This window comes from Oncorhynchus kisutch, linkage group LG18 (assembly GCF_002021735.2).
Source record: "Oncorhynchus kisutch isolate 150728-3 linkage group LG18, Okis_V2, whole genome shotgun sequence".
Lineage (NCBI taxonomy): Eukaryota > Metazoa > Chordata > Actinopteri > Salmoniformes > Salmonidae > Oncorhynchus > Oncorhynchus kisutch.
The window spans coordinates 39491944-39564032 of NC_034191.2; the positions used below are offsets into that span (position 1 = coordinate 39491944).

General features: G+C 45.3%; 1 protein-coding gene across 3 annotated transcripts; it reads left to right on the plus strand.

The window, feature by feature from the left end:
• Window positions 1-3891: 3891 nt before the first annotated feature.
• LOC109908933 (uncharacterized) lies at window positions 3892-59986 on the plus strand. Of its 3 annotated transcripts, XM_020507737.2 has the most exons (20): window positions 3892-4407; window positions 21498-21575; window positions 28932-29329; window positions 37124-37224; window positions 43250-43316; window positions 44878-44924; window positions 46492-46642; window positions 48381-48512; window positions 48796-48978; window positions 49205-49297; window positions 49382-49468; window positions 49679-49712; window positions 49851-49928; window positions 50179-50277; window positions 50709-50741; window positions 50865-50875; window positions 51029-51283; window positions 51482-53129; window positions 53424-54582; window positions 57016-59986. In XM_020507737.2, exons 2-20 carry the CDS (start codon window positions 21527-21529, stop codon window positions 59033-59035), a joined length of 6645 nt encoding a protein of 2214 aa, XP_020363326.1. In that variant the 5' UTR covers window positions 3892-4407; window positions 21498-21526; the 3' UTR covers window positions 59036-59986. The 3 variants fall into 3 exon arrangements, with proteins under 3 accessions (XP_020363326.1, XP_031651884.1, XP_031651883.1); XM_031796024.1 differs by lacking the exons at window positions 3892-4407; window positions 21498-21575 and adding an exon at window positions 23935-24040; XM_031796023.1 differs by lacking the exons at window positions 3892-4407; window positions 21498-21575 and adding an exon at window positions 24066-24358.
• The last annotated feature ends 12103 nt before the right edge of the window (window positions 59987-72089 follow it).

The window sequence follows — 72089 nt, forward strand, 5'->3', positions numbered from 1 at the left end:
AAACTCTCATGTAGAATGAAAAGCTCATATGATAAACAATACATTTTTTATCAGAATTTGTTAGTTTTTTACACAGCTGTTTATTGGTCATTACCTTATTATATAGGAGTAAAGACAAGTACATTAAAATGACAGAGTACTGTAAGTCAATACAAAACAGTGACTGCTGTTAGTACTATGCAAGTACGGGTAGGCTATAAGAACGACTTAATGTTAAGTGTTCCTATAATGACAGTAGTCAAATGAATTCAAAGGAATAAATTATACTGTTTTTATAGGCCAAGCCAACACTATACTTTTTTATTGTATCCATATCATGTTTACTAGGTGAACCCCCACATGGTTTCCTGACGTGTCCAAGACAACCTTCTGTGTTGTTGGTAATTAAATATATGTGCAGATGCCGGAGTACATGAGTTGACTGTGGGAGCCCCAGGCTATGAGTGAGGACTCACATCATTTCACCTAGTTTATGTTGCTATGTCTGAACCGTGACTGACTCACATCATATTAGGAGGATTTCGCAACTATAGGCTTTTTGTGTTTCAGGGGAAGATTAAAAAATATATATTTATTTTTATTTTTATTTTTTATTTTTTTGACATACTGTGTATTAAGTAGACACTTAAATAATCTTAAGCGTAATCTTTCAGCTTAAAATTTTGATTTAGTGTTTATTTTGTAAAGCATATGGATTTCACTCTTTTAAAATGTTTTTGCCTTGTCTCACAACTAGACTTTTAATATTCTGTTAAATATTACATTTAGAAAAATTCTGATAATTTGAAAATATGTAATGCACCTGTTTACAAAAATACCATATAGATATTTGATGTGCATAAGCCGTTTGTTACTTTCTTTAAAAAAATACTGTCGTCTCACAGTATTGCGTCATGACCATCACTCTGAACAAAATGATTAATTCACACACAAACTGGTGACTGAGGAGAACGAGGACATAACAAGGAGAGTGTATGATATTATATTTCCACGTATCAAATGACAGCGGACATATTAACCAAGTAAACCTTACTACCTGGCAGTCAAATCCCAAAATGGTGCAAATTGTCATTACAAACACTCATTACTAAAACAAAATGTGTCTGTAATGACGATTTCCAGGTTATTGCCATCAGAAAGTAGCAACTTTTTGTATAACTTTTGTATAAAATGGGTATACCCCTGCTCAATACTGCATATGAAATGATACAGTATTTTACTGTCTTTATAGCAATCAGTGATATTGTAGATATCCATTTCCACCCACTAATGCAATTTAACATTACCCTGTTATTAATGCCACACAGTCATTACCACCCAGGGCCGCCAGGGGGCCCCCAACCCCAAAAATGTAATAAAATACACTGCACTTTAATAACAAATGGGCCTCACAATGGGCCTCCGGATATCGTCATGGTATTTCTGTGCATTCAAATTGCCATCGATAAAATGTAAAAGTGTTCGTTGTCCATAGCTTATGCCTGCCCATACCGTAACCCCACCGCCACCATGGGGCACTCTGTTCACAACGTTGACATCAGCAAACCGCTCGCCCACACGATGACGTATACATGTGGTTGTGAGGCCGGGTTGGACGTACTACCAAATTCTCTAAAACTGCTTACGGTAGAGAAATTAACATTCAATTATCTGGTAACAGCTCTGGTGGACATTCCTGCAGTCAGCATGCCAATTGCACGCTCCCTCAAACCTTGAGACATCTGTGGCACTGCACATTTTAGAGTGGTATTTTATTGTCCCAAGCACAAGGTGCACCTGTGTAGTGATCATGCTGTTTAATCAACTTCTTGATATGCCACACCTGTCCGGTGGATAGATTATCTTGGCAAAGCAGAAATCCTCACTAAAAGGGATGTAAACAAATTTGAGCACAAAATTTGAGAGAAAAGCTTTTTGTGCTTTTGGAACATTTCTGGGATATTTTATTTCAGCTCATGAAACATGGGACCAACACTTTACATGTTGAATTTATATTGTTGTGTATCTGTGACCAAAACATGCATGTCTGTATTTCCAGTCATGTGAAATCTATAGATTAGAGCCTAATTTATTTATTTCAATTGACTGATTTCCTCATATGAACTGTAACTCAGTAATATATATATATATATATATATATATATATACAGTTTATAAAAATAAATTGTCGGGACTCAACTTACTATTGAGAGTAGAAATAGTACAATAAACCATGTGCAATTTCAAAAGTTGGTTGTGCATCAGCAGTTCTTCTCTGGTTATGTCAGAAGTGTTGGTGCAAATGCTAGCTTGCCACAGGCCGGCGGCCCTGCTGATTTCTGCAACGTGAATAGATAGAAATCGGCAGTGTTGGGGAGTAGTGAACTACATGTAGTTCAGCTAGTAATTTAACTATATTTTGCAGTACCTTGGTGGTAGTTGAACTCAACTAATATCTTGGTAGTGTTTTCAGTAGTTAAGTTATTTATTTTGCTATGTAGCAGTGGTAGTTAACTACTGGAACTTATTCAAGCCCATTCCCGCCATCCCGATAATTTTTAAATGTCAATACTATCTCAAAGTTTTGGACACTATCTCTGAATTTTTAGATACTAAGTCAAAATTTAGAGATACTAACTTCAAATTTTGAGATACAAACTTGAAATTTCCCAGGTAATTTTGAGATAGTAGAATGTACAGGATATGTTTCTTCATTTGTTGTAGCATTATGTGTCTATTTTCATCTAGCCACGTTGCAGAGATACACACAGCAGGTAAACGTGTGGCGAACTGCCATTTGACTCAATACTTTTGATCAGATGGCAGTTGATCACACTGAAGCACAGATTAATTGTGCACAAGTTGCAAATCAGCCTAAACAACAATACTTTGTCCCTATTTTCAATGATTTTGTATCAATATTTTGTATTAAACCTAATTTTTTTAAAGTGTTGGGGCATATGCCAGCTCGCCAGCCCCCACATAATGCCACAAATGAAGAAACATATCCTATAAATATATATCTCCACATTTCAAGTTAGTATCTCAAAATGTTGAGTTAGTATCGCAACATTTTTTGTTAGCATCTCGAAATGTTGAGTTAGTATCTAAAAAAAAAATGTAGATAGCATCTCCAGATTTTTAAATAGTATCTCAGAATTTTTAGATAGTATCAATCTTTTGTGTATTCGTGAGCGGAATGGGCTTTCATAGCCAGGAGTTTTTCCAGGACCTGATTTAAAAAAATGACCTGATTAGAAAACCACTGGCTATCAGTGTATCAGTGTTTTGTTGCTTGTCATGTGTTGTGTTTTTTTTTGGAATCCAGGAAGAGTAGCTGCTGCAAAAGCTAATGAGAATCCAATTAAACAAATAAACATATTATATTATAAGTAGCCTATTATATTAAAACACAACATTATAAAAACGTTTTACAGCTGATTTTTTACTATGTCATACCCTTCAACTAGGGCCCAGAGTTTTACCTGGTTTGGTTAGCCTACATGATCAGGAAAATCTCTTGGCCCCAGAAAAACACTCCCCCCGTCCCCTCCACCACTCTGGGATGCCACCTCTGAAACCAGCACACAATGTTACAAATTAAGAAACATGTGTGATCTACTGTCGAACATTTTACATAATATCTCAAAATGCTGACTTATTTAGTGGAGATTTTGTTTTTGTTAAATAAATTATTTTTGTATTGTGATGTATCAGGGGGTGCTGCAGCACCCTCAGCACCCCTAATCCCCGCGGCTATGCACACAGGCCTACGATTCGACACTTACTATAATACTATTAGTGTATCTGTAATGTAGTACTGGCAATTAGAGATGTTCGCGACGCCTTTTCAAGGAGGAACGAACGGAAAACCATATATGTGCTTGAGTTTTCAGAGGCGGTGGGAAATCGGACTTTTCCTCGGCTCGGTGTACTTTGATCATACCCCTTCACTTTCACTAGTGCTGGGTGATATATGTTGAAGAGACCTTGAGCTACATTGATGTGCCACATTTTCCCGGGATTGTCATACAATTGCGAACGCGGATGTGAAACCGTTACTTTATGGGGATGATCCATCAGGTGAAGCAGTGATTCAAGCCAAAGGGGATGGTTCTTGGCGTCAAGCAGCAAGCGAGGCTTGTGCCAAGAAGGGGGAAGACCAAGAATTGAAAGCGGAGTTTAATTTCTCGTTTTTTGGAGCTCTTGTGTGCGGAAGACACCGAAATAAAACTGTTTTCCTTTTAGGGAAACGAGTTATCCACCCCAAAGCGTCCGGACTGTGTGATAAATCAACAACATAGCAGAGTGACAAAGTACAGGTTGAGTCAAAGGAGTTTATCGGGCTGCGGTTGGTCGAGGAACACTGATCAAGACAGCAGTACAGCGGCATAGGTTTTCATGTCTCCTCTCCACACACCTGTAAAGGTAAGTTTATGCTCTCTATAATAATGCATTATTAGATGATAATGCCAAGTGATTTATTTAGTTTCACCACAGGATGACAACATCGAATGTTTAACACCGGCGGACAAACCTATGATAAAAATTATGTTTATGTTTTTAGTTTTTCTGTTTTCTGTACATGTTATTAATAGCTATCCCCTCAATCTACGTACATTAGGCTTAATGTTTCATGTTATTAATGGCACGTGTTTGTCTGCCACAAAGTGAATGAGTATAGCCTCTGTATAGCAGATAAGACACAGACAGTACAGTATAGGGTGTTACTGATCATATACATGATTTACTGGTGTAATAATAACAAACTGTCTGAGCATGTCAAACAAACGAATTCATGTGACTGAATACCGGGCAGCCACATTGAGTCATTGGTAGCATATTCTAATTAGTGCGCAGAGACAGTTTAATAAAAAATAGTTTTTTTGGCGACAGTAACATTTCTGTAGCTGTTCACCATAATCTTCACCACAATTTCAAGTGTTTAAATGAGTCTTTCTTTGCCGGTTTTGATTGCCTACACCCCGCCCTTTTGCCAAAACCGCACTTTAGCTTAGAGTACTGCAAGCAGGAAAATGTCCAAGATCTCACTCAGAGATGCTGAAACAATGTACTCATTGCGGACTTTTGGGTCTGGTTTCCTGGACAGAGATTAAGCCTATAGTCCTGGACTAAAAATAACTTTAAATGGAAATGATCCTTAAAGTCGCTCAGGAGGTGCCTTCTTGTTCGACCGACATGAAGTTCTCCAGCAAATCAACTGGAATGTCATCTATCCAGAGTGGACAAATAAAACATCTCATGATCCCTTACGATTTTAATTAAAGCCATGAAGACTCTATTAAATGACTAGAGGGGCTATGTCATAATCCCTCACAATGCCATAATGGAGCAAAAATGGCAGCCATCTAATTGCAAATGAATGGCAGTAGAGGCATAGGGGATGCATTTCCTGCTTTTACTTATGCAGAAAAATAAAAGTAAGGCATGTGATGTATCAGAATTTATGTAATAGAATTATAGTCAATCTAAAATATTGTCATATACAGTTGAAGTCGGAAGTTTACATACACTTAGGTTGGAGTCATTAAGATTTGTTTTTCAACCACTCTACAAATGTATTGTTAACAAACTATAGTTTTGGCAAGTCGGTTAGGACATCTACTTTGTGCATGACACAAGTAATTTTTCCAACAATTGTTTACAGACAGATTATTTCACTTATAATTCACTGTATCACAATTCCAGTGGGTCAGAAGTTTACATACACTAAGTTGACTGTGCCTTTAAACAGCTTGAGAAACTCCAGAAACGTTTTAAACAGCTTGAGAAACTCCAGAAAATGATGTCATGGCTTTAGAAGCTTCTAAAAGGCAAATTGACATAATTTGAGTCAATTGGAGGTGTCCCTGTGGATGTATTTCAAGGCCTACCTTCAAACTCAGTGCCACTGCTTGACATCATGGGAAAATCAAAAGAAATCAACCAAGACCTCAGAAAAAAATGGTAGACCTCCACAAGTCTGGTTCATCATTGGGAGCAATTTCCAAACGCCTGAAGGTACCACGTTCATCTGTACAAACAATAGCATGCAAGTATAAACACCATGGGACCACGAGCCGTCATACTGCTCAGGAAGGAGACCTGTTCTGTCTCCTAGAGATGAACGTACTTTGGTGCGAAAAGTGCAAATCAATCCCAGAACAACAGCAAAGGACCTTGTGAAGATGCTGTAGGAAACAGGTACAAAAGTATCTATATCCACAATAAAACAATTTCTATATCGACATAACCTGAAAGGCCGCTCAGCAAGGAAAAAGCCACTGCTCAAAAACTGCCATAAAAAAGCCAGGCTACGGTTTGCAACTGCACATGGGGACAAAGATTGTACTTTTTGGAGAAATATCCTCTGGTCTGATGAAACAAAAATAGAACTGTTTGGCCATAATGACCATGGTTATGTTTGGAGGAAAAAGGGGGAGGCTTGCAAGCTGAAAAACACCATCCCAACCATGTAGCACGGTAGTGGCAGCATCATGTTGTGGGGGTGCTTTGCTGCAGGAGGGACTGGTGCACTTCACAAAATAGATGGCATCATGAGGAGGGAAATGATGTGGATATATTGAAGCAACATCTCAAGACATCAGTCAGGAAGTTGAAGCTTGGTCGCAAATGGGTCTACGAAATAGACAATGACCCGAAGCATACTTCCAAAGTTGTGGCAAAATGGCTTAAGGACAACAAAGTCAAGGTATTGGCCATCACAAAGCCCTGACCTCAATCCCATAGAAAATGTGTGGGCAGAACTGAAAAAGTGTGTGCGAGCAAGGAGGCCTACAAACCTGACTCAGTTACACCAGCTCTGTTAGGAGGAATGGGACAAAATTCACCCAACTTATTATGGGAAGCTTGTGGAAGGTTACCCGAAAAGTTTGACACAAGTTAAACAATTTAAAAGCAATGCTACCAAATACTAATTGAATGTATGTAAACTTCTGACCCACTGGGAATGTGATGAAAGAAATCAAAGCTGAAAGAAATCCTTCTCTCTACTATTATTCTGACATTTAACATTTTTTAAATAATGCGGTGATCCTAACTGACCTAAGACAGGGAATTCTTACTAAGATTAAATGTCAGGAATTGTGAAAAACTTAAATGTATTTGGGTAAGGTGTATGTAAAACTTCCCACTTCAACTGTAATTATAAATAAAATGTATACAGTTTTTTATAAAAATAAACATTTTTAACACATTTACAGTATAAATAGCCTCTACAATATATTTATAGTATGGCATTGTGGGTACTTGTTTCTGATTGAATTCAATGGCTATAGTTCATTCCTATTGTACATGTTCAATGTTTCAGCTGCTTTTAAAAACATTATTGGCATTGTTGCATTCGATTTTCATAATAGTGAGCTAGGACTGATAGTTTGGTTAGCTAAACAAGCAAGTCTGTTTGTTTGGTTACCAAGGCAACTACTGTAGCTATCTAGTAAACTCGCCATCTACTTCAGTGGATGTTGAACACATTTCTACCAGCAAATAAACACATTTCTAGCGTTGACATGTGTTCAATTATGGCAGTGGTATAAAAGGGATAATCAACTTGGCGCTCTATCTGTTCTCTGGAAAAGAATGCAACTCCTTGGAAGATTAGTTCCAAAGCCGCTAGCAAGTGGTTGAACACACCTTCCATGTCGTTCATTATTTTGCATAGAATGCATGGCCCCTAGTTGATTATCCCTTACGTAAACAGACCGTAAATGTCTCAGATTTTGTTTTCTCGGAAAGTTGTGAGTCCTATTATATGATACAATATCATTACTTGTTACATTTACAACTTCTCTAAGTCCTATCGTAACTGAATCGAGCCAGTGTATGGCTGTAGAGATTGACTGCGTTGTTTGAATAGAGTGTTGGCGTATTGGCAGGTCATTTGAAAAAATGTATGGAATCATTCCTCTAAAACTGACAGGCTAGCTAGATAACACACAGATAACACACATACAAAGCAAGAAATTTTTTCACTTTCAATGTTTTACAAAATATCTTATTACAGCACTGGCAAACCAACTCCCTGACCAAGATGGCTGACCTTTGGACCATGATAAGAAGGTTCATTCCCATTCTAGTATTCTAATGCCTAATTCTGTGATTGAACACCCCTTATTAGTCATGGGAGAGATCCCTATCATGGCAGGAAAAGAGAGTGAAGTCTGAATAAGTGTAGTAATACTTTAATCTGAAAAAACCACAGTCATATTTATAGTCAACCAGGATGAATTCATCTCAGCCAGGTTTTAAGCGGGGGATCAACTGGTTGGAGCTATTTTCAGGGGAACATCCCTCCTTCAATGTCACTCACTGCCAATATAAACGGGCAAGATTTCCCCTGCAAACATGGTGTGTGTATATGCACCTATTCAATAGCAAACACAGATTATTCACTGGCACTGGACTGAACTGAATTAGAATTCCTTGTCTTCTTTGACAAGCCTTCTGAAGATCTTTGTTGGAGGATTTCCAAACGTGCAATTCCTAATTATCGTTTGTGAATCCCTCCAACACAAACGTTTTTCACAACTGTTTTTTCTGTCTCTTACTTACAATGCATTCGGAAAGTTTTCAGACCCCTTGACTTTTTGCACATTTTGCTACGTTACAGCTTTATTCTAAAATTGATTCAATTGTTATTTTTTTACTGATCAATCTACACACAATATCCCATAATGAAAAAGCAAAAACATGTTTTTAGATGTTTTTGCAAATTTATTTAAAAAACAATATATATATAAATATATCACATTAACATAAATATTCAGACCCTTTGCCCAGTACTTTGTTAAAGCACCTTTGGCAGCGATTACAGCCTCGAGTTTTCTTAGGTATGACGCTACAAGCTTGGCACACCTGTATTTGGGGAGTGTCTCCTATTCTTCTCTGCAGATCCTCTCAAGCTCTGTCAGGTTGGATGGAGAGCATAGCTGCACAGCTATTTTCGGGTCTCTCCCGAGATGTTAGATCGGGTTCAGGTCCGGGCGCTGGCTGGGCCACTCAAGGACATTCAGAGACTTGTCCCGAAACCACTCCTGCGTTGCCTTGGCTGTGTTCTTAGGGTCATTGTCCTGTTGGACGATGAACCTTCGCCCCAGTCTGAGGTCCTGAGCACTCTGGAGCAGGTTTTCATCAAGGATCTCTCTGTACTTTGCTCCGTTCATCTTTCCCTCAATCCTGACTAGTCTACCAGTTCCTGATATTAAAAGCCATCCCCACAGCATGATGCTGCCAGCACCATGCTACACCATAGGCATGGTGCCAGGTTTCCTCCAGACGTGACACTTAACATTAAGACCAAAAATGTAAATCTTGTTTTCATCAGAGCAGAGAATCTTGTTATTCATGGTCTGGGAGTCTTTTAGGTGCCTTTTTTGGCAAACTCCAAGCAGGCTGTTGTGCCTTTTACTGATGAGTGGCTTCTGTCTGGGCACTCTACCATAAAGGCCTGATTGGTGCAGTGCTGCAGAGATGGTTGTCCTTCTGGAAGGTTCTCCCATCTCCACAGAGGAACTCTGGAGTTCTGTTAGAGTGACCATCGGGTTCTTGGTCAACTCCCTGACCAAGGCCCTTCTCCCCCGATTGCTCAGTTTGGCCTGGCTGCCAGCTCAAGGAAGAGTCTTGGTGGTTCCAAACTAGGTCCAATAAGAATGATGGAGGCCACTGTGTCCTTGGGGACCTTCAATGTTGCATACATTTTTGGTACCCATCCCCAGATCTGTGATTCAACACAATCCTGTCTTGGAGCTCTACGGACAATTCCTTTTGACCTCATGGCTTGGTTTGTGCTCTGACATTCACTGTCAACTGTGGGACCTTATAGAGACAGGTGTGTGCCTTTCCAAATCATGTCCAATCAATTGAATTTACCACAGGTGGACTCCAAATTGTAGAAACATCTCAAGGATGATCAATAGAAACAGGATGCACCTCAGCTCAATCTCGAGTCTCATAGCAAAGGGTTTGAATACTTATGTAAAAAGGTATTTCTCTTTTTTATTTTTAATACATTTGCAAAAAATGTTAAAAAAACAGTTTTCGCTTTGTCATTATGGGGTATTGTTTGTAGATTGATGAGGACATTTAAAAAATCAAATAAAAACATTTTAGAATAAGGCTGTAACGTAACAAGATGTGGATAAAGGAAAGGGGTCTGAATACTTTCCTATTGCACTGTATTTTGAACATGGCCGTGTAGCGTGACCTTATACATAACCTTAGAGCTAGTCTGAAGCTGGAGTCTTGGGGGAGAAAGGGTATTGTTTGGCTTTTTGGACCATATCAAATGGAAGAATGGGAAATAGGAATTGGCCATGGAATCTGAACGGAGCAACAGGATGCGACCCAAACCCTCCCTCTAACTCTCTGAGTGTTCAGGCCGCTGCAGTCTGGAGCTTAAATGCCAATAAGTCCTGTTTGCTTTGAAAGCTGGCATTCCGTTCCTTCCTCAGCCCAGTTCCATCCTTTTTGTAATAGAAACAGACCCCTCTCTTTCAGCAACTTGTCCTCTCTTCGTTCCCCCTAACCCCCTAACTTCAGGAGTGTGAACCCCCTTACTCCAAATGCTCAGAGGGAATAGGCTTAATCCCCATTTCCTCCTGAAGGAATTTGGACTGATGAGCTTCCCAGCTCTGTGCAAATGGGTCCCCCAGCAGAAGTAAAGAGAGAGCCAGCCAATACCAGCAGGGCACATTTGAATATACAGCACAGCCAGAAACCTGCACACAACAATGCAGTCTTGGCTTTGGTCTCTAGATTTTTATTAGATCAGTGATGTATGGAGACAGAAGTACAGTATGTGTATGTGTCTCATTGGTCTATGTGGGTTTACCTGCCTATGATGAAAGTATGTTCTTTGAATTGCAAGATATGGTGATCTGTATTTTGTGACTGTCTGACACTCCTTTGTTTTGTCAATTGGAGCTGACACACTCGGCTCTGATTTGTCGGTCACTTTTTAGGACTCTCTAAATCCTAAATGCACAATAATAGTAGAGTATTTGTTTGGGACAGAGAAATAACTACCATATTCCTCAATGCTGTTCAGAATGAGCTCTAGCGGCGACAGTGAGAGAACGGGATACCACAAAATGACAGACCTCACAGTTCACTCAGTGGCCAGGAAGCTTTTTAAAGGGCTGTCTGGTTCGAAGATGTGCTAAGAAAAAGAGACAGAGAGAGAAAGAGAGGGGAGGGGGGAGAGAGAGTGATGTGTTCACTGTGATTTGATAAGCCGTTTAGTTTTTTCTTAGAGGCAGCTGTGTGTGGTTATGTGATTTTATTCCCATGTACAGGTGTGTATATTGTGGCTGTGTGTGGCTGTGAATGTGTTCCTCTGTCTGTCAGGTGACTCAGGACCAGACTGTCTCTTGGGAGTGTTTTCCATGAGTCATCAATCCCTCCTCTCCCTCTCATGCACACACATACATGTGTCTCCTCCCATGGGTCCAAGGCCCCCACTATTTCCTTGCAACGCCTTCATTGTAAATACCCCGTCTCCCCATCCACAGTACTCCAACTTTCAGCCCCATCTCCTTCCCAATACCTCTTCATCTCCCTCCCAATACCTCTTCATCTCACTCCAAATACCTCTTCATCTCCCTTCCAATAAACTTTCCTCTCCCTCCCAATACCTCTTCATCTCACTCCAAATACCTCTTCATCTCCCACCCAATACCTCTTCATCTCCCACCCAATACCTCTTCATCTCCCACCCGATGCCTCTTCATCTCCCTCCCAATACCTCTTCATCTCCCTCCCAATACCTCTTCATCTCTCAACCAATACCTCTTCATCTCCCACACAATACCTCTTCATCTCCCACCCAATACCTATTCATCTCCCACCCAATACCTCTTCATCTCCCACCCAATACATCTTCATCTTCCCCACAATACCTCTTCATCTCCCACCCAATACCTCTTCATCTCCCACCCAATACCTCTTCATCTCCCCCACAATACCTCTTCATCTCCTACCCAATACCTCTTCATCTCCCACCCAATCCATCTTCATCTCCCCCACAATACCTCTTCATCTCCCTCCCAATCCCTCTTCATCTCCCACCCAATACCTCTTCATCTCCCCCACAATACCTCTACATCTCCCTCCCAATACCTCTTCATCTCCCACCCAATACCTCTTCATCTCCCTCCCAATACCTCTTCATCTCCCTCCCAATACCATCTCTCTCTCCCTATACCTCTCCATCTCCCACCCAATACCTCTTCATCTCCCTCCCAATACCTCTTCATCTCCCTCCCTATACCTCTTCATCTCCCTCCCAATACCTCTTCATCTCCCTCCCAATACCTCTTCATCTCCCTCCCAATACCTCTTCATCTCCCTCCCTATACCTCTTCATCTCCCTCCCAATACCATCTCTCCCTCCCAATACCTCTTCATCTCCCTCCCAATACCATCTCTCCCTCCCTATACCTCTTCATCTCCCTCCCAATACCTCTTCATCTCCCTCCCAATACCTCTTCATCTCCCTCCCAATACCTCTTCATCTCCCTCCCAATACCATCTCTCCCTCCCTATACCTCTTCATCTCCCTCCCAATACCTCTTCATCTCCCTCCCAATACCTCTTCATCTCCCTCCCTATACCTCTTCATCTCCCTCCCCTCCCATGCACAATGTATGACACCTCTCCACCTTTCCTGTCACCTCTGTGCCCACTAACCCCCCACCCTTCTGTCTATGGTAAAGTGCTAAAACAGAATACTGTGTTGTCACCTCCTACAGTACAATACAGTGACAGACAGACAGACAGACAGACAGAGAGAGAGACAAAAAGACAGACAGACAGACAGACAGACAGACAGACAGACAGACAGACAGACAGACAGACAGACAGACAGACAGACAGACAGACAGACAGACAGACAGACAGACAGACAGACAGACAGACAGACAGACAGACAGACAGACAGACAGACAGACAGACAGACAGACAGACAGACAGACAGACAGACATCTCAGCATCTATAATTAGTCCCGTGCATGCACGAAGAGAAATGGAATTTCCCTCCTGGCGTGTTGTTTGACTGCCTCTTGGATCCTAGTGCCTTCCCCATTGCCTTTCTTTATGGCCCCATTCTTTACTCCAGCCGATGACACATTTATAGAGGTCCAGAAACTTTGGATGTTACAGCTTTCCCGGGCCAATTTGATGGATTTACTTCCTCCCTTATGGAAGCTCTTTAGGGGATTGATGGCCTTTGTGTGCAATCATGACACATCCCAGAAAGGAACAGAACACAGGATCATTTTGGTCTCTCGTCTCTGATTGCTGACGTCACAAGGTCGATGTCAACTGCCCCACCCATGCCAGGTAGTGTCACAGTTACACCTACTTTTCCCCGGTGACATCGCCACATTGCTTACTTGGTAATTGCTCACATGTAGCATATTACTGAAGAACACAGCTGCTATTTTGTTGGAGCGGCTGCTTGACGTAGTTAACCAGAAGTGCAACTTCTCAGTTTTGGACAGAGGAGCCTCTGAGAGTTGTAAAGCGGGCCTACATAGGCCAACAGATGTTGATTCAACCCAGCTCAAAATAGAAAGCCTGTCCATCACACCCAATTTCTAATCTTCTCAAATCACATTTAGTGTTCCTCATTGGCCATAGCAGCACGACTGTGTCCATCTGCTTCAAATAACTTCAGGTGACCAGTCCAGATCATAAATAAATGGTTCATTTCAAATCACATTTAGTGTTCGTCATTGGCCATAGCAGCACGACTGTGTCCATCTGCTTCAAATAACTTCAGGTGACCAGTCCAGATCATAAATAAATGGTTCATTTCAAATCACATTTAGTGTTCGTCATTGGCCATAGCAGCACGACTGTGTCCATCTGCTTCAAATAACTTCAGGTGACCAGTCCAGATCATAAATAAATAGTCTGCTATGAAATGGCACATATTACATCTTTATATTTAGATAACCTTTAAACCAATGAGCTTTTAACCCTTAATCCTAAGAGCCACCGGGTCTCCTGTAATCCACCATGACTCAACCAAACTCAATGTATTATTCGCTACTGGTCAGCTGCTAGACAGAGAATATTGTCTCTGACTAGAATTCTGAGGGTCATTTTGATTTAGTGGTTGAGACGACTGAGTGTTCAGCTCATTAATTGAGCGCCCGAGATAACAAAAGAACAACTGCTGCACGGCAGACCACATACCGTGTTCCCTACATTCAGTAGCCTAAACACCGCCACGGGACCAGACCTCTTTAAACTATTACTCTTACCTCTCTTGACCAAACACTTTCAGTTTATTGTATGTCCCTGTGTGTATATTTCTGGGGGCGAATGTATGAGTCTGTGTATGTGTGTTAGTGTGTGTTCCGCGTGCCGCCCCCCTACCCAGCATTTTCCATTATGATCAGGGGCTTGTCCAGCCCTCCCTCCCCACTCCCTCCCTCACACAAAAGAAGCCCTTTGTTATCTGAGAGAATAAGGAGGTGGCAGGAGAGAAGAGTCTGGGCTGTGGCCCACTATGGGCTGCTGGGCCTCTCTGACCCAGGGGGAACATGAAGGTTAGCTGGTCCTCTGACAATGGCCACTGCCCGCCCTGCCTTTGGATGGACAATGGAGCAGCCTCCCTGTCGCTGACGCACGCCCCTGTTGTTGTGGTCCCCAGCGGTCATCGTCCCTCCCTCTCTCTCTGTATTTATTTATGTTTTTGTAGCACCCCCCCTATCCACCCTTCCTCCAAACCTGACCCCCTCTGTGACCGTGTTAACTGTTGAACATCCCAAGGTTGCCCCCCCCCCACCACACACATACTGTATGTTCAAGAGTACTGTGTGTGTGTGTGTGTGTGTGTGTGTGTGTGTGTGTGTGTGTGTGTGTGTGTGTGTGTGTGTGTGTGTGTGTGTGTGTGTGTGTGTGTGTGTGTGTGTGTGTGTGTGTGTGTGTGTGTGTGTGTGTGTGTGTGTGTGTGCGTCTCTGTGTCTGTGTGTGTGCATTCAGTTGTTCAGTAGGTTGACCGCTTCTCTCTCGTCATATCCTTGACACAGATTGCAGGGAAGTTTGATGAGGTCACTCTGTATGTTTTTGAGAGATGTTTGGATTGTGGCATCAATTATCTCAAGTTAGTAGAGCTATAAGCTGTCAGCTCAGATGGTAGAGCTGAGGAACCAATGGCAGTGGATGAACCGCAGACGCTTCAGAATATATCAATATTCTTTAAGTAAAAGCAGCTGATCAGTTTTAGAGATTTAAAACAGTTAAATGTTTGTTTTATTGTTTCTCCTCACTTAGCTAGTAAATTAGCTAGCTAGCTTGCTGGATAGCCAATAACTGTTATTTAAATCTGTTTGGAATCCTATCTTGCGTCATGCCTATCATTTTGAGATAGGACCAGTCAGCCGGCCAGACGGGACCGACCGGATGGAATTGTTAATAGGAATCAGGCAATTGTTTATTATCATGCAATTGGTAATAGGAATCAACAGAGTAAAGTAATGGCTCGACTGACATCTGCATTGTTCTGTGGATTGGATCAAAGAGTTCAACAGCATAACAGACACTTGATCAATGAGTTCAACAGCATAACAGACACTTGATCAATGAGTTCAACAGCATAACAGACACTTGATCAATGAATTCAACAGCATAACAGACACTTGATCAATGAGTTCAACAGCATAACAGACACTTGATCAATGAATTCAACAGCATAACAGACACTTGATCAATGAGTTCAACAGCATAACAGACACTTGATCAATGAGTTCAACAGCATAACAGACACTTGATCAATGAATTCAACAGCATAACAGACACTTGATCAATGAGTTCAACAGCATAACAGACACTTGATCAATGAGTTCAACAGCATAACAGACACTTGATCAATGAGTTCAACAGCATAACAGACACTTGATCAATGAATTCAACAGCATAACAGACACTTGATCAATGAGTTCAACAGCATAACAGACACTTGATCAATGAGTTCAACAGCATAACAGACACTTGATCAAAGAGTTCAACAGCATAACAGACACTTGATCAATGAGTTCAACAGCACAACAGACACTTGTTCAAAGAGTTCAACAGCATAACAGACACTTGATCAATGAGTTCAACAGCATAACAGACACTTGATCAATGAGTTCAACAGCATAACAGACACTTGATCAATGAGTTCAACAGCATAACAGACACTTGATCAAAGAGTTCAACAGCATAACAGACACTTGATCAATGAGTTCAACATCATAACAGGCACTTGATCAATGAGTTCAACAGCATAACAGGCACTTGATCAAAGAGTTCAACAGCATAACAGGCACTTGATCAAAGAGTTCAACAGCATAACAGGCACTTGATCAATGAGTTCAACAGCACAACAGACACTTGTTCAATGAGTTCAACAGCACAACAGACACTTGATCAATGAGTTCAACAGCATAACAGACACTTGATCAATGAGTTCAACAGCACAACAGACACTTGTTCAATGAGTTCAACAGCACAACAGACACTTGATCAAAGAGTTCAACAGCATAACAGACACTTGATCAATGAGTTCAACAGCATAACAGACACTTGATCAATGAGTTCAACAGCACAACAGACACTTGATCAATGAGTTCAACAGCATAACAGACACTTGATCAATGAGTTCAACAGCACAACAGACACTTGATCAATGAGTTCAACAGCACAACAGACACTTGATCAAAGAGTTCAACAGCATAACAAACACTTGATCAATGAGTTCAACAGCACAACAGACACTTGCGTTAGAATAATGAAGTGCAGAGCATGATAGTAAAGATAACTTCAGAAGATTCACTTCAGAGTAGATGTCGGGAATTAGGACACAAAGTGATTTTTGTTGGATTTTACGTCTATGATTAGACTCTTGGTGGTTTTTCCCAGTCATACAACCTTTTGTTTTAACTAGGAATATAGCTTCATAATCCATTAATCCATTTTATTATGGCCTTAATGAGCCACATTATGGTTTGTTTTTTAATAACTGTTTTATGGAAAAGGAACACATCTGTTGATAAAACTACATCACTATAGAAAAGTACAGGCTGAGACTGAACCAAGTTAAAAATATACAACTCAAGCCTATAGTCAGTGAAAAATGCACATCTAGTGCAATTTTATTTCACTCACACAAACAGGCATACACCAATACAATCACACACAGACACACAGAACAAATACACAGAGCACACACAGATGCATGCACATGCGCACACACACACACACACACACACACACACACACACACACACACACACACACACACACACACACACACACACACACACACACACACACACACACACACACACACACACACACACACACACACACACACTCTGAAGCAACTGTCCAGCTGTTCTCTCCCGTTTTTGGGTTCTGTCAGCGCAAAGGTTGATTTCTATCCGTTGGCCGCGTCAGATAGCATAGCCGAGCTGAGAGCGCTCTCGGATGCACCTGGAGCAGCAGCACGAGCGATCCGACCAAAATGTGCCAAATTACAGGGCCTGAAGAGGCCTCTCACAGCCTATCCTTCATGATGATAAAGTGACATGTACCAGGAACATGGTTGAGTGCTCAGAGAACAGTACAGTGGGGCTCGGGGGAGGCTGCTACGCTTCAGCAGAGCCTCTTTATCCTGACTGTAACCTCAGAGTTAACCAGCTGTTGGCCCGTTTCCACCCCTCTCTCTCAAACAACCCAACAACTTGTACCCCCCCCCCCCACCCCCCACCCCCACCCCACAGACAAACACTATTAGAAACTACACTTAAGAGGTTTTGTGGGGGGGGGGAGAAAAGTTCATTCTTACCACAATCCTGTTTCTGGAATTCAGGAATTTCACAGCAAACAAGCGGTGGAGCCAAGAAAGTATGTTTGGGGTAGACCGGCAGGGCCGAGCGGTGCTCTGATGTCTTCATCGTAGGAAGAGACGTGGCTTTTAATGAGGTAATGCAGTACTGGAAACAGGCTCTGGAAGTGAAATGGGGGAGTTGTGGTGAGATATGTTTTTGAGGACACGGCTTGGAATAGGTCCAGGGCAATTTCTGCATTTCTCATGGCTGCAAAAAGTCCAGAGCAGATCATTAAACTTGGCTAATGAAGTAACTTTTGACTTCCATCACAGACATGAAGCATTATGATAGATGGAGAGAGGCCTCTATGGCCTGCGTCATGCCAACAGAAACACAAAGGCACGGTTCTTTGTTCCCAATATTGAAGATTTCAATTTGAACTCCTACACAACCCACAGAATGGTCCTCAGGACAATGACAGATTAGAGGGATTGCTTCATTCCCAGTAGATAAAGCCATTTCCTTGCTCTGTCATGCTGTGAAATTCTTTGCAAAACAAGCAAGTTGGAAGATTTTCGAACAGAAATGTCAAATTTCGGTGTCAAGAACTTTTCCCTCCGATACTTGACTTGGAGTACCCTAATCGCTGCCACTCGGCATACTTCCTCGATGATGTTTCGGCTGTGGAGTTTTTTTTAGGAGAGTCTTTACAATGTAGGACATCCCTGCTGTCTGCAGCTGTCTCGCGAAGAAGTGAAAGATATGGGTCAAGAGAGAGTGACGACCGGGGCAGGTGCCGAGGAAGTCAGGGCCCTATCTCCCAGCCATAAACAAACGCCTCACATCTAACACGGAGCGCTGAACCTTTCCTTGTCACAGTCTGTCATCCCCACATGTTTTAGGATGACTTCCATCATTCCTGTTCCCAAGAACGCAAAGGCTTCAAGCCACAATATGACTAATGCCCTGCACTCACATCTGCAGTCATGAAGTGCTTTGAAAGGCTTGCTATGGCACACATCCACTCTAGACCCACCCAATTTGCATACCGCCCCAACAGATCCATAGACGACGCAATCTCAATTGCACTCCACGCTGCCCTCACCCACCTAGATACAGTAAGAGGAGTACCTATAGTATGTGAGAATGCTGTTCATAGACTACAGCTCAGCATTCAACATCATTGTCCCCTCCACGCTCATCACCAAGCTTGGGGCCTTGGGACTGAGCACCTCCCTCGACAACTGGATCCTGGTCTTCCTGACGGGCTGACCCCAGGTGGTGAGGGTAGGCAACATCACCTCCACCATGCTGACCCTCAACACGGGAGCCCCACAGGGGTGTGTGCTTAGTCCCCTCCTGTACTTTCTGTTCACGATTCCAACACCATCATCAAGTTAGCTGACAACACGACTGTGGTAGGCCTGATCACCGGCAATGATGAGACTACAGGGAGGAGGTCAGTGACCTGGCAGTGTGGTGCCGGGACAAACTTCCCCTTAACATCAGTATGACCAAGGAGCTGATCGTGGACTACAGGATACTGGGAGGCGAGCACTCCCCCATCCATATCAACGGGGCTGTAGTGGAGCGGGTCGAGAGCTTCAAGTTCCTAAGTGTCCAAATCTCTAAGGACTTAAAATGGTCCACATGCACAACCCTCAGGAGGTTGAAAAGGTTTGGCATAGACTCTAAAATCCTCAAACGGTTGTACAGCTGCACTATTGAGAGTGTCTTGATTCGCTGCATCGCTGCCCTCGAACGCATGGCGTTACAGAAGGTGATGTGGACAGCCTAGTTCATCACTGGGGCTGAGCTCCCTGCCATCCAGGACCTCTATACCAGGCGGTGTGAAAGGAAGGCCTGGCAAAATCGTTAAAGACTCCAGCCACCCAAGCCATAGACTGTTCTCTATGCTTCTGCACAGCAGATCTGACACCAACAGGTTCCCGATCAGCTTCTATCCCCAAGCCATGAACCTGCTAAATAGCTAACAAAATGGCTTCATGGACTATCTGAGTTGACCCTTTATTTGTCTCTTTGCACACTCACAGGACTCTATACACTCACTGACAGTCTAACACACACACACACACACACACACACACACACACACACACACACACACACACACACACACACACACACACACACACACACACACACACACACACACACACACACAATCTTCATTTACGCTGCTGCTACTCTGTTTATCATATATCCTGATGCCTAGTCCCCCTACCCCTATACATATCTACCTATATCGATCCCGTATCCCTGCACATTGTAAATATGGTACTGGAAATTATCCTTTATATAACTTCTTACTTTCTCGTGTTCTTCTTCTTATTTGTTGTGTGTTTTTGTTCTACCTCGTGTTATTTTTAGTACAACATTGATATTGATTTTCTGCATTATTGGGTTTAGAGCTTGCAAGAAAAATGGCATTTCACTGTACTTGTGCCCGTGACATTAAAACGTGGAACTTGAACATTGCTCCTAAAGACCGCCGGCACCACAGCCCTGGTCCCCTGCCTCCACAGCACATACTCAACACACTGCTATAGAACCAGAGAAGAGCACATTCTTGTCTCACAGCCAAACATGACATAAATTATGTTTGTGTGTGTATGGAGAAAGAGAAAATCATTCTTCCACGCGGCAGTGTCTGCCCACCTCCTCCCTTCCTATTTCCCAAACAGCAACTTTCACGTTTCAGCCTTTTAATTGCTTTAGCTCCAAGTTCTGCTGTCCCCCCCCCTCTCCCTTTCTACACCTTCCTCTTTGAGTGAAAGGAGCGGAAGGCACTTCGGCGCTGATAAAGATCGCTTTTGGCTTCGCTCTGTCTAAACCAAAGAGTGGGCTTCACTGGACTGGAAATGTAACCGGAGAAAAGACCTTTCTGAATTCGAAGCTCTTGCAACTCTGGTACTTTCTCAGGTATTTGTTCCGTGTCTTTGTTTAAGAGGCCTCAGCAGTGTCACCCAACCAGTAGAGAGAATGTATCCATGGAACATCCACTGTGTGTGCTGTACAACTGGTGGAAAATAGCCACCTGGAAGCGATGAATGGTGAAAGAACACATTCTCTGCTAGTGCACATTGCAGAGACCTTGTTATAGTCCTGTAACGGCTGTTGGAGGAAGAAAGTGAGGACCAAGGTGCAGCGCGGTACGTGTTCATCCTTTTATTAATGGAACTGAACACTGATTAATGAGAACAACCAAAACAGTTCTGTCTGGTGCAGACACAAAAACATTAAGCAACTACCCACAAAACCCATGTGGGCAAGAGCTACCTAAGTATGGTTCTCAATCAGAGACAACGATAGACAGCTGTCCCTGATTGAGAACCATACCCGGCCAAAAACAAAGAAATACAAAAACATAGAAAAAGGAACATAGAATGCCCACCCTAGTCACACCCTGAACCAAAATAGAGAATAAAAGCCTCTCTATGGCCAGGGCGTGACAGTCCCATCAAAATGAAAGTACACTGTAAATGGGGGTCCAGGTCAGATTTACTTAGGTACACACTCTCTTGTGGGCAACGGATAGAAAAACCATGCTTTCTTCGCAGTGTTGTCTACCCTACAGTATGTCCTATGTTGCGCAATGACAACTGTATTTTGCTCATTTCTTTTGTGATGTTTTGGTTGATTGCCCTTTTGCAGGTTTCCACTTCCTGCGATACCATCACACCATGCCTGAGGGGGCGGGCCGAGGCAGCCAGAGAAAGCCCAGCAACCAAGGTCAGAGGTCAACACTGATACTCTCACACCTGTGACGCTATTGTTGTTTTAACGTCAGAGTATTCTATTCAACCTCAGATGTTTTAATATGCTCCATGTCAATGTAAAATCACATGGTCAATGTGTTCACCTTGTTTTGTTATTGTTACCGTAGCAGGTTCGCACTGTAGCTACAATATGGTAAAAGATGCACTCTGGGATCTTAAGAACAATACATGTGTAACCAATTGGATTCATAACATATCACACCAATTGCAAAATTTGTATGAAATCATACGAATTGCGAAATTCGCAGCATATTACACGAATTGGATGACATAGTGCACCAAAAACGGGGACCCCCCTTTGGCTGGTGAGCACCACTTTCAAAACGATTGGCTGAAAATGACACAAACGTTTAAGAGTGCATCTTTAATGATAGGGGTGGAAAGAACTCATTAATGAGATAGCACCATGAAGAGCCACCAAGGCTGATTGTTGGTGTAACATTGGAGCTCTTGTTAAGGGTGGGGAATTAGACTGCGTGTTTTGTATGCTGTAGACTAAATCTCTCTCTGCACGTATGATTATACACAACAAATAGGCTACAGAGCACGCCCAAGATAAGGGTGTCCGGTTAGCATACAAATGACAAAATGTCCAAATTGTCAAATTGACGAGAGGGAAGTGGAGAGACCATGGGAGGGCACTGAGCGTGACTATATTTAGGCCTTAGTTTGTCCCCCTTCCAAACCCCAGTTTTTCCCCAACAAAGAGAGTGCTTATATTAGCGGAGTCAATCATGACTGAAAATGTTGTGGAACTGCACAGACAATTTGGATTGTTTAAAGGGTGTTCACTTCTTATTGGAAAGTCCTCTGTAAACATAGGGAAGTTGGGAAGGCCTTAGAATGGCCTAGCTTTGGCCCGGCATTGTGAAGGGTCACAAGATAACATTTCTGGGATTTATTGTTACTGCATTGCACGGACATTTATTCCAACATAGAAAATACTGTTTCACATAATGCAGTAATATTATATTATACTCCTTTTATAGTTAAAAAAAAAATAATAATTGTGTTTTCATTTTTTATTTAAACAGGAAAGCCTTTTAGTCACTAAGGGGTCCACTAGAGTTTCACTCACTTCAGGGGGTCTCCTTACATGATGTTTTCTTTCAGGTTACAGTTACATTCTCCTCACTAATTTGTCCCGTCTAAAGCATTATCCTTCACTGACTGCCTGTCCCTCAGGTGTATTTAGCTCAAGTGAGAATGTTTGTTTTGCAGAATGCCCAGTGAGTTTCATCTAGATTAGCACAAAGAAACACAGCGTGCTTGTTCGTCTTACTCGCGGAGCCCAGTGGAGGCCCACCAGGCAGCCCACGGCACTTTTGGTCAAACAACATCTCACAGAGACTGAGCCAGAGGACAAGAGAGCTACTGTGTGGCCCTGTGAGCACTAGGTCAGCGTGACTTGGCCAGTTTGTGGTTAGTCAGCGAGGCAGGGACCAGGGTGACTCCCTACAAGTTTGTTGTTGCTGATCAATCAATCAAATTCATTTTTACATCAGCAGATGTCACAAAGTGCTATACAGAAACCCAGCCTAAAACACCAAACAGAGAGCAATGCTGTTGGAATCTGCTAATGACCCTTGAAAGTCCAACTAACACGTCTCTCACTGAGCTCATTTGCACTTTTCCCCTGTCGCCCCTAGCAACCGCACCGAAGTCAAGCGTGCTCTCAGCTAAAAACTGTGTGTTTTGGTTCCAACCACATCCTCTGATGGGTTGTCAGGTGCAGGCCTCGTTCAACACACACAGGCTGTTCTGTTATGTCAGCGAGCAGAGGACCATCTCTCCCCTAAACTATGTCATCTGTTTACCTTCTCTTTCTCAAAGGCCGTCTTTGACACACACACTGACTTGAAACTCCCCCAAATAATCAGTATTCCAAAACACCAAATAAGGTGAACGCAACATGAAAAGCCAGCATGTCCTTTTGGTTTTCTCTGCGGGGTCCAGAGCTTTTTTTCTGTTTCAGAAAGAGCAGAAAATAGCAACTGTGCCAAGCTTTCGCCTTCTCTCTGCCCTTGCTTCATCATTGGCTTGCACCCTGAGGTGTAGTAAAACTGGATTTTTTTTTTTAAATATAAAAAAAATCTCTCTCTCTCTCCCCTTCTCTCTCTCTGTCTCTCTCCTTCTCTCTCTCTGTCTCTCTCTCTCTCTCTCCTTCTCTCTCTCTCTCTCTCTCTCTCTCTCTCTCTCTCTCTCTCTGTCTCTCTCTCTCCCCTTCTCTCTCTCTGTCTCTCTCTCTCTCTCTCTCCTTCTCTCTCTCTCTCTCTCTCTCTCTCTCTCTCACACACACTCTGCATGTCTCTTGCTAACAATGACAGTTCCTGTCTCTGTAGTCTCTGTGGTCTCTGTAGTCTGTACAAAGTCAGACTCACAAAGTGCTCTAAGAGAGGCCATTGCCAGATGAACGAGGTGAGATGGAGGTGTGCTGTCTGGGGGGAAAAAACGATCAATTGTAATAACTGTTAGTTGAGTTGGCGTGTGGTTGACGTAACTGAGTTTGGTTGAACGGCGGGCGGGCGGTGGATCCAGGCCAGAGGGTTCAGTGTGGGGTGTGGAGCTGGCTGGTCAGTGGTCTGAGAACTCTGCCTGTATGGGACTGTAGCAGCAGCAGTGTGGTGAATTACTCTTTGATAGGGACATGGCTGTGGTTTTGGATCCCGTAGTTTCAACAGGCTGACCTCATGCGTTCTGGAGGCCAAGGGAGAGGCTGAGCTCACTCTTTAGCAGGTAGGGGACTGTTGCTGTTTGCTGGAGTAGGTCTCTAATAGATTATAACGGTCAGTAGATGAAGGCATGCCCCTGTTTGGCACTGCAGGAGACTTTTAGCACTGGTGATTGAGTTAGTAGGGCTGTCCTTAGCCCTCATTGGACCATTACTGGATAAATGGAAATAGTAGACTGTTCAAGGCCTCCACTGACCAGTGTGGTTATGCTTTATTTTACAGTGATATTTACCTGATTTGACTTTCTGGTTCCATGGTCAATTGCAATTACACAATTATGACCTACTAGCTCATTCTTGTTTTTATGGAATTACAACAAGCTCCGCTGCGTACCAGTTTGTAGCAGGTAGTATAACAATACTGTGTTTAATTGTTATATACTGTACCAGAAATGACCCGTTTCTGCAAAATAATGTCTTAACAAATACCAGGGAAATGGCAGCTGAAACAAATAAACCGCTGTACATAAACTCAGCAAAAAAATAAATGTGTTCTCACTGTCAACTGCGTTTATTTTCAGCAAACTTAACATGTGTAAATATTTGTATGAACATAACAAGATTCAACAACTGAGACATAAACTGAACAAGTTCCACAGACATGTGACTAACAGAAATGGAATAATGTGTCCCTGAACAAAGGGGGGAGGGGTCAAAATCAAAAGTAATAGTCAGTATCTGGTGTGGTCACCAGATGTATTAAGTACTGCAGTGCATATCCTCATGGACTGCAATAGATTTGCCAGTTCTTGCTGTGAGATGGGGGGGGGGGGGGGGGGGGGGGGGAGGGAATGGCCCTGCCCCTCACCCTCCGATCCAACAGGTCCCAGACATGCTCAATGGGATTGAGATCCGGGCTCTTCGCTGGCCATGGCAGAACACTGACATTCCTGTCTTGCAGGAAAACACGCACAGAATGAGCAGTATGGCTGGTGGCATTGTCATGCTGGAGAGTCATGTCAGGATCAGCCTGCAGGAAGGGTACCACATGAGGGAGGAGGATGTCTTCCCTGTAACGCACAACGTTGAGATTGCCAACAATGAGAACAAGCTCAGTCTGATGATGCTGAGACACACCGCTCCAGACCATGACGGACCCTCCACCTCCAAATCGATCCCATTCCAGAGTACAGGCCTCAGTGTAACACTCATTCCTTCGACGATAAACGCGAATCCAACCATCACCCCTGGTGAAACGTCAGTGAAGAGCACTTTTTGCCAGTCCTGTCTGATCCAGCGACGGTGGGTTTATGCCAATAGGCGACGTTGTTGCCGGTGATGTCTGGTGAGGACCTGCCTTACAACTGGCCTATAAGCCCGCAGTCCAGCCTCTCTGAGCACTGATGGAGGGATTGTGCATTCCTGGTGTAACTCGGGCAGTTGTTGTTTCCATCCTGTACCTGTCCCGCAGGTGTGATGTTTGGATGTACCGATCCTGTGCAGGTGTTGTTACACGCGTTCTGCCACTGCGAGGATGATCAGCTGTCCACCCTGTCTCCCTGTAGTGCTGTCTTAGGAGTCTCACAGTACGCACATTGCAATTTATTGCCCTGGCCACATCTGCAGTCCTCATGCCTCCTTGTAGCATGCCTAAGGCATGTTCACGCAGATGAGCAGGGACCCTGGGCATCTTTCTTTAGGTGTTTTTCAGAGTCAGTAGTAAGGCCTCTTTAGTGTCCTAAGCTTTCATAACTGTGATCTTAATTGCCTACCATCTGTAAGCTGTTAATGTCTTAACGACCGTTCCACAGGTGCATGTTCATTAATTGTTTATAGTTCATTGAACAAGCATGGGAAACAGTGTTTAAACCCTCTACAATGAAGATCTGTGAAGTTGTTTGGATTTTTACAAATTATCTTTGAAGGACAGGGTCCTGAAAAAGGGAAGTTTCTTTCTTTGGTGAGTTTAACTACTATGACTGTTGGGTAGGTTAGTGTGCACAGGACTGGTCACCTCAGATATGGCTTTGGCCATATATCCTGCGTTAGTACAATAATGTTAACATGTTTAACCCTGATTGTGGCAGTATTATTTAGAGTATTACTCAGAGTATCCACTCCAGACCTTTGGGCTCCCTCTCCGACCTTTTCTCTGATCTCATCTCAGCCCACGTCTGTGTTTTGGTGGGCTGTCTTAAACATTTTGACGCCAGGGAAAATACTGCGATTGTATATACCTACTGTGGAGCAGCTTTGGTGATACGTCAGTGTAGAAAAATCTTCCTGAATGTTCCACTTGAGCCCACATGGGTCTCTTGAGTTGAATCCATTCTACTCTCATGACTCAATTGCCAGTTTTCCCCAAAAATATTTGATTACGGTGACATTACTGTGTAAAAGAGGATTAGTTGAATCAACAAAATCCTACTCAGCCATGATTAAAGGGTTCCAAAAGGTTCCTCCGGCTGTTCCCATAGGAGAACCCTTTTTGGTTCCAGGTAGAACTCTCTCAAAAAGGTTCTCTAAAGGCTTCTCCTATAGGGACAGCTGAAGAACTCTTTTAGGTTCCAGATAGCATCTTTATTTCTAAGAGTGTTCGTTTTTCTGAATGGGAGTGTTGGAAAACGACAGCGGCCGCCCAGGCTCCAGGGAGAGGATAAAGACAATGGGTCAGGTATCAGCTTTGACGAGAGCAATATAGCACTGTGTAATGCAGTGATTTGACTTATGACCATGGAAACTCTATCCATATACACATATTGCAAGTTTATAGTCTGTGTTAGCCTCAAATAAGGTAATTCCCAATTGGGCAGCCGTGAGGTTGAAAATTAAACTTTGGACACTCTCCATGGAAAAGATTCATTGTGTAAAATGTCAGCAATTAGAAAGTATAGTAAGATTTTGGAGCAATTATACTGATTATATCATTTTTCTATATAATTATTGGTAATGATGCATCTGCCCTTTTGCAGTCAAGTGTCTTAACATAAATATCCAGTGTGTTTATAGAATAAGGGCTGTTTGACCTCCTTTTAACCGATTGTAAAAACAAACCAATTTTTTTTTTAAGTGAATGAATCCTTGATTATAATAAAATTGACTTTAATAGGATAGTTTATCATAATTGATCTTTTTGTTTCCTGAAGTGATACGATTTTTTTTCCTGCACACGTGCACAAGGAGTCTCACCCGGCATCTTACTAAATGGAGATTACCCCCAGTCAAGCATTCACATCTATGTTAAGCTGGAGGGCATATTCTGTTGTCTTTCTCTATTTTCTCTACTGAAGCCAAGTCATTTTCCATCCATATAAGACTGGAGTCATTCTACTGCTTTTCTTGGAATCAGCCCAACGTAGATAAACACTGCCCTTCAAGCAGCTCATGAGTTTACTTAAATCAAATTCAGACAATTAATTCTGCCAAAATGCTTCAGAATCGTATGTGAATGTCCTCGAGCAAGGAAACCCACGGTGAATCCCTGCAACAGCTAATGGTTAAATGAAGCGTCTTAAAAATGGAGATACACACCTCGGTCACAGACAAATAAGGGATTCCTGATTACATGGTGGGATTCGGGTAACACGTTAAGAAGAAAACAGTGGCCCTGGATTCTGTTGTTGATGGCATACAGTAGCTAAATAAGGAGTTGTTGTTTTCGTTGTCGTCATGTAAAGTTTCGTGAGCGAGAGAGGGCATGTACCAGTCCTTTAAACTGAACCATTATGCCGCAGGAAGTGATGGATTGTTCCTCTCGGTTGGCCCTCCCTTTCTAAAGTGGGCAACCATTGTAGCACCACAAGTTCTACATTTTACGCTCGACACAATGAAACTATTTCTTCGTAGCCTGGGCTTATTTCATGCTCATTTACCATGACAACCAGTCTATTTTCTCTCAAATTGTTTGATTGCAGACAGAACCTTTCCCTGTCTAGTGTTCTGTTTCCTGTGTTCAATTGGCCTTGCCTGACAACGCTGAGATGGTCCTAATAAAGGGGGTCACTGGGGCCTCAACGAATTTAGTCCACCCACCGGCAGATCAAGCTGGGGGGAGGAAATTGGTCTCTCTGTTTCCTGTTAGCCCTGAATTGGCTTTGTGTGTTTTTGCACAAAAGTGCAGGAGGTTGCCAGAACAAGAAGATTGACAGCGAGATTGTAGCAACCAAACTGTGAAAAAAAGAGAAGGTTTTCTCGTAATTATACCTTTTTTTTGACACCCCTTGTTTCCTGCATGGCAGCTTTGTGGTCATGTTCAGAGGAACACAAAGTAAGTTGTTCAGTCAGCCTGCTCTGACTTTCATGGCAGAAACCAACCTACATATTAGTGTTGTAGCTGTACTGTAAGTATTTTGTCTAATTCTTCCCCAAAAGAAGAAGGCAAAGTGTTCTAGCACCTGTGTCAACCAATTTCCCAACTGCTGCTGGCAGCCCAACCTGGTCATTTGAACTGATTTCTTTTAATAGACTTCAGCGAAGTGTGAAAGTGATCCAAGAAAAGCCTGTCAGGTTAAAACAGTCCTGTGTGGTTGGTTGGTTGTTTGGTTGGTTGGTTGGAGTAGTTGTGTGTTGATTTATGTTGACATGACATTGACCGCCTCCTCCTTTTCTCTCCATCTTCTCCCTTCTCCCCTCACTCAGCTGCCAAGCGCCCCTCCTCCGTGTCCTCCCTGAGCAGCATTGTGGGTAGGATGACCTCGTCGGAGCGCGCCTCCCGCGGGAGCTGCACCTCGGTCAACACGGTGTGCTCGGACAGCGACCGCACGGCCAGCCTCAGCTCCTCTGCCTCCTCCGTCTCCCTGCAGGACGGACACTCTTCCTCCTCGCTGCCCTACGGGGCCGTGCCTGCCTACCCTTCCTCGCCGCAGCGCAACGGCTCCGACATCAGCCTGGACCTCACTCCTCTCTCCCAACTCCCAGCGGGGGTAAACCCTGCCACCGCCGCGTCCCTGCCCAAGCTGTCTCGCTTGGAGAGGGTGGCGCTGGAGATAGTGGAGACAGAGCAGGCATACGTGAGGGACCTGAAGAGCATCGTAGAGGTAAGAAAGAAACGCTCCCCTCCAAAAAACTCTCCTTTCCTGTGAACAATGCTTTCATCCCCTCTTCGTTCGGTGGCCATCTTGGAGCCCTGTCTGGCCTCCCCTTGTGCCTCTGTAGCTCCATCCATCAGTGGCCCAGGTGGAACACAAGGAGGGCAAGAGGAGGGCATGGCACAGGATGAAAGCAGCAGTAAATCCAAGTCATTACTTCAAAAGAGTGTTTCACACTCTTATCCGATAGGGTCAGCTGGCCTGCGACAATGAGGAGTCTGTGACTGATCTCTCTCTCTCTCTCTCTCTCTCTCTCTCTCTCTCTCTCTCTCTCTCTCTCTCTCTCTCTCTCTCTCTCTCTCTCTCTCTCTCTCTCTCTCTCTCTCTCTCTCTCTCTCTCACACACACACACACACACACACACACACACACACACACACACACACACACACACACACACACACACACACACACACACAGAGGGAGAATTAGTCTGATAAGGAACAGAGTGGGGTTTTTGAGTCAGGGGCCCTCTGAGTGGACGGCCGTCAACACTTTTATCATATTGCCCTTGGAAGCGGATGGATTTAGCTGTGGCCTCTAGTAACTCCCCATCCCGGGTCCGGGAGCCTAATCATTGACTGCCACTAATTAGCATAACGCAACGGACATAAATATTCCTAGAAAATATTCCTATTCATGAAAATCACAAGTGAAATATATTGAGACACAGCTTAGCCTTTTGTTAATCACCCTGTCATCTCAGATTTTCAAGCATTTGTGTAAGTTTATCGATAGCCTAGCATAGCATTTTGTCCAGCTAGCAGCAGGTAACTTGGTCACGGAAATCAGAAAAGCAATCAAATTAAATTGTTTACCTTTGATGAGCTTTGGATGTTTTTACTCACAATTGGTTTTTCAGTAGGACCGATTGGAATAATGTCTACCTCTGTATTTTACACAAGAATCACTCTGGGAGCCATCAGGTGACCAGTTGCGTAATGTAGCCGCTTACGGGTATTCTTCAACATAAATGCGTAAAACTACTTCACAATGCTGTAGACACCTTGGGGTGTCTTTTTCTCGGAGAAAAAGTAATCTGGTTGATAGCCCATTCACTGCTCAATAGGGACGCATTGGAACGCAAGAGCTTTCAAAAGATGAGTCACTTCCGGATTGGATTTTTCTCAGGCTTTCGCCTGCAATATCAGTTCTGTTATATTCACAGACAATATTTTTACAATTTTGGAAACTTTAGAGTGTTTTCTATCCTAAGCTGTCATTTATATGCATATTCTAGCATCTTGTCCTGACAAAATATCCCGTTTACTACGGGAATGTTATTTTTCCAAAAATGAAAATACTGCCCCCTAGTCACAAAAGGGTATTAAGACAGGTCAGGAATCAGGAGTCTCTCTACGGGACTGAGGAGGAAAACAGAAGACAGTCTTAAAGGAAGTGACATCACTTTAATGGCTAATTTTATGGGAGGCCAGCACTCCCTTGAAAAAGTAATTAGGAACTCTTTTCCTCGTTTAAGGTTAGTTTGACGTTTACATGTAGGGTAGCAGTTAGGGTAAAAGCCAATTTATTCTTGATCCAAAAATGTGGTCGGAGGTTGCATATGGAGGGTGTGAAGCAATTGTGGAGCTCACGAATGCATGCAGAGGCCAAATCAAGCTCTGTAATGCATCTTCGTGCGCCTCTCAAATTTTGTAACAATGCGGAGAGCTCTGTATTAGCTCCGCATTGACGTGACTGATTGACAGTAGGTGAGGGCGTGAGGTCCTGTCTAAACACAAACTCACTTCCCTGACAACTTCCTTCACAACAGCTCTGCTCCGCTAAGCACAGGAATTATGAAAGCCCTGTCTAATACACACAAATCTAAAGGGGTGAATGAGAATATGTACATATAAGTATATGGATGAGCGATAGCCGAGTAGCATAGGCAAGGTGCAATAGATGGAATAATATACAGTATAATATACAGTATGTACATGTGATATGAGTAATGTAAGATATGTAAACATGATTAAAGTGGCATTATTTAAAGTGGCATTGTTTAAAGTGACTAGTGGTCCATTTATTAAAGTGGCCAGTGATTGGGTCTCAATGTAGGCAGCATCATCTCTGAGTTAGTGAATGCTGTTTAGCAGTCTGATTGTCACGATCGTCGTATGAAGCGGACCAAAATGCAGCGTGGTATGTGTTCATGATGATTTTTTAATAACAGAAAACACTGAATACAAACTATACAAAAACAATAAACGAAATAACGACCATGAAGCTATAATGAGAACTGTGCTGACACAAGCAACTAACATAGACAATCACCCACAGGCTACCTAAGTATGATTCTCAATCAGAGACAACTAATGACACCTGCCTCTGATTGAGAACCATACTAGGCCGAAACATAGAAATCCCAAAATCATAGAAAAACAAACATAGACTGCCCACCCCAACTCACGCCCTGACCATACTAAATAATGGCAAAACAAAGGAAATAAAAGGTCAGAACGTGACACTGATGGCCTTGAGATAGAAGCTGTTTTTCAGTCTCTCGGTCCCTGCTTTGATGCACCTGTACTGACCTCGCTTTCTGGATGTTAGCGGGCTGAACAGTCTGTGTCTTGGGTGGTTGTTGTCCTTGATGATCTTTTTGGCCTCCTGTGACATCGGGTGTTGTAGGTGTCCTGGAGGGCAGGTAGTTTGCCCCCGGTGATGCGTTGTGTAGACCGCACCACCCTCTGGAGAGGGTTGCGGTTGAGGGCGGTGCAGTTGCCGTACCAGGCTGTGATACAGCCCGATAGGATGCTCTCGATTGTGCATCTGTAAAAGTTTGTCAGGGTTTTGGGTGACAAGCCAAATTTCTTCAGCCTCCTGAGGTTGAAGAGGCGCTGTTGCGCCTTCTTCACCACGCTGTCTGTGTGTGTGGACCATTTCAGTTTATCGGTGATATGTACACCAAGGAACATAAAACTTTCCACCTTCTCCACTGCTGTCCCTTCGATGTGGATAGGGGGTGTCCCCTCTGCTGTTTCCTGAAATCCATGATTATCTCCTTTGTTTTGTTGACATTGAGTGGGAGGTTGTTTTCCTGACACCACACTCCAAGTGCCCTCAGGCATCCCTGTAGGCTGTCTCGTCGTTGTTGGTAATCAAGCCCACTACTGTGTCGTCTGCAAACTTTATGATTGAGTTGGAGGCGTGCATGGCCACGCAGTCGAGGGTGGACAGGGAGTACAGGAGGGGGCTGAGCACGCACCCTTGTGGGGCCCCAGTGTTGAGGGTCAGCCAAGTGGAGATGTTGTTTCTTACCTTCACCACCTGGGGGTGGCGCGTCAGGAAGCCCAGTACCCAATCCAGTACCCAATCTCATCATCAAGCCTCCAGCTTGATGATGAGCTTGTGAACCTGTTGGGGCGGGATGCAAGCAGTTATCTTTGCCTTCTTGGGTACAGGAACAATGGTACCCATCTTGAAGCATGTGGGGACAACAGACTGGGATAGGGAGCAATTGAATAAGTCCCTAAAAACAGCTGTTCTGCGGACGCTCTGAGGACGCGGCTAGGTATGCCGTCTAGGCCAGCAGCCTTGCGAGGGTTAACATGTTTAACTTCTTGCGTCGAGCCATCCCGGATCCGGGATCGTGAATACAGCCTCAAGCTCATTACCATAACGCAATGTTAACTATTCATGAAAATCGCAAATGAAATGAAATTAATATGCTAGCTCTCAAGCTTAGCCTTTTGTTAACAACACTGTCATCTCAGATTGTCAAAATATGCTTCTCAACCATTGCAAAATAAGCATTTGTGTAACAGCTAGCGCGGCTAGCGTAGCATTTAGCGTTAGCATCAGCAGACAACATTTTCACAAAAAACAGAAAATCATTCAAATAAAATCATTACATTTGAAGAACTTCAGATGTTTTCAATGACGAGACTCTCAGTTAGATAGCAAATGCTCAGTTTTTCCTGAAAGATAATTTGTTTAGGAGAAATTGCTCCGTTTGGTGCGTCACGTTTGGCTACCAAAAAAACCCGAAAATTCAGTCTTCAAAACGCCAAATTATTTTCCAAAATAACTCCATAATATCGACTGAAACATGGTAAACGTTGTTTAGAATCAATCCTCAAGGTGTTTTTCACATATCTCTTCATGATATATCGTTCGTTGAAAGCCTCCTCTCTCCTCTCAATCACTGGATGACTGCGTGCAGCTTGTAGATTACGCACCAATTTAGACAAAGGACACCGGGCGGACCCCTGGTAAATGTTATGCCTACAAATACGTCACAATGCTGCAGACACCTTGGAGAAACGATAGAAAGGGCAGGCTCATTCCCGGCGCATTCACAGCCATATAAGGAGACAATGGAAAACAGAGCTTCAAAAATTCTGCCCATTTCCTGGTTGAAGTTTCATCTTGGTTTCGCCTGTAGCATGAGTTCTGTGGCACTCACAGATAATATCTTTGCAGTTTTTTCAAAGCTGCCAATTATATGCATAGTCGAGCGGGCACGTTTTTTTATCCATAAATTAAAAGAGCGCCCCCTATCGCATCAGCCACGGAGAAGGAGAGGGGAGGTGCGCAGTCCTTGTTAGCGGGCCATGGCGGTGGCACTGTATTATCCTCATAGCGGGCAAAGAAGGTGTTGTGATTTCATTTAGACCCTGTCACATACCTCTCGTGTCTGAGCCGTTGAATTGCGTCTCCACCTTGTCCCTGTACCGGCATTGCATGGTTAAGGGGTTCTGCTTTGCTTTGATGTGGAGAGAGGGGGAACGTTGCCAATGCTGCCCATTAGCAGGTGGAGATCAGCAGGTGATGCAATCAGCGCTCTGGGAGAACGGTGCTGAGAGCGGAGGAGAAATGTGCTTCTGTGCGTGGTTGAGAGAGAGAGAGAGAGAGAGAGAGAGAGAGAGAGAGAGAGAGAGAGAGAGAGAGAGAGAGAGAGAGAGAGAGAGAGAGAGAGAGAGAGAGAGAGAGAGAGAGAGAGAGAGAGAGAGAGAGAGAGAGAGAGAGAGAGAGAGAGAGAGAGAGAGAGAGAGAGAGAGAGAGAGAGAGAGACAGACAGAGAGACAGACAGAGAGAGAGAGAGAGTTCTTCAGGACATATCATGGTGGGTGTGTGGGGTATGCATTAGAGGTTCGAGAATGCCTGAAATGTAACCCCCTTTTTGAAGCTCAGCCTTTTAAGAGCCAGTAAAACGAGCAGGCATTTGACAGAGCTGGTCTGTGCAGGGATGCCTTACAGAACAAATGTTCATACATTTGTTTATGCGGGACAGGGATTTGGGACAGAGCGCAGCTGTGGACATCTGAGTTGATGGAATGGAGTTAGTTGTCGGTTGTCCCAGACTGCTGACTGTGTGACTGCTGACTGTGTGACTGCTGACACATGTGATGTCTATCGGCTCGAGCGTGCGTTAGGCTCAGCCTTTACAGCTATGGAAATCTGGTTTTGATCCAGGGATGATGTCAAAGTTGCAGTGGTAATAAGAACCAAGTATGATGATTGGAGTCAGTGTGTGTGTGTGTGTGTGTGTGTGTGTGTGTGTGTGTGTGTGTGTGTGTGTGTGTGTGTGTGTGTGTGAACAGTTTATTAGCTTGCCTTCTCATGTTTGTGCATGCGTGAGCTCCCATATGTATTTGCTCATATAGGTCTTGAATGTGCAGTATACAGTATGTTGCAAGACACAGGAGGAGAAAGGTGGAGAGAAAATTGGGAGAGCCAGGGAGAGCGAAGCCCCCTTTCGTTCTCGTTGTACTCCTGCCAAATAGGACAGGAAATTGGGGGGTGGGGGTTTAGGGGGAACGGAGCGTTTTTTTGCCTCTCCTTGGCTGTAACCCCCCCAGTTTGGGGCACATGCGGAGGGGATGGAGGGGCCCTCGCAGGCAGCACAGAGGGACAAACTCCTTTCTCCAAACTCTGACCTAGTTTCTCAGACAAAGAGACCAAAACCTGCCGGCTGCTCCAGCTTCTCGATCTCTCTCTCTCTTGCTTTCATTCTAGCTGTCTTTCTTCCCTTTCACAGTGAAGCATGTATCTCTTTCTCAGTCCTTTCTGTTCTTGTGCTCTCCTGCGTTTTAACCCTCTTATGTCTCAATTTCCCCCTCAATTTCCCCCTCCTTCCTCATTTTTCCGGTCTTCTCCTCGCTTCTTCTGTCAACTTCTCACTCATCCATCTGTCTCTTGCTCTCCTCCTCTCTTCTCGCTATGGGTCCTCCTTGCACTCCGAAAGGAGTGTGTGTGTGCCTGCCTGCGTATGTGTGTCTGTCTCTCTGTCTGTGTGTGTGTGTGTGTGTGTGTGTGTGTGTGTGTGTGTGTGTGTGTGTGTGTGTGTGTGTGTGTGTGTGTGCCTGCCTGCGTATGTGTGTCTGTCTCTCTGTCTGTGTGTGTGTGTGTGCCTGCCTGCGTATGTGTGTCTGTCTCTCTGTCTGTGTGTGTGTGTAAGTGTGTGCCCGAGGGGGAATTCTTGTTCACCCGTGACTGTCTGTAAGTCGACAGTAATTACAGTGCCAGTGTTCCCTTGCCTTTAAAAGGTGATGAATGTGGCGGAGCCCCCCTTATTTTTCGTCTCACTTTGCCCCACCTCGGCCTGTTTGCTTTTCCCAGAACCCCGGTGGCTCTGGAAACAAACACAACTGGAGACAAAGAAAAAAAAACATTTTACCATCCAGGAATGTACCCTAGGAGCGCTCCACTCTGCTCGGGCTCTATCAGGGTTAGGGTACATTGAAGCCCCCTTCCTGGTCATAACGCCCTGCCATCCCCACCTCCCACCCCCCTGTACTCTCACGCATACTTTGTCTGTTTGCTTATTTAAACCTGTTTATTTTTGCAATTAAATTGGCTTCATCCTAATTTAGCCCCTCTTTGTTTTTGTGTTGTTGGCTCGTTCTCGCGGGTCTCTAGGTGGACCGCGGCCGCCCTCACGGTTACTCAGATCTCTCTGTTAAACTCAGACCAACAGAATGAACAGCAACCCTGGATAGGGATCCTCTGTGGTTTCTCCATCGGGTTGGCATCTGGAGAGAGAGTTGTCTGTAGGATGTGGCTTTATCAGATGGGCTTGTTGGCCACTTAAAAAACATGCTGATTACGGGACTATTGGACCCTGGAGGCCTCTGATAAAGTGCTGACAGCTAGCCTATGTAAGGTATTTTAGCCTAACTAATGAACACTACATTGAAGATGGTAGACTTGGAGAGTACTGTGCTCTGGGCCTGTGGATTGGCCAGACACATTTTGAAGCCCCCGCCTTTCTTAAGGCCCAGGTCGGAATGCTCTCTTCCAGGTTTCGCGGAGCAACGTGCCCTGTGGGTGGTGGTACTCGGGATGTTAGTCTGTGTTTTTAGGGGGGGGGGGGGGGGGGGGCATATCATACTCATGAGACTGGAGCATGGCTTTATTTCCCAGGTCAGAGAGAGGAGCACGAAAGGAAAATTAACAATATTGTAACAACGAGGCCTTTACCACTGCATTAATTGCCAGGTTTGCTTTCTTGGGCTTCTCGGTGCGTTTACAGTAAGGATTGATGTAGGGCTCAAGTATCCGTTTTTTTCTCACAAAGAAAGCCTTGATGATTATTCAATTACAAATGACCGTAAGACAGCTATCAGAGAATCATTTGGAAGATCTAAAGCTACCACGCTGGGGAGGGACGAAGAAGGTACTTTTGTCCATTTGAGCAACTATGCTTAGGCATTTGGTGTTATGAAGTCAGAAACAAACAAACTTGAAGTATGAATCTCTCTCTCTCTCTCTCTCTCTCTCTTCTCTCTCTCTCAGGACTACCTGGGTTGCATCATTGACTGTGGGGACCTGCCGCTCAAGCCGGAGGAAGTCAGCACTCTGTTCTGCAACATTGAGGACATCTATGAGTTCAACAGGTGGGTTAGTGTGTGTTCGCTCTGTCTGCTTACACGTTAGACCTACTTCATCCTCACTGATCGCCACAGCTGTTAGACTGTATCAGCCCTGAACTGGGGTCGATGACATGTGTCCTCGTGCTTTTGTGTAGATCGTAGCTTCTGTCCATGAAAATGTTGCAGGTACGCGACGTCTTTCGTCCCAGTGCAATGTCTAATTGGTGATCAATACTACCACTTACCATCAACAAAAATTGCAACTTCTTCCATTTTACTCGGCTCAATTTCACTCAGCACTGATTCATGTAAAATTCTACAACTATGGTGGTGAGAACTCTCCTGCAGCTACCCTTAAACCCTACCCTCCTTTCTCCTCCCTTTCTCCGCTTGTCTCCGTCCTCTCACTCTTCTGCTCCATGCTCTCTCTCGCTCTCTGTCTCGCTCTCTGTCTCTCTCTCTCGCTCTCTCTGCCGAGGCAGCTTGTGTACAGGCTGCAGCCTGGGTGGCAGTGATGTCCGTTTAATGTGCTGCAGACACAATGGCTGGCCCAGACCCCAGGCCTCCACCAGACAGACAATGTGCAGACACAGAGAGAGATAGAGAGAAAGAGAAACAGAGATAGAGAGAGAGAGGGGTGGGAGAGAGAGCGAGAGAGATGCAGGCAACAAAAAAAAGACAGCGAGAGAGACTTGGAATAAGTGATACTATCCAGCGAGCCCAGTTATGGTCACAACAGCTCTCAAGGTTAAGGTATACGTCTTAAGTCATGGCTCACCGCATTTCACATTCCACAACCAGAGAGGAGGCTTGAGATTGCTTATATGTGTGAGATGATGTTCCGTACACAGTGGCACGGCAGCATATCTGAGATGCTCTCCAGCTAGATGTTTTCAGATTGCTGTTTACACTGAAAGTAGAGATCCATTTATGTTTCCTGGAACCCAAGCGATTGGACTTTGTTTAACTGTAGCCTGATTTTCATAATTTCCCCATTTCAGGAGTGATGCATTGGTACGGTATTTCTGTTTATTTGCCTGGAATAGCGAATGTGTCAATGAAAAGCGTCAATCATTCCCGTGTCATGAGTTCAGTTCATTCAGTGATGGGAACGTTGTGTAGGGAGAAATGGCAAGGATGAGTTTGGCCTCCCGGCAGCTTCCAGTGAAGCCCTGGGAAGAGTACCGCTCATATTTTTCCTATTTCCTCAACGCTCCTCGCCCTGCCCCCCTGCTGACACTTGTTGTTTTCACACTTCAGTCTCAATGCCCGTGCCAAGTCGGCTCTTTTCATTACATACCTCCCTCTACATGAGTAAGTGCTCCTAACCTGCCCCCTCCTTCTCCAAATCCAATATGGCTTCCTGCCCCCGGTTATCATGGGAAATGGCCTCACTGTTGCAGAAAGAAACACAGAGAGAGAGAGAGAGAGTGAGGGATTTCTCCCATCTGCCCCAGGCTCTGTGCAGAATAACTCATTGCAGTACAGTAGAGTATGTGCATCAGTGCCAGGGGTTTACCCCCATTGCTCACTGCCGTGGGGCTAGCTAGTCCATAAATTACATTTGTTTGTAATGAGCAGAATGAGAGCAGTCAGTTCCCTAACAGGCTCCCAGGGAGAAAAACATTTTTTTTGCTAACTCTCTTTTTCTATTTTTCATCACTCAAAGTAGCGCACCGTTCATCTGAGAGAGAAACAAGGATAGACTTCACCTTTGTCCTCTTCTTGCCCCAATAAGTAGAGAAAAAAAACGTGACCCTTTTCTCCCTCGTCCTTTCTCTTGTTCTGCCTTTCCTAAATCTCATCTCCTCATCGCTGTGGTATGCAGCCCCTGTATCCTCACTGGTGTTGTTACGGCTACTTTCTTGGCCTGTTCTCCAGGCAGCATACGGATGTCGTTCGCCATGGCCCGCCGCGGTGGACAAAGCCCGGGGTTAGAGCTCTGGACCCTGCTGTGAGCCGACCGCACCGCGGCGAGAGACAGGGCACAGCCTGGCGAACAACACAGCCAGGACAGACAGACGTGCTCTGTACTATTCAAGTAGTTAGTGCGGTTAATCCTGTCCATCTTTATTAGATTCGCGGCTGAGTAGAAACTGTGGCTGAACGGGCCACTAGGACAGTCAGAGAAGTGCTGGAATTGTCTAGTCTGCCATGGAAAAAGGATCCGGCATCACATATAGATTTATCTTTATGGATACGTGACAAATACGTGGAATGGTGACCCGTAACTTTTTCTAACCCAACCCATCATGAGAGACCAAGAGACAGACACAGAGACAGAGAGATTAGTCAGGCCTGAGCTTATCAAGATGGCTTAACCGTCTCTTGCTAAGCACCTCTGTCCATCCTCTCTTTCGTCTCTCTGTTCCAAATCCCTCATATGGAAAGTTTGCCGGAGACGTTGAAATCCTCTGTAGTCTAATACGGCGCATGTGAGAAACACAGAAACAAAGAAACGGAGAGACAGAGAGCGATGGAGACTTTACTACAGCACATGAAGATGTTCAATTGCATTGTCTGAGTTCCATGATTTATCTCTTGTGTCTGTCTAAGGCCTGGTGCGAAGCCAGGCCACGAACTCGCACGCAAAGTCAATTTCAACTAGAAACATAGACCTTTCAAAGGGAATTTTTTTTTTTTTTTTGGCGTGCAGCTGCTGTACTGTATAATGATAATGAGAAGTAGAGGATCTGTAAGAAAAAGCCTAATAAGAAGCAAATGTTCTGTATAGTATCACGGGTTTCAATGCTGGCCATGGACAGCGCACATTGATAGTGCATGACGTTACAGTATAAACAGATCAATTACCTCCAGTGACTGTGGATAATGGTTATTACCCGTTTGGTGTACCACCACTATTTCCTATACTGCCGGTATTTAAGTTGTGCCATAGAGTTGAAGTCTATTGGAATGTGGATGCGTGGCACCATAGAAATATAGAAGTAGAACAGTTTCCCTGTTCTAGTAATTATATTTCTATGTGTGTCTAATTCCTTCCATTTCTCATGGAGTAGACACGTTGCTTGTTTAACGTACATTAAGGGGCTGGGCTCCGGGGCCCATCGCTCATATCCCGGGGGCGGTGACGTGTGCGGTGACGTTTAGTCAAGCCTGGTTAGATTCCTCCACTACGTGTGATTTAGACCTCACTGTGACCCCTGCATGCTTGCCTGGGGTCACGGCTCCCATGAAGTCCCACACGAAAGACATAACCCCTCAGCCTCTCGCACCTGACCAGACTGAGACAGTCTGAGTGCTCAGGCCACCCACCCCTTCACAGTCATCCTTGTGACCCGGAGAAGTCTGCCTGGCTGGGATCCCCCTAAACAGCCCTGGATCCATGCTGTCTGCTTTTATCTGCCGTGGCTCGTGTGGGAGTGGGTGGTGTTGCTGAGGATGTGGTGTCACATGAAAGAAGTTCTCACTTTTGAGAGAGGCGGTGAAGTCAGCGTGTGACGATACTCAGGGATGGGATTGGGAACACAAGGCCAGCAAGGTTCAAGTGCATATAAACATTCTCTGATGAAGGGTCTCTGTTGCTTTTGTTGCTGGCACTTACTGTGTAGTTACTAAAGAGGAAAACAGACCTGCAAGTGCTTAAAATCTAATGCAGAGATCACACTCCACGAGAGAGGGATGATTATTAAAGGAGAAGAAGGAGGGAAGTGAGGAGTACCGGGGGGAAAGAGAAAGGGGAACAGGCCGTATGGAAGGTATTACCTTATAAACACAATGAAAAGAGGGGCTCAGAAGTACGGACGTGGAAAGAACGGAACAGAGAGAAGTGAGGGACCGTGTGAGTTCATTGACAGTGCGCCTCTCAGGTGACTCCCCTGTTTGACTGTAAGTCCTCGTGAAATATATACGACTGTAAAGGGATCATCTGAAGGAAACTCCTCTTTCCCCTCACAGTTCACCCTCGATCTTAGAGGATCAAATGCACGTACTTCAAATACCAGATTATCGTGTGTCATATTTCACAGGGAAGAACAATGCGCGTACGGTGAGGAGAATCAGTAGGCGTGACTTAAAACTGGACTTTTTCCCCCCAGAACTCAAATATGGAGCATCTCTGTTCAAAGTCTATGGATGGAGTGTTTTTCAAAATGAAAAGCTGGGAAAGTAATTAGTAGGGTTGGTTACAAGCATAACTCAAGTCCAAGGTCCTGACAGCCAAATACATTCCAGGGCTTTTGTCTTGTACCAGGCCCTTCTAGTAAGTGCCAAGCCTTAATGAAATCCAACGTGAGGATACAAGTTTGCAAACATGCTGCAGCACTGCAGATGTAGTCTTGTTGTAAGCCCTTTGCTCTTGCAGATGGAGGGGAATGTCTCCGTGGTGGCATGTCTTTGTTCCCTCTTTCTCTTTGTCTTTGTCTGTCAACAACAGGATTCCCACATCAGTCAGGGCCAGTGGCACTCAGAGACACCCTGCTCTGTGGCCATTTGGTAAAAAACCACCCATAACTCCCCTCTGCTTCCCACCGAAACCGTAATGACGCCCTCTCACCGCGGAGGGCAGCCGCGAAACAAGCCTCGTCTCCGAGGGAGGAGAAAGCGACGCGAAAGAATGAAGGGCTGCGGTTTCACTCTGAACCCCCCCCCCCCCCCCCCCCCGGCCGTATGAAGGCGAACTCCGGGTGTTTACAGAGCGCCTCTCTGTTTTCCTTCGGAAGAGGGGGGATCCCGAGAGACTGGCCAGTCCGGCAGCCCAGGGCCTCTCAGAGATGCAGGGAAGTTGGGCTTTGCTAATGAACTGAGTGTGGCTGGGCTGCTCATCACGTCGTGTAACCTCAGATACGGGCTGATGGGACCACGGCGAACGACACCCTCAGTTTCAGCATCCTGTCCAGGAATGTGAGGCGAGTTGTCCCTTTTGAGATGTCCCAGTAACCACTAGGGACGGCCATTACATTAGCTACGTCAACTTCCATCCTCTCCTAATCGGAGTCAGAATTCAAACCGTCATCACTATCCCCACTCCCTCAAATCTCCCCTCCTCACTACTATTCCTTACCTTTTCCACACTCTCCCGCCAAGAAAATCTTTCACCGATCATTTTGATTCATTCAGATACTGAAAAGAGAGACCCTCCGCTCTCTCCCTCCGCTGACATACACGAAGTAGGATGTTAATCAAAAGTTACCGGGTCCTGGAGAGAGGTTGCGTATGTGTTTCATAAGATGTCTTTCCATGGTGATGAGGAGGCTAGTGTGAGCTCGCAGCACGGGACCAAAGGTGAAACGGGTGCACGTGGTTATTTGACCCTTGAAAGCAAACACCCACCCACTCTCCCCTGTTAAAGGCAGTCTGATTCAGGTCTGTCTTTGTAAGGTGCGGGTGTTGCGGAGGGGGGCGGGTAGTGGGACAGCTGGAAGGGGGTTCTGGTTGGGGTTGGCTGATGTGAAGCCAAGGCTAGATGTGTCCCATCTGCATGCATTTAGGAGATCGTTTGGAAGGATGGGAAGGGGAGACATAAATGAATCCTTTGTGGAAATGGAGTTGGGATTTGGGATCCATCCCTGCCAGGATCGTCTTCAACACCAGCTCCAAGAGCCTCGGTGGAGACGGAATAACAGTCTCCAAACAAATGGGGGTGCTCAGTTCTCATGAACTGTCCTAGGCCTTGACAAACTCACATGCACTCATAAGCACTGCACAGTGTCTACCAAGCAATATCTGTGCTGTCCATTTTACATAGCAGTTTATGTGCTCATCGTTATGTGTTATGAGTAGTTGTTACATGGATGTTACAGTATTTGACAGTGATATGTTTAATCATGACTGAGAGCTGTTGTACTGATTCGTAGAGCATGAGTCCCAGGAATGTAGACAAGTTCCATGACCTCTGTGTTTCATTGATAAGTTTACATTACTGCACTGGTGTTCTCATGGCCCATAACTGACTGACCTACCTCTCTCTCTCTCTCTCTCTCTGTCTCTCTGTCTCTCTGTCTCTCTGTCTGTCTGTCTGTCTGTCTGTCTGTCTGTCTGTCTGTCTGTCTGTCTGTCTGTCTGTCTGTCTGTCTGTCTGTCTGTCTCACAGTGAGCTTCTGGAGGACCTGGAGAGGAGTCCTCATGCAGCAGCCATTGCTGAGTGCTTCGTTGAGAGGGTGAGTCACCACATTGCTATGATAAAGCACAAACAACCCGTAAATTCACATTGCACATTTTTGGTGGGTATTCCGATGACCTAAACCAGTGTTTCCTGATTGGTTGGTCATAGCCAGCCCCTGTTGGGTCATGGCTTAAGACTGGCTCGCTGTGTAGGCTAATATGGTGCTTGTATTCAGTAGCTCTTTTGTTCTCTGGATGCAGAGCGCTGTTAAAATATCAAGCAAGCAGATCGTGTGAAACAAACTTTTGTTTTCGGCCAAATAGAGAACCACAGCTGTTTGAAGTGGGCCGCTGACATTGGGCAGTGTGTCAGAGGAAATGTTTGTACTTGGGCTATGTGAGTGTGTGCAGGTCCGTGACCAGGGAGATATCGTGATTGGTTCTGGTTCTGAAGCGGTGGTGGCGGTGATCCTTCAACTCGTGTGCTCACTACAGTTGAGTGGGTCTGCACACCCTCATGGTGCTCTACTCTAGTCGTCTGGGTAATGACACAGAACCACCGCTGACTAAACAGGAACAGTGAAGGGTCCAACCAACCAGGGGAAACAGGCTCTCCTTTGTGTCGGCTGGGAGAATGGCCAGCGTCTATGTCCCTGACTCCCAGGGTACGCCTCCATATGTGGGGCTCCAGACTGACACGCCTGGCCCTGCCAAAGCCGGACCAAGACACAAGAACCAGAATCCCATTTGCGGTCCAGGATCCAAGGGTGCCTATTCTTAGTCCCATCTCCAGCCTGTACTTTTCTCTTTGGCGCCCAAACCCTCTTATCCAGCAGGTCGCTATAGTTCTCTGCTATTGATTGGGCTACTGTTGTTGCCAATTATAGATGGCTGCGGAAATTTGATTAAGCCATTACCGGCAAGGTTATTCTGGGTTTTGCGATGCTTCTCTGAGCTAGGCTAACCTCTCTAAACAGTGTGAGGACAACGGCCCCTCGCTACCACGGAGTGGAATGTGGGAAAAGCAGTTCAAATGTGACCGTTTCTGATTGTAATGAGGCCATTACGTGCTCTTAGTTTAGGTGCAGTAAGACACTGGGTCTGCATGGAGTCAGCTGTAGCCTGTAACTATTCACCATCTGCTAAGCTATGAATCTCAAACCCTATACCTGCTGGCCATATGTAAGACTGAGTGGTAAAGACAAGTATACATGTATACACAACTGTTTTGGAAGGTAACATTCAGTTGACCTCACGGAACCGTTATCTAAACCTACTTAAATATAAAATGCAATTATTTTCTCATTCCTTTGCTTTCTGAGATGAGATGTTTAGATGAGATGTTTCTTGGATGAGAATACATGTTTACATAAGTCAGGGAATGGGGTTTTGCTATGAAATAGAAACAAAGTATTTATTTCTGAGTGAGACCTGGAGAATGACCCTGGTGTGAGGAGAGGTGTCACATGATCACAGGGGGTCTCTCAGATGACAGTGATTTGTAGCAGAGGGAACATGGAGACAGATGCTTGGTGTCGCTGGTCTTTCTCATCTGTCTCTCTTCTCCCCACTAATGTAATCGTTTTTTGGGGGGGGGTTTCTCTTTCTCTTGTTTAGAGCGAAGCCTTCGACATATATACCCTGTACTGTATGAACTACCCCAAGTAAGTCCCACACACACACACGTGCGCACACACACACACCGCTATACTGATGTGCCCTTGGGGCTGTCATTCGACCTGGATCATTGAATGATAGCTATAGTGAAGTGACCTGGGGTGAGAATAGAATGAATTCAATACAGTGGACAAGTAAAGTTCAATATACACATTTTCATTTGTTATTTCAATAAGAATACAAGTGTATATGATGGTGGGGGTGGGGGGTACAGTTGTAATCACCATCCTTTGTGGAGAGACATTAGTGAAAGGGAAATGAGTTTTATGGACATTGAGCACATTTACATGCACCAGTAATAATTCCATATTAAACTGATTGTGGCAGTAGGTCAAGTATGGCATTAGTCGTGTAAACACCTCACTCTGCTGATCTTAACCGGAGTACGGTCAAAACCGAAGTAAGCATAAACCGATTAAAACGCATGATTTTCTGAGCCATCTTTCAAATGATTAGGACATGTAAACACCTTAATCAGCGTTCCAGCGGTGTATTTGATCTGTCCATGTGCCAGCCCCGGGTAGCGCGGGCCTCCTTCTTATGTGGCAGTGAAGTGAGTCCTGAAAAACTGAACCTATGCATCTTGTAAATAGTTTTGACATATACAAATGTCCGAACTCAAAATCAAAAGGTCTTCGCAAAAAATAACATGGCCACTGTGGGTAGAACGTTTATTTTGGTAAGCGATTTTGTGCACTAGCCTGATTTCAGATGTGTCATGTAAACAGGATTATTAGGGAAATCATTCTTCTTGAAATGCACGTCAACATTTTAAACAAACTATTATGTTAACCCGACTATCCACAATAATCACATTATCGTGTGCATGTAACCGTGCTCAGGGTCTTGATTAGCTTGAACTACTCAGTGGTCGGACAGACAAGTGAAACTAGGTGAATCCAACGAAAGACGACAGTCAGACTGACTTAATGATCGCGGTAAAGATTCGGTCACTGCTCAATCAGGCTAACTTACAGTATATTGTGCGTGTAAAAATACAAACACATCGCGAGCCTTTTGGAAGCAGCATCTTTCGCGCCACATCAATTCTAATCTCACGGGCCACTACTATTTGACTGGCAGATGTTTGAATAGCACTGGATCGCTGCCCGTCACCATGAAGATGTGGTGTTCTACATGTGCTCTGTATAAACAGCCTTTCATGTGTCTGTCACAGAGAACCGAATTAGATTTGTTATGAGATGTCGACGGTGCCGTGACCCTGTACCTGAGCTGTGTGCATTCATCCACTGATGTCGGCCACGTTCGTAGCTCAACCCCGAAAAGATGCTGTTAGCAGATATCTGAGCTTTTGCCTAAGAAAGACATCACAGTCGGACAGCAAGGGGAATGATGCAGAATGTTCTAGTGTGCGTAAAATAGTTGCGTTCAGACAAAAAAGAGGCCCCTCTGAAGGGGGGACCGGAGGCATACGCTGAACACATTACTGTACACTTCACCATGAGATGAAGTGCTGTCTGGCATAGCGATGAGCCAACTGATGAGTCTTACTGTGGACCCCCCCCTCCACTCCTCCTGGATCTCTTTCCCCAGCTCGGTGGCTGTTCTGAGGGACTGCATGAAGAACAAGAGCCTGGTGGGCTTCTTCCAGGAGAGGCAGACCACCCTGTGCCACTCCCTGCCCCTGGAGACCTACCTTCTGAAGCCAGTGCAGAGGATCCTCAAGTACCACCTCCTGTTGCAGGTCAGTATGGGTCATGGACTGGGTCAGAGAGACAATATGATGATACTGATCCAATACTATCAATGTCAAACTTATTCAGAGAATATGTACAACTCCTCTATATTGTACACAGAGGAAAGGTACAGGCCCCATTGTAGACTGTTTCCCTTCAATCCAAATCATCAGAAATCATCCTGTTTCTTACTCTGCGCTCCTTGCCTTTATTGGTGTGTGATACTCAGCAGACCACGGGAACAGCTAGCGAGTAAATGAAGCATAGAGATTCTGTGAAATGAAATAAGGATCCTATGTTTAAACGCACACTCACAACACAACTCATAGCTGTGTTTGGACACTGATCAACGACGTCGGGTTCTCTCTCCAAGCCCACCTCTGTGGTGGTTATTCTCAAGTATGGGTAGCTGCAGCACAATATGGTGTGGGTGTGTCGAAAGGAGTATGGAAAGAGATTCAGCTCATTTCAACGTTGATAAACCAGTGCTATGAGTTATATTAACCTGAGCAACGGTGCGCTGGTCTATGGCCCCATTGGCCAGTGACATGAACGGGCAAAATCGAACAATAATCTGTGCCGTTCTATCATGTTGTCAACAAGGCAGCATGGTGCATCGTCCAGAAACATACAACATCTCTTTCCCATCAAATATATGTTTGCATTTTCAAACTAGTTTTCATTGGGAAGGCAGATGAAGCGTTTAAAAAAACAAAAAAAAAACAATCACGTTTGCATGTGAAAACACAAAATCCTACTCATTATCTACATGCTTCATCTAACCTAAGCTAGCCACTTTTGTTTTGAGGAAACTTTTCCGTGGGCTTTGAACGGAGCATCTTAATCACACCCGGGCCAGATAATCGAATCTCTTCATTGACTGGTGCACTGGTGTTGTGCGGAGCTGCTTCCCACTGAGCAGCTGTACCACAGTGTTGCAGGCGGTAGCTAACGTGGCCATTTTTAAAAACATTTGTTTTTTACCTCCTATGATTTTATTTCAAGTAGGATAGCAGCCTACACAATAAATAAACTCCTATTGAAAACCATTTAGATGTCACCTTGATACATACGTACAGTCGGCAAAAACACAGGCACAATGCCCTTCGCTCTCGCTTGCCAAGCACTACTGTCCCGCAACGGTGTGGGAAGGAGATGCCTAGTAGCCAACGTTAGGGTGGCAGTCACAGTAAGAACACACACATGATCAGTACTTTTAATAAAAAAAGAAACAATCGTCAGTTTTATAACCGAAAATGTTAAATTAATGGTGTAAAACTAACAGTGAAATACAACCCAGACTCATTCTCTGGCTTCAAAACAGAAGTTCAAACTCTTGCGGTACAGTAGTTGCCTTGATACTCCTTTCCTTTCGACACACCCACTCGTCCATACTCCGGTCGCCATATTGAGCTGCAGCTACCCCCTTCTCGTTATACTGACACTAACGCTTCGAACACACCGACAGTATTATCTGGATGTGTATGTAACAAACGCTTAACATTCCCCTTCTGCTACCATTTCTGTCAAGCCGTCTACACATACAGTTTGACGTATTCGTTCGATAAATCCAACATATGCATCACGCCGAACGCACTGCAACTGCCTCTGCAAAGCAATGCTGCAAGGAAAACGTAGCGTTTCATTGGAAATGAATGTAATTCTGGTGTACCAAAATGCAATGACACTGACGGTGTGATCGAAGCGTAATAGAAGCCTAACCTCACTATCGCCCCTGTGTGTCAGGAGCTGGCCAAACACTTTGATAAAAGTGACCCTGGCTACGAGGTAGTGGAGGATGCTATCATCACCATGACAGCCGTGGCCTGGTACATCAACGATATGAAGAGGAAGCAGGACCACGCTGTCAGGCTGCAGGTATGGACCACCAGCTCTGCCCAGTCACTCACTACGGCAGTTGTCATTGAAAATATAACAAAGAATTTAGCTTTTGTTGCTGATCATAATCTATGACCCTGAACTGGCTGTAGAGGTCAGAGGTTAAAAGTCAAAAGAGGTTAGAGGTTGCAGAGGTCTTTGGATACCTCAGTCTCCACTACATCTGGAGGTCTTTGGACACCTCAGTCTCGACTACTGTTTTTGAAGATCAGAGGTCAAGCTGAGGTTAACACAAACACGGTTTTTCTTTTGACTCTGGCAGGAGGTTGAGAGCTTGTTGACCAACTGGACAGGTCCAGACCTCAGTGGCTTTGGGGAGCTGGTGTTGGAGGGCGCCTTCAGGGTTCAACGGGTCAAGAAGGAGAGGGCATTCTTCCTCTTCGACAAGATGCTGCTTATCGCTAAAAAGAGGCTGGAGCATTTCATCTACAGCACCCACATATTTGTGAGTGACGTGCGGACACCGGAATGAATTGATCCGATTATTGTGTTTCTGTAAATGCTAGGAGCATGTATCAATAGAGATGACGCCTACACCAATCAAAAAAGTATAATGTTTTTGTTGCTTGATTCTCTATCATGTACTGACACCCTTATTTCCCCTCCACTGTCGTTCCTCTCGTCTTTCACTCTCCCCTTTCCCTCATCTCTCTACCCTCCTCTCCATTCAGTGCTGTAACCTTCTTCTCGTAGAAACCATGAAGGACCCCCTGTGTTTTAAGGTGTCCGATCAGACCATCCCCAAACAGCAGCACATTGTACAGGTACGAGTAAACCACTATCAAAGGACAGGACATTGTATTGTGTCAGGCCAGTGTACTTGAACTACCCTCCTACCCATGTTACAGACCAAAAACCAGGAAGAGAAACGCCTTTGGCTGCACTACCTCAAGAGGCTGATAGTGGAGAACCATCTTGCCTCTCTACCCCAGAAGGTAAGGCTTATTGTACATTACGGTAAATGTTGCCCGATATGAATGGCAATACTTTTCAGCCAATATAACACTGAAGGCTGTGGCTAAACTGAAACAGAGAATATTGTAATCACTCTGTTAGGATGTGCAGCCACCTTGTGGCTGTTTATAGTTACCGCAAACACTGTCACAGGTTGAGCAATCGTTGAAATAACCCAATGTATTTTTCAGGCAAGGCAGGTACTCGGTGACAACTTCTGTCAATGTGAGTTTCATGTCATTTCAAACCATCATACGTTCATACACCTGCACTTTGAACTTTCAATTTACACTGTATTTGACACCAATTGTGCACAGTTTACAATCATGCACAACTCAGTAACTCGCCATTTATTTTTCACAGCTCCTCAGTTTGATCAGGATCGTTTAAAAAAATCATCTCCAAGATGCGATGAATACCATCGAGGGAGACGCCAATCAGGTCAGGACAAGCCATTCTTACCTGTAATGCACCTAGTGTCTAATTTGTGTGTGAACGACTTTAGGTTTTTAGTTCAAAACACTTTTATTTCTGTTGGATATCTTTACTGGTTTTAAGCACATTTTTTACCCCAAAGTTGGATGAGGGTAATGGCTTCTTCTTTGTCATAAATCTAACAAATAACAAAGTTAAATGAGTTAAATGAATTCTCTCTGTGTGTGTGTGTGTGTGTGTGTGTGTGTGTGTCCAGAGCCCCCAGAGTTCATCTACACCCCAGAGAAGGCCAAGAAGAGCCTTCCCCTGCTGCTGGAGGGGAACCTGTCCTATCGCCGTGGCAGGAGGCAGTCTGGTGAGACTTCATGTCTATAGACCAGGACCTTTCCACAAAGCGTCTCAGAGTATGAGTGCTGATCTAGGATCAGTTTAGCCTTTTAAATCCGAATGAATACGATTATATGGACAGATCCTAGATCAGCATTCCTACTCTGAGACACGTTGTGGATATAGGCCCAGGGTCCACATACATCAAGAGCCTCAAAGCAGAAATGCTTATCAAGGACCAGTTTTGCCTTTTAGATCATATTTGAATCAGATTATATGGACAAGGAGGACCTGATCCTAAATCAGCACTCCTACTCTAAGACGCTTTATGAACAAGGGCCTAGAGATCACTCACTGCACAGGACTTGGACTAAACATACAGAGCTTGAAAATATGAATTCATAAATTTAATAATTGGAAATGACTCATTCTTAAATGCTTATGGCTGTTTCTTTCCAGCTCCAACTAAAGACTTGGAAACAGCATATCATGGTGAGAATTTTCTTAAAGGATTCTTGTTTATCTTGTTTCCTTGTAGTGTGTACGTTTTTAATGGAAAGTAAACACACCCTTGTTTGTTTCCCCCAACCATTCCTATCTTCTCATGGAATCCAGTCTCTTTAAAGGTAAGCTTGATTCAGACTGGTTTTGCCCCTATCCACCCACAACTGTCATACACATCAGATGATATCTCATTTGCAAGAATAGTACATGAGTAGTACACCTTCCCTTCCTGGCATTCTCCATCTCAGTGTTTATGTTCATGTCCATCTCCACAGGCTGGCAGCGAGGGGGAGATGTGTCCTGGGGCAGATAGTCTGGGATTCTCAGGCAGCACCAACACCCTGGCCTCCTCTGTGATGGAGGTGGAGGCTGAGGCAGAGCGTCCGGACCCCTGCCTGGGCCTGGAAGAAGAGGACCTACCCCCCCTGAGCGCCCCACCCACCCTCTCCATCACCGAGGAGATCATGCAGTTCATTAACCAGAGCCGCGTGCGAGAGGGCATGGCCGAACTCAAGCCTGACATAGTATGGGTAGGCTATACTCTCTTTCACAATTCACACACTATTAAACAGCTGCCATGGATTTGAAGCAACCTGTGTCACTTGTCTAGTCACTAGACATCAGTGTCTAGTTTTATGAGCTATCAATTTAGTGCTGCATTACTTCCCCATGTACGTATAGTAGGAGATGCGTTTAATAGTAGGAGATCTGTTTCTGTCTCTCCACAGGATTCACCCCTGGATGAGTCTCTGGAGGACCCAGCAACTGAGCCACATTCATGTCCACTTGCTCAGCAAGGAAATTACCTGCTGCTTGCTTCCCCTACGGAGGAGACTTGCGAGTCGCAAGACCCCCATCCCAATAGTCCAGAGGAGATAACAGTGCAACTGGAGGGGAGCAGAACCAAAATGGAAGACCAAACTCTTCCACCATGTCTGTCCAGGGAATCCTCAGAGGAGGGTGGTTGTGAAGAGGGAGAGTCAACACCTTTGCCAGCTGATGTTATAGAGGAGAGGCCTCAGGAGGAGAGCACATCAGCCAAAGAAACCGGGACAGTTGGGGAAAGAAATGCATCAGAGGTGGAGGACGAGCAAACGTTCGAAACCTCGACGCCACTCTCTCCTGTAAACCTCCCAGACGAAAGAGAGAGGGAGAAGGAACTCTGCTCTGACCTCCCCAACGAGGACAAGCCCCCAGAAGCTCCTCTCTCTGTCCCAGAGCACACTGTACAGAGCCCTCTGGCGCACAAGAAAGAGACCCAGCTCACCAAGTCAGACAGGCAGATCATCGAGAAGATCCGCAGCTACTACGAGGCGGCTGAGGCCGAGGCAGGAGAAGCAGGAGAAAGTGACAGCAGCCCCACCGCCAGGAGAAACAGCTTCTCCCTCATCATCCCCACCGGCCTGGTCAAAGACTCCGTGTCCCACTTTGCTGTCTTTGGCCACCAGGACAGCCTGTGTGACTCGGAGAGCGGGCGCTCCGATGGGGGTGCAGAACCAGAACCTGAGTCAGAGCTCCCCTCTCCTCTTCCGTCAGTTCCTGACCAGGGAGAGGGAGCCCTCAGCCCAGATTGTTCCTCCACTTCTGCTGCTGGTTCCCAGGAAGACCACAGGCAGGCACCAGGTCAGGGTGAGCCTGCTCTGGAAAAATGTAGCAGGTTTGAGCCAGGGAGTGAGCTGCCCTGCACAGAGCTGATGAAGGATTGGAAAGAGAAGGAGAAAGTAGGAGCCCCTGTTAGCACAGAGAGGGAAATCATACCAAACCTGTCAACAGACATCACCAACGAGCCCTCATTCAGCGACGAAGCAGCCAAAGTGATCACAAAAGACCAGCAGGTAATCAATGGCCACAAACCAAGTCCAAGTGATCCGGACACAGAATCTAAAGAGGCCCAGAAAGACTCCACTGTCCCTCCACCTACAGGTCTTCATGACAGTAAGACCGCCCCAATGTCCCAGGCTGGGTGGGGTAGAATCAGAGACAGGAGCTCCCTCACTGGGAACCTAGAGGGCCTACCCAGCCAGATCAAGGTGGGCCGCTGGTCCCGCCACTGTAAGATGGTGTCCTCCAGCCGGACCCTGTACGAGGGAGCAGCGGTCGCAGACGTGGCGGGGATAGGCCTGTTCGAGGCCAGCCCCGGTGATCCATGTCTGGTGGAGAACTCAGAGAGAATCCTCAGTAAAGTTCAAATGCTGGCTCGAATGTACAGCGCCAAGGCCAGCATCATGAAGGTGCCACTTCACCACAAGAGGGTGTGTGTGGGTCATGCACCGTGGACCGTCACCACCAGGCACAGCGTCCCTCCTCAGGCCCAGCCGCCACAGCAGCATCAGGAGGAGAAGATTACAGTAAAACGAGCTCAGAGCCATTCCACTGGTCAGTACCTTTAGCATCCTGTATAAATGGCTATGATTTGATTAGATTGTGTAGTGGTGAGGATATGTAAAGACTTGTTGGTGTCTTATTGTTGAATTTGAGTTGTTTTAGTAAGCACTGCTAAATAATGGAAGAACACATATAAACTGTGATTTACCATGTTTGATAGTGAAAGTAAAGCCTTCATATGGTTGGTCAGGAAAGACAACAAATAAAACATGACATGCAAAGCCTCCATAATGTTTATCAGTGAATGACAGTGTTTAGGCTGATTTTTTAATTTTTTATTTACAGGCTGCCAGGAGATGACTTCAGTTTCCTCAGAACCCCAGCTCTTTGGACACATCCTTGTCAGTGAACAGCTGTCCCCCACCTACCGCCAGCAGGAGAACAGCTGCGCCCTGACCGGACCCAGGGACAGTGTTTCCAACCTGGAATCCACATCCATTGCCTCTCCCCCCTCCTCCCCTCTGACTACCCCACCAAAAACCTCTCAGGTTAGGCCTGAGGAGGTAGTGACTACTGCTCTGGAGGGGAAGCTTATGGAGAACCAGTCTGAGGAAGTAATCTCAGGAGCTGAGATGCGGAGGCTTCACCCCAAGAGGGCTTCCCCAGTCCAGGAAGGCCCCATCCAAGGGGTAGGGATGGAGTTTCCAGCTGATGGTTATCCAAGGACCCCAGAGAGGTCTGTGAATCTCAGCAGGACTTGGGCAGAGCAGAAAGGACATAATCTGTACTCCATTAGGGAAGATCCTGCTCTGGGGGTAGCAGCAGCCTCTTTAGCAGGCCCATGTGGGAACAAAGACAGGTCTCCAGGGGTTGGAGCTGCAGAGGAGCTGCTGAAGACCATTCAACAGCAGGCTCCAACTGAACCAGAGACAAGCCAGGTGGTGAAGCCAGACGAAGCCAGTTTAAACAACAAGATAATGCCGCCTTATGTGGCCGGTGGGGCTGAGAGGGGGAGCTCACCCCAGATGGCCCCTGGTCATCAAAGCGAAGCTGAATCCACCAAAGCCAAGTCACAAGATGGCACTCTAGATGATCGGGATGTTTCACCTGCGGCACCAAAGATTTCCTCTCACATCTCCGACACATCTCCGACACAACAGAGGTCCATCTCTGGGCTAACTGAGGGGTCAAACCCCTTAGTGTGGAGTCCCACTCAGTCGCCTATGACTGAACCCATGCAAGCCACACATACATCTGGTCAGAGAGTCAAGGAGAGTCAAGTCCCAGAGGATTCCAAAGGAAAAGAGGGGGACATGGTTCCCCGTCCATGGTCATCGCTCCAAAGCCTGATGCCTACACCTCCGCCAGGGGTGCAGTCCTCTGACTGTCTGCCTAAGTTCACCAGCCAAAGACCACCCAACCTGCACCTGCCCACTACCAAGGGCAGAAGGAGCCTCCCTATGAGTTGGAACGGATCAAACAACGCCACACTCCCCAGCCAAAGGTACAGTATTTGATAGGGCTTAATACAGTAGTAACACAGTTTCACTGGTCCATAGCTTCATTCTTCCACTAAGAGTTCTTGTAGAATAATAGGCAGAATCTACTACATACCCTAAACCAATTTGTGAAGGTAAATGGGGGTAAAATGTAAAACTGGAGAAAGATTAAAGGAATGCGCCTCTGACCGGAAGTGTGCAAATACTGTTTCCTGTTTCTCCACTAAGAGTTCCGAAAGAAATTCTATGAATCAGATAAAACAGTGTTATTCACAGAGTAGATGGAGTAGTACAGTGCCTTCATAAAGTATTCATACCTCTTGACTTATTCCACATTTAGTTGTGTTACAGCCCAAATTCAAAATGGATTAAAATATTTTTTTCTCTCACCCATCTACACACAGTACCCCATAATCACAAAGTGAATACGTTTTTAGAAAGTTTAGCAAATTTATAAAAAATGAAATACAGAAATATCCAATTTAAGTAAGTATCAATAGAGTCAATAGATGTTAGAATCACCTTTGGCAGCAATTACAGCTGTGAGTCTTTCTGGGTAAGTCTCTAAGACCTTTGCACAACTGAATTGTAGAATACTTGCTAATTATTATTTTTAAAATTCTTCAAGCTCTGTCAAGTTGGTTGTTGATCATTTGCTAGACAGCCATTTTCAAGTCTTGCCATTGATTTTCAAGCTGATTTAAGTCAAAACTGTAACTAGGCCACTCAGGAACATTCAATGTTGTCTTGGTAAGCAACTCCAGTGTTTTAGGTTATTGTCCTGCTGAAAGGTGAATTTATCTCTGTCTTTGGAAATCAGACTGAATTAGGTTTTCCTCCAGGGTTTTGCTTGTGCTTAGCTCTATTCCCTTTACTTTTTTTTTACTCCCTAGTGCTTTCTAAGTCTACCCATAACATGATGCAGCCACCATGCTTGAAAATATGAAGACTGGTACTCAGTGATGTGTTGTGTTGGATTTTCCCCAAACATAACACTTTGTATTCAGGACATAAAGTTTATTTCTTACCCACATTTTTTGCAGTATGACTTTAGTGTCTTATTGCAAACAGGATGCATGTTTTGAAATAATTTGTGCAGGCTTCCTTCTTTTCACTCTGTCATTTAGGTTAGTATTGTGGAGTAACTACAATATTCTCTTATCACAGCCCTTAAACTCTGTTAAATCACCAAATCCCTGAGTGGTTTCTTTCCTCTCCGACGACTGTATCTTTGTAGTGACTGGGTGTATTGATACACCATTCAAAGTGTAATTAATAACTTCACCATGCTCAAAGGGATAGTCGATGTCTGCTTTTAATTTATTTTTATCCATCTACCAATAGGTGCTCTTTGCGAAGCATTGGAAAACCTCCCTAGGCTTTGTGGTTGAATCTGTGTTTGAAATTCACAGCTCGATTTAAGGACCTTACAGATCATTGAAATCATGTTAAACACTATTATTGCACACTATTAGTCCATGCAACTTATTATGTGACTTGTTAAGCAGATTTTTACCCCTGAACTTATTTAAGGGTTTGAATACTTATTAGCTCAAGACATTTCAACTTTTCATTTTGTATTAATTTGTAAACATTTCTAAACGCATAATTCCACTTGTATATTACGGGGTATTGTGTGTAGGCCAGTTACACAAAATCTACATTTGATCAATTTTAAATTCAGGCTGGAACACAACAAAATGTGAAAAAAGTAAAGGGGTGTGAATAGTTTCTGAAGGCACTGTAGATGCAAAGTATGTGAGAAGGCCCCTGACATGGAAATAACTGTGTTTTGTCATGAATGTCCAGGTCGTATCGAGTGGGAAAATGTTTAACAGTTCCTATTTGACTGTATATTAAAAAATAAATTGTTTTATTTTATTTTGTGTACATTGCAGCTAAGAGCTCAAATTGCATATACAAATGTACAAACGTACTATCAATGTAGCTTATTTTCACAAGACTGAGTAATCGCTGCCTGCACTCCTCTCCTCTCCTCTCAATTCTGCTTCTCCTCAAGCCAAGTTTTGTGGCAGTGGCATTAATCAGTTCCTCCAGGGTTTCACAGGGATTTTTTGTGATAATATGCATGGCAATATGCGATGATTTAGTTGAATTTGTAGCGAAAATGCACTGACGAGGAAAACAGTTTGTTAACATGTGGCTTGATTGAAACATATTATGTGGTGAATGTGCAATGATTGGTTGAAATTCCGAGCACTCTTTTTGTACTGCGTTGATAGGTCAGTTCTATGCGATAACATTGTGATTATTTGGTTTTTCTATGCTGAAATAGTGCAGTGATTGGTAAAAATTTGCAACCCCTCGCATATTGTGTGTGAAATTGTTGATTTTGCATAACAAATCACAGAATCCTGGAGGGACTGATTAATGAAGTCTATTAATTTCCTCTTCTCTATGCTTTCCTTTGGTTATAGACTACCACCTTCTCCACTGAGGTCCAGAGAGCCAGGTCAGGATCCATCACTCCCATCCATCCATGCCTCGGGGTTGTCCCCCGTCAGACGGCCTTCCTCCCAGCCCTCACTGGAGAGATCAGCCACCATGCTTCCAGGCATTGGCCAACCCATGGATGCCAAGCCCCCCTCTGCCTTCAGCCCCAGTCTCTACCAGCACTCTCCCTCCCCCATCAGGGGACTCCCCTGCTCCTCTCCCACCCCTTCTGCCTTGACCAAGTCCCTGGCTGCCTCCTGCATCAGCCAGTCCATCAGCCAGAGTCTTGCCAAGAAGAACACTCGCCTCCAGGACCATGCCACCCCTCACCCAGACAGTCCAGCCCCTCTGGCTCCCGCTCCCACTGCATCCCCACTCAGGATGAGGTCACCCTCCCCCAAAATCACCTCTGGCCCTAGCGGCCCCCCTCTGAGTCCTGGCTATGCCCATGCTTCCTACACCAGAGATGGGAGCCAGCCACCTAAGTGTCCCCCTTCCCCTCTCCGGTCTACTTCAGTCCGCTCCAGCCCATGCGCATCCCCAGCCCCAGCCCTGTCCCCCCCACCGTATCGCAGCCAGCACTCAGTCTCCCCAGCCCCCCCAGTCAGCCTGCATCACACCGCCTTTTCCTCTGCCTCTGCCTCTCCACGGCCCAGGCCTGCTGTCCTACACCAGCCACGCCATATTGGTTTGAATGGAAACAGTAACAACAATAATAACAATAACACCACTAACGGAGGATGGGTCGCGAATCACCGGAAGCCACCGTTAGCGAGTGCCAATAGTATACCCCATCCCCATGATCCTCTTTGGAGTGGTTCTACTCACACTCTCAACAGGGTGGCAAGGCCCTTCTCTGTCTCGGAGCCCAGCTCACGAGTGCAGTCCCCGTCCCCTTCTCCCTCCCCATCTCCATTCAGCAGGATCTGCTCCCCTCCCCCAGTCCAGAATCATACAGGCCCCCTGATGAACAAGCCCCCCAACCCTAGAAGCACCCGGGCAGGAGGGGCTTGCCCCTTCAATCACCTGGGCCTCTCCCTGGAGCTCCCCAGGGCCTCCTCAGCCTGCTCTTCAGGCATAACCTCCCCTCCGCCCATTGGGGTTCCTGCCAATGTCTGGGGAGTCGCCGCTCCTCAGCCGCGGAATGCCAAATTGGCATTTCCTTTCTCCTCCATTGCCTCACCCACATGGATAGATGTTTATCCCCCCTCCATTCAGAGAAGCTCCAGCACCACCTCCCCTCCCCCATCTGGTTTCTCCCCATGCTCTCCAACCCATTCTCAGAACCTGCGGAGGACCAAGGGAAGCAGCCTGCCCTTCCTTAGCCTGGCTGACCGACCACCCAGTCCAGTCAGGAATGGGAGGGGGTCTTGGGGAGAGAGCGAAGGCCGCAGGTCTGTGGGTGCGGAGCAGGAGTCTGGGTTGATAAGCCCCCGAGGGGGATCCTGCTCCTACAGTGGCTCCCCATCCTGCATCAGCCCCGGGGCCTTGTCCCCTGTCAGACTGGCCCCTGGGAAGAGCACCCACGGCGAGCAACACTTCACCAGCATTGCCTGGCCCGACGTGCAAGAACTCCTGACCAAGTATGACAGTGGGGACAGCCCTGACCAGAGTGCTCCGACCTCCCCTGTCTGGCCTCAGGATGAATGGGGTGACCCAGACCTTGGGGAGGACAGTTGCCGGAGCCACCTGATCTGTGCCTATGTGCCTCGGGCCGCCCCATCCCCAGACACGGGTGCGCCCATCCAGTACCCTCACAGGAGTGAGCCAAAGCCAGAGGACACCTCCTCAATGCAGGCAGCCAGCAGGACTCTAAAGACTAGCTATGCTACCACTGTGAACCTGCAGATTGCTGGTAGTGGACGTATCACTTCCTTCAGCAACACCCAGGTGAGCCTGAACCAGACCTTATCCCCCGTGGTAGACAGCCAGGGCAGACGGAGGGTCAGCATCAATGCCTGCAACTTTACCCTTCCCGTTCCCCAGAACTGCAAGAGGCTGTGAGGGGCTACGACAGGGCGACCTCCGCCAAGGTGCCTTATGCCTCAGTGAAAGTCTAAATAGGCACTTTACCCTGAAACAGTGGTGTTCATAGGGATCCTATGAGATATAACTCCAGGTAATATGGTAACGAATTAAGTTAGACTTCATTGGACAGTAGATTGAATCACCTGTTCTTTCAGATGACAATCTGACAATGTCAGGAATTCTGCAACCAACCCCACATATCACCGCCCGGCCACCTAGATCACTGTCCAACAGGACACCGACTGAACCCACAGACAAATTAGTTTGCCAGTGTCGTTTTTCTTAGTCTTTTTGTTGTTTGTTGTTTCAAAATCAATTCTGTTTATTCTGTTCAACAAAAAAAACGATGTCTTGTTTTCAAACTCCTGCGTTTGTGCTTGTGGCTGGCATGGTAAAAATGGTCCATTCTTTTTTATTTTTTTATTTATGAACTAGTCTTATTTTGTCTGCATTTCTGGCACTTAATTGTATGTCTTTATTTTGCACAATGTCCTCAGCTGTGTGCGTAGTTAAGACGTGTCTGTGAAGGTAGCTTTTATTTCAGACCAAATCACGATGTTGATGTTTTTATGTGTTCTAACCTATGTAGTTTTACCAGTGGTTCATGTTGAAAAAAATACATGATTTATTTGGTTACACAAGAGCAGAAAATAAGGGAAAATAAGAGCAACAAATTTCAGGGAAAACAAAGTGCAAGAAAATGAATGGTGACTCGACCAACATGCATTTTTATTGCTACACAACACAGTGTCTTCAGGCTATATTTTGATAGCATAGGCCTAACTACTTTTTTAAGTACAGTATTTAAATATCAGATTTGAAATTATGTGAACTCCTGTGGTCAAAAGACAACCACTGTGTCTATTACTGATGTGCATTTCAGTTATTTGTACTCCTATAATAATAATAAAAATATTAAAGACCCTTTGATGTTGTCTGTCTCCTTTATAAATCCTCTAATTATACATTATGATATTGATTAGTCAACATCCTGGAAAACATAGCTATTGTGGAAATTCACCACTAAGGACTCAAATTCAAAGTAAATTAAGCAATCTTTATCACGGCCCGGAGAGGTTCACAAAATCAATATAAGCCCAATGAAAACTCTGAAAAGGGGGTTCCCTTTCAGTCCTTATATACTGCTACACATACAAGTTATATAACCATGATTTACATGATTCATTATTCATCATTAACGTTGATTCCTGCATGTGACTGACTGATACCTGACGAGGCTTCTTCTCTCAAAGCTGAGACCTTGTATCGCGTATTTAGTCCCAGATATTATTTATTTTATTTCACCTTTATTTAACCAGGTAGGCCAGTTGAGAACAAGTTCTTATTTACAACTGCGACCTGGCCATGATAAAGCTGTCACGGCTCACGTCGTAATGAGGATCGGACCAAAACGCAGCATGGTACGTGTTCATGATTCTTTATTAACCAAAACACTTGAACAAAATAACAAAGTGAAAAAAACGAAACAGTTCTGTAAGGTGAATAAACTATACAGAAAACAACTACCCACAAAACACAGGTCGGAAAAAGGCTGCCTAAGTATGATTCCCAATCAGAGACAATGATAGACAGCTGTCCCTGATTGAGAACCATACCTGGCCAAAATATAGAAATAAAGAAACTAGAATGCCCACCCTAGTCACACCCTGGCCTAACCAAAATAGAGAATAAAAGGCTCTATATGGCCATGGTGTGACAAAAGCAAAGCAGTGCGACAAAAACAACACAGAGTTACACATGGGATAAACAATTGTACAGTCAATAACACAATAGAAAAATCTGTATACAGCGTGGGCAAATGAAGTAAGGGGGTAAGGCAATAAATAGGCCAATAGTGGCGAAGTAATTACAATTGAGCAATTTACACTGGAATGATATGTGCAGATGAGGATGTGCAGGTAGAAATACTGGTGTGCAAAAGAGCAGAAAAACAAAAACAAATATGGGGACTTGGTTGGATGGGCTATTTACAGATGGGCTGTGTACAGCTGCAGCAATCGGTAACCTGCTCTGACAGCTGACGCTTAAAGTTAGTGAGGGAGATATAACTCTCCAACTTCAGTGATTTTTGCAATTCGTTACAATCATTTGCAGCAGATATCTGGAAGGAAAGGCAGCCAAAGGAGGTGTTGGTTTTGGTGATGACCAGTGAAATATACCTGCTGGAGCGTGTGCTACAGGTGGGTGTTGCTATGGTGACCAGTGAACTGAGATAAGGCGGAGCTTTACCTAGCAAAGACTTATAGATGACCTGGAGCCAGTGGGTTTGGTGACGAATATGTAGCGAAGACCAGCCAACGAGAGCATACAGGTCGCAGTGGTGGATAGTATATGGGGCTTCGGTGACAAAATGAATGGCACTCTGATCCAATTTGTTGAGTAGACTGTTGGAGGCTATTTTGTAAAGGACATCGCCAAAGTCAAGGATCGGTAGGATGGTCAGTTTTACGAGGGTATGTTTGGCAGCATGAGTGAAGGAGGCTTTGTTGTGGAATAGAAAGCTGATTCTAGATTTAACTTTGGATTGGAGATGCTTAATGTGAGTCTGAAAGGAGAGCTTACAGTCTAGCCAGACACCAAGTTATTTATAGTTGTCCACATATTCTAAATCAAAACCGTCCAGAGTAGTGATGCTAGTCAGGCGGGTGGGTGGGGGCAGTGATCGGTTGAAGAGTATGCATTTCATTTTACTAGCATTTAAGAGCAGTTGGAAGCCACGGAAGGAGTGTTGTATGGCGTTGAAGCTCGTTTGGAGGTTTGTTAAAACAGTGTCCAAAGAAGGGCCAAAAGTATACAGAATGGTGTCGTCTGCAAAGAGGTGGATCATAGAATCACCTGCAGCAAGAGCAACATCATTGATATATACAGAGAAAAGAGTCGGCCCAAGAATTGAACCCTGTGGCACCCCCATAGAGACTGCCGGAGGTCCTGACAACAGGCCCTCTGATTTGACACACTGATCTCTATCTGAGAAGTAGTGAACCAGGCGAGGCAGTCATTAGAGAAACCAAGGCTCTGCCGATAAGAATACGGTGATTGACATAGTCGAAAGACTTGGCCTGGTCGATGAAGACGGCTGCACAGGTCTTTTATCGATGACGGTCATGATATCGTTTAGGAGCGTGGCTGAGGACCAACAGTGACCAGCTCGGAAACCAGATTGCATAGCGGAGAAGGTATGGTGGGATTCGAAATGGTCGGTGATCTGTTTTTTCACTTGGCTTTCGAAGACTTTGCAGAGGCAGGGCAGGATGGATGTAGGTCATATATAATCAAGATGGCACCGATAGATAGAGCAGTCGTGCTTCTAGCTCCTAAGCATCTTTGCAGTTTTTTGTTTTTATGTGTTATTTCTTACATTATAAGCCTAGAAAATCGTTTGTGTTGTTACATACAACCGGGAAAAAACTTTTGGATATCAGAGCGACAGTAACTCACCAGCATTACGACCAGGAATACGACATTCCCAAATTGGATACTTTATTCGTACCCCCAGGACAATTGAATTGATCCAAAACAATACCGGCGGAGAAGAGGTAGTCCGACTCAGGAGGCATGAACACCACCCACCACTTCCAAGTATATTACTCGCTAATGTTCAGTCTCTGGATAATAAAGTTGACGAGTTCAGGGTGAGTATCTCCTTCCAGAAACACATCAGGGATTGTAACATACTCTGTTTCACAGAAACATGGCTCTCTCGGGATATACTGTCTGAGTACATACAATCAGTTGGGTTCTCAGTTCATAGCACAGAATTGAATAAAGATTTCTCTGGGAAGAAGAAGGGTGGGGGTGTATGTTTCCTGATTAACTACTCAGTGTGATAACATACAGAAACCCATGTCCTTTTGTAAACCCAACCTAGAATACCTCATAATCAAATGCTGACCGTATTACCTCCCAAGATAATTCTCTTCCGTTATAGTCACAACCGTGTATATTCCCCCTCAAGCCGATACTACGACAGCCCTCAAATAACTACACTGGACTCTATGCAAACTGAAAACCACATATCCTGAAGCAGCATTTATTGTTGCCGAGGATTTTAACTAGCTAAGCTAATCTGAGGAAAACACTACCGAAGTTCTACCAACACATTGACTGTAGCAAATCTGATCGTGACTCCATTTTTCTCCTCCCTTCCTATACGCAGAAACTCAAACAGGAAGTACCCGTGCTACGGACTATTCAATGCCGGTCTGACCAATTGGAATCCATGCTTCAAGATTGTTTTGATCACTCGGACTGGGATATGTTCTCATTCCCAGGTAGCCTCTGAGAATAATATAGGTGAACACATAGATACGGTGACTGAGTTTATCAGGAAATGTATAGATGTTGTACCCACTGTGACTATTAAAACCTACCCAAACCAGAAACTGTGGCTAGATAGCAGCAAACGCGCAAAACTGAAAGCGCGAACCACCACATTTAACCATGGCAAGGTAACTAGGAATATGGCAGAATATAGACAATGTAGCTATTCCCTCCTTAAAGGTAATCAAAAAGGGAAAACCTCAGTACAGAGACAAAGTGGAGACGCAATTCAATGGCTCAGACACGAGACGTATGAGGCAGGGTCTACAGACAATCACGGACTACAAAGGGAAAACCAGCCACAGCAGACAGTGACCTCTTTCTTTCGGATAAGCTAAACACCTTTTTCGCCCTCTTGGATAAGCTAAACACCTTTTTCGCCCTCTTTGTTGATAACACAGTGCCACCAACATAGCCAGCTACCACAGACTGTGGGCTCTCCTTCTCCCAGTCAAGAATCATATGACCTCTACCTTACCTGACACCATAGACCCACTTCAATTTGCTTACTGACCCAATAGATCCACAGACGATGCTATCGCCATCGCACTGCACAATGCCGTATTCCATCTGGACAAGAGGAATACCTATGTAAGAATGCTGTTCATTGACTATAGCACAGCATTCAACACCATAGTACCCTCCAAGCTCATCATTAAGCTCGGGGCCCTGGGTCTGAACCCTGCCCTGTGCAACTGGGTCCTGGACTTCCTGACGGGCCACCCCCAGGTGGTGAAGGTAGGAAACAACACCTCCACTTCACTGATCTTCAATGTGCATGCTCAGCCCCCTGGTCTACTCCCCGTTCCATGACTACGTGGCCACGCACGCCTCCAATTCAATCATCAAGTTTTCTGACAACACAACAGTAGTAGGCCAACAATGACGAGACAGCCTACAGGGAGGAGGAGAGGGCCCTGGGAGTGTGGTGCTTCAGGAAACTGCAGAGAGAGCACGCCCCTATCCACATCGACGGGACCGCAGTGGAGAAGGTGGAAAGTTTCATGTTCCTTGGAGCACACATCACTGACAAACTGAAATGGTCCACCCACACAGAGAGTGTGGTGAAGAAGGTGCAACAGCGCCTCTTCAACTTCAGGAGGCTGAATACATTTGGCTTGGCACCTAATATCCTCACAAAAGTTTTACAGATGCACAATTGGGAGCATCCTGTCGGGCTGTATCACTTCCTGGTACGGCAACTGCACCACCCGTAACCACAGGGGTCTCCAGAGGGTAGTGCGGTCTGCCCAACCCATCACCGGGGGTAAACTACCTGCCCTCCAGGACACCTACAGCACCCGATGTCACAGGAAGGCCAAAAATAGATCAAGGACAACAACCACCGCAGCCACTACCTGTTCACCCCGCTATCATCCAGGAAGCGAGGTCAGTACAGGTGCATCAAAGCTTGGAACCAGACAGAAAAACAGCTTCTATCTGTAGTCCATCAGACTGTTGAATAGCACCTTAGAGGCTCCTGCCCTCTATATATATATATAGACTTGAAATCACCGGCCACTTTAAACATGGAACACTTGTCACTTTAATCATGTTTACATATTTTGCATTACTCACCTCATATGTATATACTGTATTCTATTCTACTGTATTTAGTCTATGCCGCTCCGACATTGTTCGTCCAAATATTTATATATTCTTAATTCCATTCTTTTACTTTAGATTTGTGTGTATTGTGTGTATTTGTCACGCCCTGACCTTAGAGATCCTTTTTATGTCTCTATTTTGGTTTGGTCAGGGCGTGAGTTGGAGGCCATTCTATGTTTTGTGTTTCTATGATTTTCTATTTCTATGTTTTGGCCGGGTATGGTTCTCAATCAGGGACAGCTGTCTATTGTTGTCTCTGATTGGGAACCATACTTAGGTAGCTTTTTTTCCCACCATTCTTTGTGGGAAGTTTACCTTGTTTAGGGCACATAGCCCTTAGCTTCACGGTTTGTTTTGTAGTGTTTATTGTTTTGTTCTGCGTCTTTTTTCTAAATAAAGGAATATGTAGCCTCACCACACTGCACCTTGGTCCTCCTCCTTCAACAGCCGTGACAGAACTTCCCACCACCAACGGACCAAGCAGCGTGGTAAGGAGGAGCAACGTGTAATGGACTCCTGGTCATGGGAGGAAATCCTGGACGGAAAAAGACCCTAGGAGGCAGGCTGGGGAGTATCGCCGTCCACGGGAGAAACTGGAAGCAGCTAAAGCTGAGAGGCGACACTATGAGGGAACATGGCTGGCAAGGAAGCCCGAGAGGCAGCCCCTCCCCCAAATTTTGGGGGGGCACACGGGGAGTGTGGCAGAGTCAGGTTGGAGACCTGAGCCAACTCCACGTGCTTACCATGGCGGGCGCCATACTGGTCAGGCACCGTGTTATGCGGTGGAGCGCACGGTGTCTCCAGCATGCGTTCTTAGCCCAGTGCGCTACATCCCAGCTCCCCGCCTCTGCCGGGCTAGGGACACCATCCAGCCAGGACGGGTTGTGCAGGCTCTTAGCTCGAGACCTCCAGTGCGCCTCCACGGCCCAGTGTATCCTGTGCCTCGGCCAAGGCCGTCTCCCTATCCTGGTGAGTCCTGTGCCTGCGCTAAGAACTAATCCTCCTGTATGTCTCCCCAGCCTGGTGAGTCCTGTGCCTGCTCCCAGAGCCAGGCCTCCTGTGTGTCTCTCCACTCCAGTGATGATCCATGGCACGAAACCTCCAGTGATGATCCATGGCAAGAAGGCTCCAGTGATGATCCATGGCACAAAGCCTCCAGTGATGATCCATGGCACGAAGCCTCCAGTGATGGTCCATGGCAAGAAGGCTCCAAATCAAATCAAATCAAATCAAATTTATTTATATAGCCCTTCGTACATCAGCTGATATCTCAAAGTGCTGTACAGAAACCCAGCCTAAAACCCCAAACAGCAAGCAATGCAGGTGTAGAAGCACGGTGGCTAGGAAAAACTCCCTAGAAAGGCCAATACCTAGGAAGAAACCTAGAGAGGAACCAGGCTATGTGGGGTGGCCAGTCCTCTTCTGGCTGTGCCGGGTGGAGATTATAACAGAACATGGCCAAGATGTTCAATGTTCATAAATGACCCGCATGGTCGAATAATAATAAGGCAGAACAGTTGAAACTAGAGCAGCAGCACAGTCAGGTGGAAGTTGAAACTGGAGCAGCAGCATGGCCAGGTAGACTGGGGACAGCAAGGAGTCATCATGTCAGGTAGTCCTGGGGCATGGTCCTAGGGCTCAGGTCAGTTGAAACTGGAACAGCAGCATGGCCAGGTGGACTGGGGACAGCAAGGAGTCATCATGTCAGGTAGTCCTGGGGCATGGTCCTAGGGCTCAGGTCCTCCGAGAGAGAGAAAGAAAGAGAGAAGGAGAGAATTAGAGAACGCACACTTAGATTCACACAGGACACCGAATAGGACAGGAGAAGTACTCCAGATATAACAAACTGACCCCAGCCCCCCGACACATAAACTACTGCAGCATAAATACTGGAGGCTGAGACAGGAGGGGTCAGGAGACACTGTGGCCCCATCCGAGGACACCCCCGGACAGGGCCAAACAGGAAGGATATAACCCCACCCACTTTGCCAAAGCACAGCCCCCACACCACTAGAGGGATATCTTCAACCACCAACTTACCATCCTGAGACAAGGCTGAGTATAGCCCACAAAGATCTCCGCCACGGCACAACCCAAGGGGGGGGGGGCGCCAACCCAGACAGGATGACCACAACAGTGAATCCACCCACTCAGGTGACGCACCCCCTCCAGGGACGGCATGAGAGAGCCCCAGCAAGCCAGTGACTCAGCCCCTGTAATAGGGTTAGAGGCAGAGAATCCCAGTGGAAAGAGGGGAACCGGCCAGGCAGAGACAGCAAGGGCGGTTCGTTGCTCCAGAGCCTTTCCGTTCACCTTCCCACTCCTGGGCCAGACTACACTCAATCATATGACCCACTGAAGAGATGAGTCTTCAGTAAAGACTTAAAGGTTGAGACCGAGTTTGCGTCTCTGACATGGGTAGGCAGACCGTTCCATAAAAATGGAGCTCTATAGGAGAAAGCCCTGCCTCCAGCTGTTTGCTTAGAAATTCTAGGGACAATTAGGAGGCCTGCGTCTTGTGACCGTAGCGTACGTATAGGTATGTACGGCAGGACCAAATCAGAGAGATAGGTAGGAGCAAGCCCATGTAATGCTTTGTAGGTTAGCAGTAAAACCTTGAAATCAGCCCTTGCTTTGACAGGAAGCCAGTGTAGAGAGGCTAGCACTGGAGTAATATGATCAAATTTTTTGGTTCTAGTCAGGATTCTAGCAGCCGTATTTAGCACTAACTGAAGTTTATTTAGTGCTTTATCCGGGTAGCCGGAAAATAGAGCATTGCAGTAGTCTAACCTAGAAGTGACAAAAGCATGGATTAATTTTTCTGCATCATTTTTGGACAGAAAGTTTCTGATTTTTGCAATGTTACGTAGATGGAAAAAAGCTGTCCTCGAAATGGTCTTGATATGTTCTTCAAAAGAGAGATCAGGGTCCAGAGTAACGCCGAGGTCCTTCACAGTTTTATTTGAGACGACTGTACAACCATTAAGATTAATTGTCAGATTCAACAGAAGATCTCTTTGTTTCTTGGGACCTAGAACAAGCATCTCTGTTTTGTTCGAGTTTAATAGTAGAAAGTTTGCAGCCATCCACTTCCTTATGTCTGAAACACATGCTTCTAGCGAGGGCAATTTTGGGGCTTCACCATGTTTCATTGAAATGTACAGCTGTGTGTCATCCGCATAGCAGTGAAAGTTTACATTATGTTTTCGAATAACATCCCCAAGAGGTAAAATATATAGTGAAAACAATAGTGGTCCTAAAACGGAACCTTGAGGAACACCGAAATTTACAGTTGATTTGTCAGAGGACAAACCATTCACAGAGACAAACTGATATCTTTCCGACAGATAAGATCTAAACCAGGCCAGAACATGTCCGTGTAGACCAATTTGGGTTTCCAATCTCTCCAAAAGAATGTGGTGATCGATGGTATCAAAAGCAGCACTAAGGTCTAGGAGCACGAGGACAGATGCAGAGCCTCGGTCCGATGCCATTAAAATGTCATTTACCACCTTCACAAGTGCCGTCTCAGTGCTATGATGGGGTCTAAAACCAGACTGAAGCATTTCGTATACATTGTTTGTCTTCAGGAAGGCAGTGAGTTGCTGCGCAACAGCCTTCTCTAAAATTTTTGAGAGGAATGGAAGATTCGATATAGGCCGATAGTTTTTTATATTTTCTGGGTCAAGGTTTGGCTTTTTCAAGAGAGGCTTTATTACTGCCACTTTTAGTGAGTTTGGTACACATCCAGTGGATAGAGAGCCGTTTATTATGTTCAACATAGGAGGGCCAAGCACAGGAAGCAGCTCTTTCAGTAGTTTAGTTGGAATAGGGTCCAGTATGCAGCTTGAAGGTTTAGAGGCCATGATTATTTTCATCATTGTGTCAAGAGATATAGTACTAAAACACTTGAGCGTCTCTCTTGATCCTAGGTCCTGGCAGAGTTGTGCAGACTCAGGACAACTGAGGTTTGGAGGAATACGCAGGTTTAAAGAGGAGTCCGTAATTTGCTTTCTAATAATCATAATCTTTTCCTCAAAGAAGTTCATGAATTTATCACTGCTAAAGTGAAAGTCATCCTCTCTTGGGGAATGCTGCTTTTTAGTTAGCTTTGCGACAGTATTAAAAAGGAATTTCGGATTGTTCTTATTTTCCTCAATTAAGTTAGAAAAATAGGATGATCGAGCAGCAGTAAGGGCTCTACGGTACTGCACGGTACCGTCCTTCCAAGCTAGTCGGAAGACTTCCAGTTTGGTGTGGCGCCATTTCCGTTCCAATTTTCTGGAAGCTTGCTTCAGAGCTCGGGTATTTTCTGTGTACCAGGGAGCTAGTTGCTAGTGCAACTGCATCTAGGGTATTGCGCAAGATTAGATTGAGATCCTCAGTTAGGTGGTTAACTGATTTTTGTCCTCTGGCGTCCTTGGGTAGGCAGAGGGAGTCTGGAAGGGCATCAAGGAATCTTTGTGTTGTCTGTGAATTTATAGCACGACTTTTGATGTTCCTTGGTTGGGGTCTAAGCAGATTATTTGTTGCAATTGCAAACGTAATAAAATGGTGGTCCGATAGTCCAGGATTATGAGGAAAAACATTAAGATCCACCACATTTATTCCATGGGACAAAACTAGGTCCAGCGTATGACTGTGACAGTGAGTGGGTCCAGAGACATGTTGGACAAAACCCACTGAGTCGATGATGGCTCCGAAAGCCTTTTGGAGTGGGTCTGTGGACTTTTCCATGTGAATATTAAAGTCACCAAAGATTAGAATATTATCTGCTATGACTACAAGGTCCGATAGGAATTCAGGGAACTCAGTGAGAAACGCTGTATATGGCCCAGGAGGCCTGTAAACAGTAGCTATAAAAAGTGATTGAGTAGGCTGCATAGATTTCATGACTAGAAGCTCAAAAGACGAAAATGTCATTTTTTTTTTTGTAAATTGAAATTTGCTATCGTAAATGTTAGCAACACCTCCGCCTTTGCGGGATGCACGGGGGATATGGTCACTAGTGTAGCCAGGAGGTGAGGCCTCATTTAAAACAGTAAATTCATCAGGCTTAAGCCATGTTTCAGTCAGGCCAATCACATCAAGATTATGATCAGTGATTAGTTCATTGACTATAATTGCCTTTGAAGTAAGGGATCTAACATTAAGTAGCCCTATTTTGAGATGTGAGGTATCATGATCTCTTTCAGTAATGACAGGAATGGAGGTGGTCTTTATCCTAGTGAGATTGCTAAGGCGAACACCGCCATGTTTAGTTTTGCCCAACCTAGGTCGAGGCACAGACACGGTCTCAATGGTGATAGCTGAGCTGACTACACTGACTGTGCTAATGGCAGACTCCACTATGCTGGCAGGCTGGCTAACAGCCTGCTGCCTGGCCTGCACCCTATTTCATTGTGGAGCTAGAGGAGTTAGAGCCCTGTCTATGTTGGTAGATAAGATGAGAGCACCCCTCCAGCTAGGATGGAGTCCGTCACTCCTCAGCAGGTCAGGCTTGGTCCTGTTTGTGGGTGAGTCCCAGAAAGAGGGCCAATTATCTACAAATTCTAACTTTTGGGAGGGGCAGAAAACAGTTTTCAACCAGCGATTGAGTTGTGAGACTCTGCTGTAGAGCTCATCACTCCCCCTAACTGGGAGGGGGCCAGAGACAATTACTCGATGCCGACACATCTTTCTAGCTGATATGCACGCAGAAGCTATGTTGCGCTTAGTGATTTCTGACTGTTTCATCCTAACATCGTTGGTGCCGACGTGGATAACAATATCTCTATACTCTCTACACTCGCCAGTTTTAGCTTTAGCCAGCACCATCTTCAGATTAGCCTTAACGTCGGTAGCCCTGCCCCCGGGTAAACAGTGTATGATCGCTGGATGATTCGCTTTAAGTCTAATACTGCGGGTAATGGAGTCGCCAATGACTAGAGTTTTCAATTTGTCAGAGCTAATGGTGGGAAGCTTCGGCGTCTCAGACCCCGTAACGGGAGGAGTAGAGACCAGAGAAGAATCGGCCTCTGACTCCGACCCGCTGCTTAATGGGGAAAACCGGTTGAAAGTTTCTGTCGGCTGAATGAGCGACACCGGTTGAGCGTTCCTACAGCATTTCCTTCCAGAAACCGTGAGAAAGTTGTCCGGCTGCGGGGACTGTGCCAGGGGATTTACACTACTATCTGTACTTACTGGTGCCACAGACGCTATTTCATCCTTTCCTACACTGAAATTACCCTTGCCTAACGATTGCGTCTGAAGCTGGGCTTGCAGCACAGCTATCCTCGCCGTAAGGCGAGTACAGCGGCTGCAATTAGAAGGCATCATGTTAATGTTACTACTTAGCTTCGGCTGTTGGAGGTCCTGACGAATCGTGTCCAGATAAAGCGTCCGGAGTGAAAAAGTTGAGGAAAAAATAAATAAATATATGAACGGTAATTAAAAGGTGAAAACCGTAAAGTTGTCAGGTAGCAAAACAGGTTAGCAACAAAACGCACAGCAACTCGAAAACAAGCCTGCAAGTTGTAGGGTGGGCTTCTCATCACCTGAGGACACGTGATGGTCCATGGCAAGAAGGCTCCAGTGATGATCCATGGCATGAAGCCTCCAGTGATGGTCCATGGCACGAAGCCTCCAGTGATGATCCATGGCACGAAGCCTCCAGTGATGGTCCATGGCAAGAAGCTTCCAGTGATGATCCATGGCAAGAAGCCTCCAGTGATGGTACATGGCACGAAGCCTCCAGTGATGGTCCATGGCACGAAGCCTCCAGTGATGATCCATGGCATGAAGCCTCCAGTGATGGTCCATGGCACGAAGCCTCCAGTGATGGTCCATGGCAAGAAGCCTTCAGTGATGATCCATGGCAAGAAGCCTCCAGTGATGATCCATGGCATGAAGCCTCCAGTGATGGTCCATGGCATGAAGCCTCCAGTGATGGTCCATGGCACGAAGCCTACAGTGATGGTCCATGGCACGAAGCCTTCAGTGATGATCCATGGCATGAAGCCTCCAGTGATGGTCCATGGCATTGAGGCATCCAGTAATGGTCCATGGCACGAAGCCTCCAGTGATGGTCCATGGCAAGAAG

Coding starts and splice junctions, on each gene's coding strand:
- LOC109908933 (XM_020507737.2), top strand. CDS start 21,527: ATGCCTGAGGGGGCGGGCCGAGGCAGCCAGAGAAAGCCCAGCAACCAA. Junction 46,643..48,380: donor AGTACCACCTCCTGTTGCAG/GTCAGTATGGGT, acceptor CCTGTGTGTCAG/GAGCTGGCCAAACACTTTGA. Junction 48,979..49,204: donor TCTACAGCACCCACATATTT/GTGAGTGACGTG, acceptor CTCTCCATTCAG/TGCTGTAACCTTCTTCTCGT.